At 41.1% G+C, this 72,089-nt stretch overlaps 5 protein-coding genes, 1 long non-coding RNA gene and 1 other non-coding gene across 8 annotated transcripts in view; 5 read left to right on the plus strand and 2 right to left on the minus strand.

Annotated features, from left to right (window-relative positions):
- Positions 1-5,757: 5,757 nt before the first annotated feature.
- On the minus strand, positions 5,758-12,359 carry LOC129843072 (piggyBac transposable element-derived protein 4-like). The gene is made up of 4 exons (XM_055911825.1): positions 11,710-12,359; positions 11,402-11,576; positions 9,880-9,994; positions 5,758-8,348 (listed from the first exon to the last, which is right to left on the minus strand). Exons 1-4 carry the CDS (start codon positions 11,710-11,712, stop codon positions 6,500-6,502), a joined length of 2,142 nt encoding a protein of 713 aa, XP_055767800.1. The 5' UTR covers positions 11,713-12,359; the 3' UTR covers positions 5,758-6,499.
- An 8,179-nt stretch (positions 12,360-20,538) lies between these two features.
- LOC129843068 (zinc finger protein 3-like) lies at positions 20,539-21,560 on the plus strand (the record flags this gene model as incomplete). The annotated part of the gene is made up of 1 exon (XM_055911820.1): positions 20,539-21,560. A coding segment is annotated over one exon (762 nt), but the record flags the coding sequence as incomplete, so codon positions are not given.
- A 1,457-nt stretch (positions 21,561-23,017) lies between these two features.
- On the plus strand, positions 23,018-23,089 carry trnae-uuc (transfer RNA glutamic acid (anticodon UUC)). The gene has a single exon. It is a non-coding gene; the product is annotated as a tRNA-Glu (tRNA).
- A 4,574-nt stretch (positions 23,090-27,663) lies between these two features.
- On the plus strand, positions 27,664-35,645 carry LOC129843082 (zinc finger protein 436-like). Its single transcript, XM_055911840.1, has 4 exons — positions 27,664-28,140; positions 28,587-28,684; positions 28,820-28,997; positions 33,868-35,645. The coding sequence occupies exons 1-4, from the start codon at positions 27,921-27,923 to the stop codon at positions 34,248-34,250; spliced, it is 879 nt and encodes a 292-aa protein (XP_055767815.1). The 5' UTR covers positions 27,664-27,920; the 3' UTR covers positions 34,251-35,645.
- Positions 35,646-39,453: 3,808 nt separating this feature from the next.
- Positions 39,454-40,683, plus strand: LOC129843085 (uncharacterized). Its single transcript, XR_008757785.1, has 3 exons — positions 39,454-40,001; positions 40,279-40,376; positions 40,512-40,683. It is a non-coding gene; the product is annotated as an uncharacterized LOC129843085 (long non-coding RNA).
- Positions 40,684-48,121: 7,438 nt separating this feature from the next.
- Positions 48,122-49,868, plus strand: LOC129843069 (piggyBac transposable element-derived protein 4-like). The gene is made up of 2 exons (XM_055911821.1): positions 48,122-49,290; positions 49,379-49,868. Exons 1-2 carry the CDS (start codon positions 48,122-48,124, stop codon positions 49,866-49,868), a joined length of 1,659 nt encoding a protein of 552 aa, XP_055767796.1.
- Positions 49,869-57,657: 7,789 nt separating this feature from the next.
- Positions 57,658-72,089, minus strand: part of LOC129843075 (zinc finger protein ZFP2-like) — a 22,239-nt gene continuing 7,807 nt past the window's right edge. Inside the window, exon 4 of one of the 2 annotated variants that reach the window (XM_055911830.1) lies at positions 57,658-59,022. In XM_055911830.1, coding sequence (XP_055767805.1) covers positions 58,019-59,022 — 1,004 coding nt within the window. In that variant the 3' untranslated portion in view covers positions 57,658-58,018. Of the gene's footprint in view, positions 59,026-72,089 lie in introns of both variants that reach the window. The other variant, XM_055911829.1, reaches the window with a different exon arrangement.

Here is a 72,089-nt window from a genome sequence, read left to right on the forward strand (position 1 = left end):
TGTCATGTTCTGTTGCTACCATGTTGTTGTCATGTTGTGTTGCTACAACGTTGTTGTCATGTGGTGTTGCTACCATGTTGTTGTCATGTGGTGTTGCTACCATGTTGTTGTCATGTGGTGTTGCTACCATGTTGTTGTTATGTGGTGTTGCTACCATGTTGTTGTCATGTGGTGTTGCTACCATGTTGTGTTGCTACCATGTTGTTGTCATGTGGTGTTGCTACCATGTTGTGTTGCTACCATGTTGTGTTGCTACCATGTTGTTGTCATGTTGTGTTGCTACCATATTGTTATTATGTGGTGTCGCTACCAAGTTGGTGTCATGTGGTGCTTCTACCATGTTGTTGTTATGTGGTGTTGCTACCATGTTGTTGTTATGTGGTGTTGCTACCATGTTGTGTTGCTGCCATGTTGTTGTTATGTGGTGTTGCTACCATGTTGTGCTGCTACCATGTTGTTGTTATGTTGTGTTGCTACCATGTTGTGTTAGGACCATGTTGTTGTCATGTGGTGCTGCTACCATGTTGTGTTGCTACCATGTTGTTGTCATGTTGTGTTTCTACCATGTTGTGTTTCTACCATGTTGTGTTGCTACCATGTTGTTGTCATGTGGTGTCGCTACCATGTTGTGTTGCTACCATGTTGTTGTCATGTTGTGTTGCTACCATGTTGTTGTTATGTGATGTTGCTACCATGTTGTTGTCATGAGGTTTTTCCACCTTGTTGGTGTTATGTGGTGCTTCTACCATGTTGTTGTTTTGTGGTGCTGCTACCATGTTGTCCTGCTACCATGTTGTTGTCATGTTGTGTTGCTACCATGTTGTTGTTATGGTGTGTTGCTACCATGTTGTCATGTTGTGTTGCTACCATGTTGTGATGCTACCATGTTGTGTTGGTACCATGTTGTGTTGCTACCATGTTGTTGTTATGGTGTGTTGCTACCATGTTGTCATGTTGTGTTGCTACCATGTTGTGATGCTACCATGTTGTGTTGCTACCATGTTGTTGTTATGTTGTGTTGCTACCATGTTGTTGTCATGTGGTGTTGCTACCATGTTGTGTTTACGCCATGTTGTGTTGCTACCATGTTGTTGTCATGTGGTGTTGGTACCATGTTGGTGTTATGTGGTGTTTTTACCATGTTGTGTTGTAACCATGTTGTGTTGCTACCATGTTGTTGTCATGTGGTGTTGCTACCATGTTGTGTTGCTGTCATGTTGTTGTTATGTTGTGTTGCTACCATGTTGTTGTTATGTTGTGTTGCTACCATGTTGTGCTGCTGTCATGTTGTTGTCATGTTGTGCTGCTGTCATGTTGTTGTCATGTTGTGTTGCTACCATGTTGTGCTGCTGTCATGTTGTTGTCATGTTGTGCTGCTGTCATGTTGTTGTCATGTTGTGTTTTTACCATGTTGTGTTTCCGCCATGTTGTATTGCTACCATGTTGTTGTTATGTGGTGTTGCTACCATGTTGTTGTCATGTGGTGTTGCTACCATGTTGTTGTTATGTGGTGTTGCTACCATGTTGTTGTTATGTGGTGTTGCTACCATGTTGTTTTCATGTTCTGTTGCTACAACGTTGTTGTCATGTGGTGTTGCTACCATGTTGTTGTCATGTGGTGTTGCTACCATATTGTTTGTCATGTGGTGTTGCTACCATGTTGTTGTCATGTGGTGTTGCTACCATGTTGTTGTCATGTGGTGTCGCTACCATGTTGTTGTCATGTGGTTTTGCTACCTTGTTGGTGTCATGTGGTGCATCTACCATGTTGTTGTCATGTGGTGTTGCTACCATGTTGTCCTGCTACCATGGTGTGTTGCTACCATGTTGTTGTCATGTTGTGTTGCTACCATGTTGTTGTTATGTGGTGTCGCTACCATGTTGTGTTGCTACCATGTTGTGTTGCTACCATGTTGTTGTCATGTGGTGCTTCTACCATGTTGTTGTTATGTGGTGTTGCTACCATGTTGTGTTGCTACCATGTTGTTGTTATGTTGTGTTGCTACCATGTTGTGTTAGGACCATGTTGTTGTCATGTGGTGCTGCTACCATGTTGTGTTGCTACCATGTTGTTGTCATGTTGTGTTTCTACCATGTTGTGTTTCTACCATGTTGTGTTGCTACCATGTTGTGTTTCTACCATGTTGTGTTGCTACCATGTTGTTGTCATGTGGTGTCGCTACCACGTTGTTGTCATGTGTTGCATCTACCATGTTGTTGTCATGTGGTGTTGCTACCATGTTGTGTTGCTACCATGTTGTTGTCATGTCGTGTTGCTACCATGTTGTTGTTATGTGATGTTGCTACCATGTTGTTGTCATGAGGTTTTTCCACCTTGTTGGTGTTATGTGGTGCCTCTACCATGTTGTTGTTTTGTAGTGCTGCTACCATGTTGTCCTGCTACCATGTTGTTGTCATGTGGTGTTGCTACCATGTTGTGTTGCTACCATGTTGTTGTTATGGTGTGTTGCTACCATGTTGTGATGGTACCATGTTGTGTTGCCACCATGTTGTTGTCATGTGGTGTTGCTACATGTAATAATAACATGTATGATTTATATAAAGTTCTTTAGTAACAAAACATTAGTGACATAATTTTGTATTTATTATTACATAGTAAACTTTAATAATTGTAATATGTATGTTTAAATGACTGTACTAAAGTTTTTGAATAAAATAAAAGGTTTGAAATGAAATGTAATTTACTTTCAATTAATTTAAATCTCTCTCCCTCTGTCTCACCCCTTGGCTGGGAATGTTAAACGTCAAGAAGATGTGAATCTAGGGGGGCTCTTGCACACAGGGGAACTATATGTACACAAAATAACTAACAACCTGGACCCCGAGGTGTCTTTCAAAACATATGTTTTACAAACGACCTAAACAGATCATTTTTACCCTTTCCTTTGAAGGTTCATCAATGTTCAAGATGTTCAAGATGTTTTTTAACTTAATATGACGTGGAAACAACGTTTATTCAACCAGTGGGAAGTAATGCGTATTGTGTGTAGATTGCTGAGGAAATTGTTTCATTTAATACATTTTTTAATAAGGCTGTAACATAACAAAATGGGAAAAAGTCAAGGGGTCTGAATACTTTCCAAAGAAACTGTAAGTGATTGAGGAGAGAGCATAATTGCTATATTCTAATTAAAACCATTGACCCATAAGGGAACATATGACCAAAGCAATGCGTGACCCATACAGAATTAAAAAAATATTAATCTCAATGAGAAATATAATTAAATAAACAAACATTTGCATAACCAAAGACATGAAAACTGGTAGAGAACATTGTATTTAGCTAGGATTTCATATGGCCAGGAAGGTTACTGAGAATAACAATAGACAATAGTTAATGTTGCTAGTTTAGGGATGAAGATAGTGAAGGTTCATTATGTTAAAGATGTTTTTTATTTTGATGTGGAAACAATGTTTATTGGAAAGTAAAACAAAGAACTCTTCATTAAAACAATGATAAATAGCAATCCGTGGGAGAGTTGTGGTGGATATTATAAAATAAGGATCTGCTGGAGTCCAAGTCAAACCAAGATTCTTTATTTCTGAGCTCAGAGAGAATAACAGAGTTTGGTATTTTATTAGGATCCCCATTAGCTGTTGCAAAAGCAGCAGCTACTCTTCCTGGGGTCCACACAAAACATGACACATAATACAGCACATCAATAGACAAGAACAGCTCAAGGACAGAACAACATACATTTTGTAAAAGGCACACGTAGCCTACATATCAATGCATACACACAAACTATCTAGGTCAAATAGGGGAGAGGGGTTGTGCCGTGAGGTGTTGCTTGATCTGTTTTTTGAAACCAGGTTTGCTGTTTATTTGAGCAATATGAGATGGAAGGAAGTTCCATGCAATAAGGGCCCTATATAATACTGTACGCTTTCTTGAATTTGTTCTGGAAACTTGGGGACTGTGAAAAGACCCCCGGTGGCATGTCTGGTGGGATAAGTGTGTGTGTCAGAGCTGTGTGTAAGTTGACTTGTAAGAACTTTGATGATATCTCTACATTATGTACAATGATTCATGTGTTGCTTTAGCTTGAGATTAAGAATCAGTGGTTGACACCTTGCAAGTGAATGAAAACGTGCCGCTCTGTTCTGGGCCAGCTGCAGCTTTACTAGGTCTTTCCTTGCAGCACTGGACCACACGACTGGACAATAATCAAGATTAGACAAAACTAGAGCCTCTAGAACTTGCTTTTTGGAGTGTGGTGTCCAAAAATTAGAGCATCTCTTTATTGTGGCTAAACCTCTCCCCATCTTTACAACCATTGCATCTATATGTTTTGACCGTGACAGTTTACAATCTAAGGTAATGCCAAGTAATTTTAGTCTCCTCAACTTGTTCAAGTCACACAATTCATTACATGATTCAGCTGAGGTCTAGAACTTAATAAGGAATGATTTGTACCAAATACAATGCTCTTAGTTTTAGAGATGTTCAGTACCAGTTTATTAGTGACTTCATTAGCTGTGGTTGCTGATGCGTATATCGTTGAATCATCAGCATACATGGGCACACATGCTTTGTTTAATGCCAGTGGCAGGTCATTGGTAAGAATAGAAAAGAGTAGAGGGCCTAGAGAGCTGCCCTGAAGTACATTACACTTTATATGTTTGACATTAGAGAAGCTTCCATTAAAAACCCTCTGAGTTCTAGTAGATAGATAGCTCTGAATCCACATTATGGCAGAGGTTGAAAAGCCATAGCAGTCATTTGTGTCAGTGCAGCACATGTTGAGTGCCCTTCTCTATAAGCATGCTGAAAGTCTGTTGTTAATTTGTTTACAGAGAAATATCATTGTATTTGGTCAAACACAATTTTTCCCAACAGTTTGCTAAGAGCTGGCAGCAAGCTTATAGGTCTGCTCTTAGAACCAGTAAAGGCCGCTTTACCATTCTTGGGTAGTGGAATTACTTTGGCTTTCCTCCAGGCCTGAGGATAAAAGACTTTCTTCTAGGCTAAAAATATGACAGATAGGAGTGGCTATAGAGTCAGCTACTGTCCTCAGTAGCTTCCCATCTAAGTTGTCAATGTCATTATTGATCGATAACAATTTTTCCACCTCTCCCACACTAACTTTACAAAATGTAATACTTGCACTGCTTTTCTTTCATTATGATTTTTTAGTTTTTTTCCCCCATCATTCTTTATATCATTGATCTTGGCTTCCTAATAAGGTGTATTATTTTGTTGAGTTTGGTCACATAATTTCTCAATTTGCAGTACGTAAGCCAGCCAGACTTATTAGCCACTCCTTTTGCCCCAACTCTTTCAAACATACAGTTTTTAACTTCCTCATCAATCCATGGAGCCTTAACAGTTCTAACAGTCAGTTTCTTAACAGGTACATGTTTATCAATAATTGGAAGAAGCAATTTCATATGGTTCCCCACAGTCTGAGCTTTTGTAAGCCTTCTCCTCTATGTGCAGTCTCATGTGTTCTTTCAGGCTTCCTAAATGGGCAAAAGCTTTGCACCTGGGAGGAGTGGAAAGGCTTCTCCCCGTTGTGTATTATCTTATGTTGGTTGGGGTTGCTTTTCTGGTTAAAACTCCTTCCACACTGGGAGCAGTGTTAAGGCTTCTCCCCTGTGTCAATTTTCTCATGAGCTTTCAGGTTGCTTAATTGGTTAAAACTCTTTCCACACTGGGAGCAGTGGTAAGGCTTCTCCCCTGTGTGTATTATCTCATTAACTTTCAAGTTCCTTAAATGGTTAGAACTCTTTCCACATTGGGAGTAGTGGTAAGGCTTCTCCCCTGTGTGTATTCTCATGTTTTTTCAGATCCCCTGACTGGTTGAAAAACTTTCCACACTGTGAGCAGTGGTAAGGCTTCTCACCTGTGTGTATTCTCTCGTGTTGTTTCAGGCTCCTTAATAACCTCTTATGGCTGCAACCCTTGTTCTCAATTTCCGCCTGAAGACATACCCTAATCTAACTGCCTGTAGCTCATGCCTAGAAGCAAGGATATGCATATTCTTGGTATCATTTGAAAGGAAACACTCTGAAGTTTGTGGAAATGTTAATTGAATGTAGGAGAATATAACACAATAGATCTGGTAGAAGAAAATACAAGGAAATAAACTTACGTTTTCTGTTTTTATTGTTGTAGCATCATTTTTCACATGTACTGGAATAGCCAAACAGTCAGATAGGATGCTGGGGACAATTTAGATGGAGAATACAACTGTACAGGGCAACTGTAGTTGTGCAAAGTTTTAGACTGATAACTTCAGGAATGGGTGAGCTACAAGACATTTAGCATGAAGTCACCCAGGTGTCCCACACAAGTTGCCCAAATGTACCCAAGTGGCCAAATTGGTGAAATGATATATAACTATATACAACAGTGCAAATAACTATATACAACATATCAAAAAGCAATTCTAACACACCAACAAAAAAAAATAAGAAAAAAATATATATATTATAAAAAAATTAAAAAAACAGGAGTAGAGTCTTTGGAGGTCCTCTACACAATATTTTGCTGTCTGTGCCATGTCCCATAGCAGTCTCTTTCTGAGTTAAAGCAGAGGCAAACTGAACACGTGGTGCAGATGATGGGGGACTTCATGTGACACAGAACACAACGACGCCTCCATGCTGTGGCCTTTTGTCCATGAGGCACAGTCATGCCTGCAGTAATGAACTGTGGCATATGAACACCACTGGAGGCAGGAGTAGAGGGGGCAGAGGTAGAGGGGGCAGAGGTAGAGGGGGCAGAGGTAGAGGGGGCAGAGGTAGAGGGGGCAGAGGTAGAGGGGGCAGAGGTAGAGGGGGCAGAGGTAGAGGGGGCAGAGCGTGATGCAGTGGACTTTGTGCGATAGTCAGCAAGCTCCTGGATGAGCAGCTCCCTGAAGGCTAGCTGTGCGATGGGGGGCTGTCCACAGCTCTTCGCCATTTCCTTCTGCAGGATGAAGGAATTCACCACAGCAATGTCAATGAAATGGTAAAACAATGTCTTGTACCACTTCTTTGTCTTATGTAGAACATTGTAGTACCCTATCAGTGCGTCTGATAGGTCTACACCTCCCATGCTCTTGTTGTAGTCCTTGATGGCTGCAGGAATGGGGACATTTTTGGTGGTCCATGCACCCATGGCGTCTTTCACACGCCTACTGACATGGTCGCCACTGAAGGGCTTGTGAATAGTGGAGCACATCACCACCTCTCTGGTGTCCATCCACTTCACAAACAGCAGGCCATCTTCACGGATCCATCGCATGGTCCCCCGCTCAGCCCGCTTAGGCATGTCATTTACCTTGGTCTTCGGAAAGCCCACACTGTTGGTCCGAATAGTGCCACAAGCCCACACCTCCCGCTTCCTCAGGTCTGCAAACAGGGTAGGGCTTGTGTAAAAGTTGTCCACAAAGAGTTTGTAGCCCTTCCCCAGCAGTTGGAAATCCAATAACTCCATCACAGAGTCATAGCTAAGTCCTTTACCAGTCGCACAAGTGTTCTTCCCCTCATAGACAAAGAAATTGCATGTGTATGCACACCCAGAATCAGCCAAAACAAACAGCTTGTAACCCCACTTAGTTGGCTTGTTACGCATGTATTGTTTTAGGCCAATTCTGGCCTTTGATGCTACCATCCTCTCATCTATGGACAAGTTCTGTGCGGGCTGAAAATGGGTCTTGCAAGCCTCAACCATGCTGGCGTAGAGAGGTTTGACTTTGCAGAGCCTGTCAAACCGTGCGGTGCCTCTCCTCCTGTCATTCTCCTCATCAACTTCTGGGTCACTAATGTGAAGCGCCCGTGAGATATTTAAAAACCTTGTAGAGGACATGACAGTGGGGGGGAAAGGCAGTTGATATAGTGAGGATGTTTTCCAGTAATCCTTTAGGGTTTTCAACTTCACCAGCCCCATGTAAATTACCAGTGAAAAGTAGCAGAAAATGTCTGACATGGAAATGGGCTTCCATTCCTGTTTCTTTCCTGCTTGCTTCCTAGCCCCATACTTGTTAGTATTGCAAACAAGGGAATCAACAACTGCCGGGGTGAAAAACAGTTGGAAAAGTTGCATCGGGCTATACTTCGATGTCATATCGAGCTGAGGTCCGGGTTGTCTTTTAGGTCGGAAAATTGGAGCACGGGGCTCCACATCTTCCTCCAGCACAGAGTGCCATTGCCCCTCTACCTCTCTACCAGCAGGTTCCACACTTCCCTTCCTCCGCTTCTTTGTTACCCTCTTCCCACCTCTAGATGGCCGGGCGGGGGTAGGTGTGGAGCCGGAGACAGCAGGAGTCCGGCTGGATGAACCCGCTTCAGTGGGGGATGGGCACCATGGCAGCGGAGGCTCCCAGTCGGAGACGCTATCACTGTGAAAGAAAACATTTAAACAAATATTTGTATTGTATGAGCCTTTTCACATCACATAAAATAAACAGATTAAATTGTATAGAATACTTCACTAAGTTGAAGTGCTGTTCCATTCAACTGCGGCCATTGTTGTGGGCCTGTCCTCCCCCCAACAGCACCCAATGGCTATTTCATATGGAAAGTGAGAGGAGTAGCAGGCGCAGTGGCCATGTGTGTGTGTTTGCTGTTTTACACTATTCCATTTGGGGGAAAAAAGGAAAATATATACATCTGACATGGAATATATATATATATATATATATATATATATATATATATATATATATATATATATATATATATATATATATACACACACACCCACCCAAGCAAACACACAAGTGGCCATGTGTGTGTGTTTTATGTTCGACTCCATTCTATTTGAATAAAAAATGGAAAATATATATATCTGACATGGAATATACACTGCTCAAAAAAATAAAGGGAACACTTAAACAACACAATGTAACTCCAAGTCAATCACACTTCTGTGAAATCAAACTGTCCACATAGGAAGCAACACTGATTGACAATAAATTTCACATGCTGTTGTGCAAATGGAATAGACAAAAGGTGGAAATTATAGGCAATTAGTAAGACACCCCCAAAAAAGGAATGGTTCTGCAGGTGGTGACCACACACCACTTCTCAGTTCCTATGCTTCCTGGCTGATGTTTTGGTCACTTTTGAATGCTGGCGGTGCTCTCACTCTAGTGGTAGCATGAGACGGAGTCTACAACCCACACAAGTGGCTCAGGTAGTGCAGCTCATCCAGGATGGCACATCAATGCGAGCTGCCGCAAGAAGGTTTGCTGTGTCTGTCAGCGTAATGTCCAGAGCATGGAGGCGCTACCAGGAGACAGGCCAGTACATCAGGAGACGTGGAGGAGGCGGTAGGAGGGCAACAACCCAGCAGCAGGACCGCTACCTCCGCCTTTGTGCAAGGAGGTGCACTGCCAGAGCCCTGCAAAATGACCTCCAGCAGGCCACAAATGTGCATGTGTCAGCATATGGTCTCACAAGGGGTCTGGGGATCTCATCTCGGTACCTAATGGCAGTCAGGCTACCTCTGGCGAGCACATGGAGGGCTGTGCGGCCCCACAAAGAAATGCCACCCCACACCATGACTGACCCATCGCCAAACCGGTCATGCTGGAGGATGTTGCAGGCAGCAGAACGTTTTCCACGGCGTCTCCAGACTCTGTCACGTCTGTCACATGTGCGTGTGAACCTGCTTTTATCTGTGAAGAGCACAGGGCGCCAGTGGCAAATTTGCCAATCTTGGTGTTCTCTGGCAAATGCCAAACGTCCTGCACGGTGTTGGACTGTAAGCACAACCCCCACCTGTGGACGTCGGGCCCTCATCCCACCCTCATGGAGTCTGTTTCTGACTTTATATGTATATATATAAATCAAAAATATATATAAAATGAATATGCGACCATTTAAACAACTGCATTAGCATGAGAAGCAAAAACCTATTTTACTTACTGGTCTAAAAGTGGATCTTGTCCTTCCAAAAACATTTCTTCCGCGCTGGAATCATAACTGTGGTCACTCACTGAGTCCTCATCCATTCCTTCTGTGTCACTCTCCTGGTCAATTTCTGCAATAATATCATCAAAATGTTTATACTTGGACTGAGATTTAGCTTTTCCACTCTTAGTAGCCATGTTTAACTTTTTCAGATTTGAGAAGTTTGTAAAAGAGAACGAACTGCTGTGAAACGTAAACTACAGTGCGTCCTGTTTCCTTTCACCAGAGAATGAACTCTGTTGTGCACAGCTCCAGCATGATGGCTGTTTGTCCTACAAACGGCATTCACATACTGCTGGAAAGCCCAGCTCATTGGCTATCTAGCTAGGTTTCAAAACGATAGGTGGTCATTGGACCAAGACCCTTCATGGGCTAATTCAGGTGTTGTATAGCCAATACATCATGTAGAATGATGAAACAAGTTTGGTTGCCTTCTAGAGTGTCTGAAGATTGCACAGAAACCGAACTTGACCATGTTAAACAATGTTAGATTTCTAACAAAATTAGATTTCATAAAATTGTTTTGTGTCAAGTTGAGTCGGAATTCATGCAGCACGCTGTTTACAACATGGATGGTGTGAGGATATACAATACCATTCAAGAGTTCGGGGTCACTTAGAAATGTCCTTGTTTTTGAAAGAAAAGCAATTTTTTTGTCCATTTTAAAAAAACATAAAATTGATCATAAACACAGTGTAGACATTGTTAATGTTGTAAATGACTATTGTAGCTGGAGATGGCTGATTATCTACATAGGCGTACAGAGGCCCATTATCAGCAACCATCACTCCTGTGTTCCAATGGCACGTTGTTACCTAATCCAAGTTTATCATTTTAAAAGGCTAATTGATCCATTTTGAGCCTGTAATCAAACCCACAAATGCTGATGCTCCAGACACTCAACTGGTCTAAAGAAGGCCAGTTTTATTGCTTCTTTAAATCAGCATAACAGTTTTCAGCTGTGCTAACATAATTACAAAAGGGTTTTCTAATGATCAATTAGCCTTTTAAAATTATAAACTTGTATTAGGTAACAAAGTGCCATTGGGACACAGGAGTGATGGTTGCTGATAATGGGCCTCTGTACGCCTATGTAGATATTCCATAAAACAATCTGCCATTTCCAGCTACAACAGTCATTTACAACATTAACAATGTTTACACTGTATTTCTGATCAATTTGATGTTATTTTATTGGACAAAAAAATTGCCTTTCTTTCAAAAACGAGGACATTTCTAAGTGACCCCAAACTTTTCAACGGTAGTGTATATATAGAAATACACGTTTAAAATTTGTACCAATTGATTGGTGGAAAGAACAGGTGACTAAGTCAAACAAGATGTTTATTAGTCTGTGACAGCCCTACTAGTAAAAGATACCAGTCCATCTTCATGTCAACTAACAGAACTGTGCTGGTTGTCCTGGTAACAGATACCAGATATATTGTATTTGTTCAAACTAAACTACAGCACTTACTTTGATGTGTCAAATCTGATCCTTTCTTCTCTCCTCCTCTCACAGTTCCACTCAGCCCCGTTGTTTTCCTGCAGTCCACCAGCTGCACAGACAACCTCTTCATACCCAGCAGTGAGGCGCTACCGGGAGAGGCATGACATGGGGACTCCGGGAGGGAGGAAGGGCTAGCATTGTCCTGGTAACGATAAAGAGGGGACAGACACATATAATTATGGATGCTTATGTCACTGTTGACATAAAGTGCTTTACAGAAACCCAGCCCAGACCCCGATAGAGCAAACTGTATACTAGACCAAACCAAGCTGTACCATCTGGTGTTCTGATCTGGAGAGACTCTTCTCTGACTCATCAGCATCAGGATGTTGTTGATGCTCCCCAGAGGATCCAGGATAGTCATGTCTCTCTCCTGTGTGAACGAGAACATCAAACAGATGGTAAACTTATGACCATCTATTGCAATTACATAGTGTTACAAGAGGCATGAATATATGTCTAAAAAGGGCCTAAATTAGCCACTTTAATTATGCTTTTTCTTTTTTTGTGATCAGTGGTATAAAGTACCTAAGTAAAAAATACTTTAAAGTACGATTTAAGTAGTTTCAGGGAATCTGTACTTTACTATTTTTGACTAATTTTACTTTTACTTCACTATATTCCTAAAGAAAATGATGTTCTTATTACTTCATACATTTTCCCTGACACCCAAAAGTACTCATTACATTTTGAAGGCTTAGCTGGACAGGAAAATGGTCCAATTCACACACTAATTTAGAGAACATCCCCGGTAATCATCACTGCCTCTGATCTGGCGGACTCACTAAACACACGTTTCAATTGTAGATTGTCAGAGAGTTGGAGTGTCCCCCTGGCTATCCGTAAATGTAAAAAAAAAAAAAACTAGAAAATGGCACCATCTGGTTTACTTAATATAAGGAATTTGAAATGATTTATATACTTTTACTTTTGATACTTCAGTATAGACTTTTACTCAGGAAGTATTTTACTAGGTGACTCACTTTTACTTCGGTAATTTTCTATTCAGGTATCTGTACTTTTAATCAAGTATGACAATTGCGTACTTTTCCCACCACTGTGATGCAAATGTTAAAGGGCCGTTCCACAAAATGGGTGCATTTTGCGTCCCTTTGATATTTTAAGTAGAAATGATGCACTGTATATTATATTTTAAAAGCCTGTTATATTAGAATAAGTGCACTTTAATATAGACCACATAGAGAATTCAATAAATATTATTTTGAAGTGCACAAAATATATGTACCAATGGCAGATTGCCCCTTAAACAACCCCTACAGTACTGAACAACATATTAAAGTGCAGAACTTCAGTATAATGCCCCTTAAAAACCACACATTAGTTAAACAACTGCATAGTTTGTGGCCCTGTTTTTAAGTCATTACTCACTGGAGTTAATCGGATCTTCAGCCTCCGTTTTCACTCCCAAAACGTCTTCCTCCTCTTTTATTGAGATAGCCTCCTCTTCCTCTTTTACTCCAAAAGGTTCTTCCTCTTCTTTCACTGCATTCTCTTCTTTAAATTTTACGGCATCTTCCTCCTTTTTGATTCTTAAAGCGTCTACCTCTTTTTCCACTTTGACAAACTCTTTCCCATATTCCTCTTTCACTGTAATATCATCCTCTTGTTTCTCCTTTTTCATTCTTCAAACTTCCTTGCCTCCTTTCACCAGAGTTTCTTTCTCCGTCTAGATTTGTGCGTTTATGCTCTGGGAAATTAGCCTAGTGCGGTATCAATGTAACACATTTGCTAATTTAACAAGCAAATTACGTTTATAAATGAACCAGTAGATAGGTAAACAGAATTATGTTCGAAACACTAAGAGTAATATACACAAGAATGGTCTAAAGAGTTTTAGGTTTGCTAGCAAAGCACCGCGTGGTTAAACCAGAAGCCTTTTGTCGCTGTTGAAGAAGCCTCCTGTCCCGTCCACTAGATTATACGTCACGCAAGAAGCATCACCTGAAAGACTCCCATCACCTTCTGCTGACTGGAGTGGGTAACGCAGATTGGAAACAATAGCTACTACCCTTTTGTATTGGAAAGAACGTCATAATAATTTAACAATAAGCTGATATATTTTATCTTCCGTCTTACAAATAATACCGTCCTGTACACAGACGTAGAAGCTTAATAGTGTAATAATAACAGCGACCCTGGGTTTATAATCGCGGAAATCGACCCTGCCGCACGAGCATGCTTTTGCGGCACAGTCGATAGCGCGCCGGACCTCGGGCTAGAAGGTCGAGGGTTCGAGACCTGCTCCCTACTGTTTCATTACAATATGAATATGTAAATGTTGAATAAATACTTATATGATTAGGTAGTGTTTTAATACACATTTGCTCTGTTCATTTTTTACATTCGTTTTTATTTAGATGTGACGGTACTATTCCCTTAAAGCTACGCTCTTTAAAATACAACTAATCCTGTAAACCAGGGGTGGGCAACTCCAGTCCTCGGGGCCTGATTGATGTCACACTTTTTCTCCCTCCCTAGCAAACACAGCTGATTAATCAAATTGCATTCTAAACTGAAGATCATGAATTGTTGATTATTGGAGTCAGGTGTGTTAGCTGGGGCAAAACTGTGACACTAATCAGGCCCTCGAGGACTGGAATTTCCCAACCCCGCTGTAAACAATAGAGCAAATGCATCACATTCAAATAGCACTTGATTATCTGTAGTGCTTTACACTGAGTCTACAAAACATTAAGAACACCTGCTCCTTCCATGACATAAACTGACCAGGTGAATCCAGGCTAAAGCTATGATCCCTTATTGATGTCAATAGTTAAATCCACTTCAATCAGTGTAGATGAAGGGGAGGAGATGAGTTAAATAATAATTTTTAAGCCTTGAGACAAATGAGACATGGATTGTGTATGTGTATCATTCAGAGGGTGAATGGGGAAGACAAAATATTTAAGTGTCTTTGAACGGGGGATGGTAGTAGGTGCCAGGTGCACCGGTTTGTGTCAAGAACTGCAAAGTTGCTGGGTTTTCCCAGCTCAACAGTTTCCCATGTGTACCAAGAGTGGTCCACCATCCTAACAGTGCCGTTTAAGATGAGGCAGATTATGGCCTTATTTCTATTACCGCATATTAGATGACTGCCAATCATATTCCATGTTTCATGTTTATCCCCGTTTTGTTCTGTTTAAGAAACGTTTTTCAACAACAATCGGCGGAATGTGTGATCTAACTTGAACTTTAAGTAGCCTATATTTGATGTGATATATTCCTTTCGAGACAGGATTGTGTCACGGCACAGATCTGGGGAAGTGGACCAAAACATTTCTGCCACATTGAAGGTCCCAAAGAACACAGTGGCCTCCATCATTCTTGAATGGAAGAAGATTGGAACCACCCTTCCTAGTGCTGGCGGCTCAGCCAAACTGAGCAATAGGGGGAGAAGGGCCTTGGTCAGAGAGGTGACCAAGAACCCGATGGTCACTCTGACAGAGCTCAAGAGTTCCTCTGTGGAAATGGGAGAACCTTCCAGAAGACCAACCATCTCTGCAGCACTCCACCAATTAGGCCTTTGTGGTAGAGTGGCCAGACGGAAGCCACTTCTCCGTAAAAGACAAAAGAAAGCCATCTTGGAGTTTGCCAAAAGGCACCTAATGGACTTTCATACCATGAGAAACAAGATTCTCTGGTCTGATGAAACCAAGATTGAACTCTTTGGCCTGAATGCCAAGCGTCACATCTGGAAGAAACCTGGCATAATCCCTACGGTGAAGCATGGTGGTGGCAGCATCATGCTGTGGGGATGTTTTTCAGTGGCAGGGATCGAGGGAAAGATGAATGGAGAAAAGTACAGAGAGATCCTTGATGAAAACCTGCACCAGAGCTCTCTCCAGTGATGTTCGATCCGGTTCAAGTCCGAGCTCTGGCTGGCCCACTCAAGGACGTTCCGAGACTTGTCTCGAAGCCACTTTTGCGATGTCTTGGCTGTGTGCTTAGGGTCATTGTCCTGTTGGAAGGTGAACCTTTGTCCCAGTCTGAGGTCCTGAGCAGGATTTTATCAAGGATCTCTCTGTACTTTGCTCCGTTCATCTTTGCCTTGATCCTGACTTGTCTCCCAGTCCCCTTTTAAATTATACGAGAAAAGAATATTCAATTGTATTTATATCAGCAAGCAAGACTAAATTAAATAGGACTATTTATATAATGAATATGAATTCGGAGGGCAGAAATGATTAATCATTAAAGCATTAGATCTCTAACTAAAAGCTTCAATCATACAAAGGTTATACTTTTATTCCGACCTGGTTCTCTATCAGATTAGTAAGAATGTCTCACCCGATGTTCAAGAATGGCCTTTTTCTCTTTATTCAGATTACAACCTCTCACTTTCAGTTATTTGAAAATGAAATCATCTCCAAAAGATCATTATTTTTTAAAACAAGCCTTAGAAAGTTGGTTGCAATTTCAGTTTAATCCACCAGAAAAGACCAAACAAATAATTTTAAAAAATGGTTAAACTCAAATATAGTAACTGATCAAAATAAATAAATAAAATTGATTACATGAAAAAGGTATAATCTTTGTAAATTATACCATCAATAGGACTGGTGGAGTTGTCACACATGCAGCTCATAAAAATATATGGAAATCTCTGCTCTACCCAAAATTACAACCAACTAATTGCAGCATTACCACAAAAATGGAAGAGACAAGTGGAAGGGGGGAAAAGTCAGAATCTTGTCTGTCAGCCCTGCTTTAAAGACCAAACTTGGTTCATGAAAATTGTGAATGACACCAGATTCAAAACTTAGAATTTTTCAATTGAAATTATTATACAAAATATATGTGGGGATACAACGAACCCCTGCAGATTTAGCTGCGAAGAGACAGAATCATTAGATCATTTGTTTTGGTACTGTCCATATGTTGCTTGTTTTTGGTCGCAGGTCAATGAATGGCAACATTTACCTGGAGCTAACTGCAGACAGGACTACTGAGTGATTTGAAAAGTCATAGTCAATTGATTAATAAAATAATAATACTTTTAGCAAACATGTTTATTTTTAATTTACAATCTGTAGCAACGATGAGAATATAAAAGTCAATCACTTTTGTGAAACAGCACAGTTAAAAATATATGGCAAATAGAAATCAAAGAGGGTGGTCTTCAGAGATAGATGGGAGAGGTTTAGGGTAACTGAAGGTTAGGACTGGGTGGTCTTCAGAGATAGATGTGAGAGGTTTAGGGTAACTGAAGGATAGGACTGGATGGTCTTCAGAGATAGATGGGAGAGGTTTAGGGTAACTGAAGGTTAGGACTGGATGGTCTTCAGAGATAGATGGGAGAGGTTTAGGGTAACTGGAGGATAGGACTAGATGGTCTTCAGAGATAGATGGGAGAGGTTTAGGGTAACTGAAGGATAGGACTGGATGGTCTTCAGAGATAGATGGGAGAGGTTTAGGGTAACTGAAGGTTAGGACTGGATGGTCTTCAGAGATAGATGGGAGAGGTTTAGGGTAACTGAAGGATAGGACTGGATGGTCTTCAGAGATAGATGGGAGAAGTTTAGGGTAACTGAAGGATAGGACTGGGTGGTCTTCAGAGATAGATGGGAGAGGTTTAGGGTAACTGAAGGATAGGACTGGATGGTCTTCAGAGATAGATGGGAGAGGTTTAGGGTAACTGAAGGATAGGACGGGGTGGTCTTCAGAGATAGATGGGAGAGGTTTAGGGTAACTGAAGGATAGGACTGGATGGTCTTCAGAGATAGATGGGAGAGGTTTAGTGTAACTGAAGGTTAGGACTGGATGGTCTTCAGAGATAGATGGGAGAGGTTTAGGGTAACTGAAGTTTAGGACTGGATGGTCTTCAGAGATAGATGGGAGAGGTTTGGGGTAACTGAAGGTTAGGACTGGATGGTCTTCAGAGATAGATGGGAGAGGTTTAAGGTAACTGAAGGATAGGACTGGATGGTCTTCAGAGATAGATGGGAGAGGTTTAGGGTAACTGAAGGATAGGACGGGGTGGTCTTCAGAGATAGATGGGAGAGGTTTAGGGTAACTGAAGGATAGGATTAAAAACAAACTAAATATAACTATTCTAAAATACATTGTGTCCGTAAAATGTACATAGTATGTAGAAGCTGGACGTAGAAGCCTAATAGTTGTTGTGCATTAGTTTACTCTAATTAGGGGATGGATGGTAGGGTTAGTGGAAAACATGTTTTTATATACATACAGTGCCTTCGGAAAGTTTTCAGGTTTTCAGAAATGTTTGCAAATGATAGAAAATCAAAAGAAATACCTTATATACATAAGGACGAGCGATATCAGAGCGTAACGGACTGGGATACCGTAGACTAGTATAGAATACAGTATATACATATGAGATGAGTAATGCCAGATATGTAAACTTATTAAAGTGACTAGTGTTCCATTCCTTAAAGTAGCTAGTGATTTCTAGTCTATGCCTATAGGCAGCAGCCTCTAATGTGCTAGTAATGGCTGTTTAACAGTCTGATGTCCTTGAGATAGAAGTTGTTTTTCAGTCTGTCAGTCACAGATTTAATGCACTTGTACTGACCTCGCCTTCTGGATGATAGCGGGGTGAACAGGCAGTGGCTCGGGTGGTTTATGTTCTTGATTATATATTCTTGGGCATCGGGTGCTGTAGGTGTCCTGGAGGGTGGGTAGTTTGCCCCCGGTAATGCGTTGGGCAGACCGCACCACCCTCTGGAGAACCTTGCAGTTGAGGGTGGTGCAGGTGCCGTACCAGAAGGTAATACAACCCGACAGGATGCTTTCATTGTGCTTCTGTAAAAATGTGTGAGTGTTTTAGGTGACAAGCCAACTTTCTTTAGCCTCCTGAGGTTAAAGAGGCTCTGTTGCGCCTTCTTCACTACACTGTGTTCTTGGGGTCCTTCAATGCTGCAGAAGTGTTTTGGTACCCTTCCCAAGATCTGTGCCTCGACGCAATCCTGTCTCGAAGCTCTACGGACAATTCCTTCTACCTCATTGCTTGGTTTTTGCTCTGACAGTCTCATAGCAAAGGGTCTGAATAGTTACTGTTATGTAAATAAGGTATTTCTGTTTTTGATCTTTAAGAAATTTGCTACATTTTGATAAAACCTGTTTTTGTTTTCTCATTATGGGGTTTTGTGTGTAGATTGCTGAATATGTCGTTTTTAAAATCCATTCTAAAATAAGGCTGTAACTTAACAAAATGTGGAAAAAGTCAAGGGGTCTGAATACTTTCCGAATCCACTGTACAAACTTCACATTGAATATTCACCTCACTTTCAAAAAGCTCCATGAGGAAGAAAGGATTCCCAGATAATCTTTTAGATGTTCTGTCTTCAGGATGTTCTGGGTTGATGGCTGTTGGAGAGGGGAGGGGCAGTTGAGTGAGCTGGGGCCTTTTATTGCCCTGCCTCTGGGAGCCTGTCAGCTTGTGACATGATGAGAGAGAGTGAAAGAGGGTCTACCTGTAAGAAAGTTAGGCAAATTTAACAATTACTTGCAGGCAGTGGGTTCAGAATAACTATGACAAAAAAATGAATACAAATTATACCACCACCCAAAAGGACACTTTGGAGACTGGAAGGGAAAAGTGGTATGAGCTCTACACAGGTAGAGCCGTATCTGTCCATGTTGCCTTAAACAAAGCAGGCACTGCTTCATGTGGCCTCACCTACACTCACCTTAATAGCCCATATGCCACTGGGTGATAGAAATTGTCATAGTTTTAGGGCAACATTATGTGAGGTGTTATTATGTGTTGTTAGCGATGAGCTTTGGTCAATTTAGCTTGTAAAATGCCACCCTCGTCAATCTGTCACTAAATCCTGCCTAATGGGCAGGTCAGCCCTGGAGGAAAGTATTGGCTGTAAGAAGGAAGAGAAAACATAACATCTGGTTGTTTTTTCTCCAATCTGCGTTACCCACTCCAGTCAGCAGATGGCGATATGAGTCTTTCGGGGGATGTTTCTTGCGTGACGTGTAATCTAGTGGACGGGACAGGATGCCTCTTCAACTGCGACAAAAGGCTTCTGATTCAATCAACGCGGTGGTTTGCTAGCGAAACATAAAACAGAAACATTGAAGCTCTTTAAACCAATCTTGTGTATATTACTCTTAGTGTTTGGCTCATAATTATGTTTACGTATCTACTCGTTCATTTAAACGTAATTTGAGTCTTAAATTAGCAAATGTGTTAAATTGATACTGCATTGTTGTGTGACAAAACTGCACATTTTAGCAGCCTTTTATTATCCACAGCACAAGGTGCACCTGTGTAATGATAATGCTGTTTAATCAGATTCTTGATATGCCACACCTGTCAGATGGATGGATTATCTTGGCAAAGGATAAATGTTCACGAACAGGGATGTGAAAATTTGTGCACAATTTGAGAGAAATTAGCTTTTTGTACATATGGGAAAATTCAATCTTTTTTTTCAGCTCATGAAACATGGAACCAACACTTTACATGTTGAGTTTATATTTGTGTACAGTGTAGTTTCTATCAGTTTTAGGAACATATGCTGTCATAGGGAATTCATGTGAATGAACAAGCCTTTTCAGACTTTAAAATATGGCTGTATATAAACTTACTATATATAGTTACTATCAGCTTTAGGAACATAAGCTGTCATTGTGAATGAACAAGCCTTTTCAGACTCTATGATATGGCTGTATATAAACTTACTATATATAGTTACTATCAGTTTTAGGAATGTCTACCCAAAATATCTCACCGTATTTTTTACTTTACCCAAACTGTCATGACATCAGTAACAGTCAGAATGTTGAAAATGTGTCAACGTCTAAATAACAAACTGGGCCATTTTTAAATAGCGTGTCAAACGGGGAGATGTTATGTTCTTAAGTTATTTTATGTTTAAGGAAGTGCGTAGGTCACATTCTGTATCATACAGCTATGAAGTTAGATATTTAGAACCACGTGCTCGATTGGAATCCAGCGACGTCTGTGTCTTCAGTGTCCTAGAACTGTTTAGTTTTTTGACTTGACTTGTAAAACAGAATGAATAAAATAAGTAATGTAAACATATTATTAGTAATTACCAGGAAGCTCGACAACGTTTCTTTTAAAATCACACTAAGATTGTTAAAACTGGCCTCAGGTTATTGAGGGATCTATTAGGATTTACCCTCGTAGCAAGGCCGTTTTATCATGTGGAGGTTTCATTCGGGTCTCTATTTTAAAAAACACACTGTCTTTGGCAGGAGAAAGGACAAACTCAGAGGAACCAGAGCCAGGGACGTCCAAACCAGCAAGACAACACCAGTGTTCCCACTGTGGAAAGTGTTTTAACCAGTTTGGGGACCTGAAACGACATGAGAGAATACACACAGGGGAGAAGCCTTACCACTGCTCCCAGTGTGGAAAGGGTTGTTACCTCTTATGGGAGCTTAAACAACACGAGAGAATACACAATGGGGAGAAGGCTTACCATTGCTCCCAGTGTGGAAAGAGTTTTAACCAGAAAAGCTACCTGAAAAAACATGAGAGAATACACACAGGGGAGAAGCCTTTTCACTGCTCCCAGTGTGGAAAGTGTTTTTACCAGTTAGGGGACCTAAAGCGACATGAGAGAATACACACAGGGGAAAAGCCTTATCACTGCTCCCAGTGTGGAAAGTGTTTTAACCAGTTAGGGGACCTAAAACGACATGAGAGAATACACACAGGGGAGAATCCTTACCAATGCTCACAGTGTGGAAAGAGTTTTAACCAGAAAAGCTACCTGAAAAAACATGAGAGAATACACATTGGGGAGAAGCCTTACCACTGCTCCCAGGGTGCAAAGGTTTTGCCCATTTTAGGAAGCCTGAAAGAACACATGAGACAGCACACAGAGGAGAAGGCTTAGAAAAGCTCAGACTGCGGGAAAACATATTACTCATTATAGTCACTTAAAGGTCATTAGAGAATACACACAGGAGAGAAAAATTATGTGTATATTGATATTTCACGTCATATTGACTTAAAATTCATCAGAGAACATAAACAGTGCTCCCATTGTCTTATATTGTTGACTGGTAATGTTTTTACCTGTTTATACCATATGAAATTGAATTGTACAAAGTATACTCAAACATATATTTGTATGTTTTTATTAGAAAACATGAATTTAATATTGAGTATGTCAGTTTGAATATTGAGTAGATCAGATTTCATGTGTTTAAATGGTCCTTTTTTAAACTCTGTGTGTTTATCTGGGTGTGTCATTCCTCCAGCACTACAGATAATACAGTGATATTTGGATGTGATGCATTTGTTCCATTGTTTACATTTGCAATGTTGGTCCACTGATGATTTAATGACATTAAAATGTTCACAGACTCTGTAATGGAAAATGTTAATTGTATGTGTCCACATAACTGAGTATGTGACTAACCTTGTGAAACTGTCCTATTATAATGTCCTGTTCCTGGGAGTATCATCCTGTGTTGCAAACCAGTTGCACCTGCATCCTTGTATGAATAAAGTCCCTCCCAGGATCAGGAAACTATAAAGATATGTGCTCATCACCCAATACTTCAGGAATTCAGACTGTCTACACTGCGCTGTGTAACTGTTATTCTCTCTGAGCTCAGAAATAAAGACTCTTGGTTTGACTTGGACTCCAGCAGATCCTTATTTTATAATATCCACCACAACTCTCCCACGGATTGCTGTTAATCATTGTCTCAATGAAGAGTTCTTTGTTTTACTTTCCTGGGGTAATTTACAAGCCTCCCACTGGTTGAATAAATGTTGTTTCCACGTCATTTCAACAAAACAAATCAATGTGATGTTAGATCAATGCAGAAAACTGATTGGATTTGTAAAAAGCCGTCAACATCAGGAATCTTTATTTATTTTTCACCCAACTTGTAAGCTAAATCCAATGACAGGTGACATTTTGTGTTGATTTCATGTTGAATTCACGACTCAAAGAAATGTAAATAGAAACTAGATGTTGAACTGACATCTGTGCCCAGTGGGCTGGTTTGAATAAACAGCAGGTGTTGGATCAATATCCACCTTAGTAGCTAAGTTTCCGTTCAATTTGCGACAGATTTTCATGTGAATATTCTTAAATATGTACAAAACAATATTGGAAAGGAGCATCAAGCTCATCACATGCAGTTTCACCACCCTGTGAAGTTCATAACTTATTTCATCTGTAGCCTAATAAACTGCATGGTTTCCCAAGTCGTAGAGGGAGGACCACACAACATATCATCACATGACTTCAAGTTAACTTCGATATGATGGTTATTATATAAATATTTGCGCATGAAGGAGTTTCCACCATTTCTCGTTTATACATGTTTACTGACACAAAATGATCCCACCATGTAAAACGAACAAACAAATTGTCTGTCGGCATTTTAAAAATTGTAAAGGCATATCCTGTTTCCGTCAGCCCGGTCATTACTTTTGAAATGGTTGGATCAATATCCACCTACATGATATGGATGAAGCCTGATTTGGAATGTCTGAGTAGTTCTATCTGATGTCATAATAAACCCCTCTGATAGTGATACATTTGCTCCATTGTTTCCATGTCAGTTGGTTTCCCACTCTGATGATTTATATCTTCCCATATGGTCTAGCGGTAAAGATTCCTTGTTTTCGCCCAGGTGGCCCGGGTTCAACTCCCGGTATGGGAAAGAACATCTTCTCATGTGCCATGCAATTGTGTAACAACATATTCCAATTTGTAAGTAGCTCTGGATAAGAGCGTCTGCTAAATGACTTAAATGTAAATGTAATGATTTATATCTGACAGAGGGGCTTTAAAGGAATAGTATGGTGACATCTTAGTGTGGCTTGAAATAAATAGTATGGTCACATTTACAGGTTGTGGCTCAGTATTCTTAGTATGATGTGAAAAAAGAACAATCAACTATTTATTGATAATGTATATTCCTATTCAGCTTCTACATCTGCATAGAGGCAAACAGTATCTTAAAGTTGATTAAATATATATATATATATATATATATAAATTGTACACTTCTATTTTCACAATTTGAATTATTATTCATCAAAGACTATACCAACAATACACTGCAGCTTTGACGTCAAGATGAGAATGGGCTGATGGGTGGTGGTGCTACTATACAGGTAAGGCTGTCCAATATGAATGTTCAATACACACAATAGGTTGATCAGTAGCCAGTTAATTAGCTGCTTCAGTCCAATATGAATGTTCAATACACACAATAGGTTGATCGGTAGCCAGATAGCTAGCTGCTACAGTCCAATATGAATATTCAATACACACAATAGATTGATCAGTAGCCAGTTAGCTGTGCTGCTACAGTCCAATATGAATGTTCAATACACACAATAGGTTGATCCGTAGCCAGTTAACTAGCTGCTACAGTCCAATATGAATGTTCAATACACACAATAGGTTGACTGTTGACCAATATGAATGTTCATAATAAGGGAAAAATAAAGGTGGGCTCTCCTGTCAACATGGGGCTCCTGCTGCAGGTAGCCTAGCGGTTACTAGTGTTGGGCCAGTAACCGAAAGATCTCTGGTTTGAATCCCAAAGACAACTAGGTGAAAAATCTGTCAATTTGCCCTTGAGGACAGCAGCAGCAGGAGCCTCATGTTTCTCCCATTCTTCTCTGCAGATCCTCTCAAACCCTGTCAGGTTGGATGGGGAGTGTCACTACAAAGCTATTTTCAGGTCTCTCCAGAGATGTTAAATCGGGTTCAAATCCGGGCTCTGGCTGGGCCCCTCAAGGACATTCAAAGACGTCTCCCAAGGCTACTCCTGCGTTGTCTTGGCTTTGTGCGTAGGGTCCTTGTCCTATTGGAAGGTTAACCTTTGCCCCAGTCTGAGGTCCTGAGTGCTTTGGAGCAAGTTTTCAAAAAATTTCTCTCTGTATTTTGCTCCGTTCATCTTTCCCTCGATCCTGACGAGTCTCCCAGTCCATGCCGCTGAAAAACATCCCCACAGCATGATGCTGCCAACCCCATGCTTCACCGTAGGAATGGTGCCAGGTTTCCTCCAGACGTGACCCTTGGCATTCATCAGACCAGAGAATTTTGTTACTCATGGTCTGATAGTCCTTTAGGTGCCTTTTGGCAAACTCCAAGCTGGCTTTCATGTGCCTTTTACTGAGGAGTGGCTTCCGTCTGGCAACTCTACCATAACGTCCTGCTTGGTGGAGTGATGCAGAGATGGTTGTCCTTCTGGAAGGTTCTCCCATCTCCACAGAGGAGCTCTGTCAGAGTGACCATTGGGTTCTTGGTTACCTTCCTGACCAAGGCCCTTCTCCCCCGATTGTTCAGTTTGGCCGGGCAGCCAGCAGGTAGGAAGGGTCTTGGTGGTTTCAAACTTCTTCCTTTAAAGATGATGGGGACCTTCAATGCTGCAGAAATGTTTTGGTACACTTCCCCAGATCTGTGCCGTGACACAATCCTGTCTCGAAAGGAGTATTTCATATAAAATACAGGCTACTTAAAGTTCTTGAGAGAACAAACATATGCTCGTACTCTTGTCTCATTTAAAAAAAAAAAGAATTGTGCTTTTGGTCATGCAATATTATCTTCATATATACACTGATCATACTAAACATTTGGAGAGAAATAAACGTCTTAATATGGACTAGGAACCTCCTCCTTTTCCCAATACAAAACCTAGGAGGAGTATGGTTCTCAAGGCTTCCATAGACTTAAACAGTAATTATGACAACTTCCGGTGGACATCCTCCAACCTATCAGAGCTCTTTCAGCATGAACCTTCTCCGCTGTGCAATATGGTTTCCAAGCTGGTCATGGGTGCACCTCAACCCCGCTCAAGGTACTAAACGATATCATAACCGCCATCGAGAAGAGACAATACTGTGCAGCCGTATTCATGGGTTGCCACCCCCCATTGGGTTGTGCCATGGCGAAGATCTTTGTGGGCTATACTCGGCCTTGTCTCAGGATGGTAAGTTGGTGGTTGAAGTTTTCCCTGTAGTAGTGTGGGGGCTGTGCTTTGGCAAAGTGGGTGGGGTTATATCCTGCCTGTTTGGCCCTGTCCGGCGGTATCATCGGATGGGGCCACAGTGTCTCCTGACCCCTCCTGTCTCAGCCTCCAGTATTTATGCTGCATTAGTTTATGTGTCAGTGGGCTGAGTCCGTCTGTTAAATCTGGAGTATTACTCCTGTCTTATCCGGTGTCCTGTGTGAATTTAAGTATGCTCTCTCTAATTCTCTCTTTCTCTCTTTCTTTCTCTCTCTTGAGGACCTGAGCCCTAGGACCATGCCTCAGGACTACCTGGCATGATGACTCCTTACTGTCCCCAATCCAGCTGGCCGTGCTGCTGCTCCAGTTTGAACTGTTCTGCCTTCGGCTATTGAACCCTGACCTCTTCACCGGACGTGCTACCTGTCCCAAACATGCTGTTTTCATCTCTCTAGAGACAAATGTTTCTTAAACAGAAAAAAACGGGATAAACATACCTGAATTTGTCAAATAAAATCAAACTTTTTTGTCAAATGCGCCGAATACAATAAGTGTAGACGTTACAGTGAATTGCTTACAAGCCCTTAACTAACAGTACAGTTCAGGAAGAGTTAAGAAAATGAGCAAATGACCAAAAGTAAAAAATTATAAAAAGTAACGCAATAAAATAACAATAACAAGGCTATATACAGGGGGTACTGGTACCGAGTCAATGTGCGGGGGTACAGGTTAGTCGAGGTAATTTATACATGTAGGTCGGGGTGAAGTGACATTTCATAGATAATAAACAGCAAGTAGCAGCAGTGTACAAAACAAATGGAGGGTCAATGTAAATAGTCCAGGTGGCCATTTGATTAATTGTTCAGCAGCCTTATGGCTTATGGGGGTAGAAGCTGTTAAGGAGCCTTTTGGTTCTAGACTTGGTGCTCCGGTACCGCTTGACGTGCGGGAGCAGAGAAAACAGTCTATGACTTGGGTGACTGGAGCATCTGACAATTTTTGGGGATTTCTTTATAATTGTCCTGGATGGCAGGAAGCTTGGCCCTAGTGATGTTCACTACCCTCTGTAGTGCATTACGGTCAGATGCCGAGCAGTTGCCATACCAGGCGGTGATGCAACCGGTCAGGATGCTCTCGATGGTGCAGCTGTAGAACTTTTTTGAGGATCTGGAGACCCATGCCAAATCTTTTCAGTCTCCTGAGGTGGAAAAGTTGTTGTCGTGCCCTCTTCACGACTGTCTCGGTGTGTTTGGACCATGATAATTAGTTGGTGATGTCTTCAAGACTGTCTCTCACCTAAAAAACCTATCTCGACCTGTGTGCACCTACGTTCTAAACTTTCATTCATAGGCTAGGTTGTAGCAATCTCATGATGGGTATAGGGAAAATTCTGGTATCATGTAGTAGCCTAAACCTATTGCTGTTTCATTGAACAGGGTGAATGGAATATGAATGACAGTCATCCAATATGCTGTAATAGGATTAAGGCCATGCTCATGAAAAAACAAATTGTTCTGCCTCATCTTAAACGGCACTGTTTGGGTGTTGGATGATTCTTGATACACATGGGAAATGGTTGAGCTGGAAAACCCCAGCAGCGTTGCAGTTCTTGACACAAACCGGCGCCTGGGACCTACTACCATCCCCCGTTCAATGACACTTATATATTTTGTCTTCCCCATTCACCGTCTGAATGGCACACATACACAAGCCATGTCTCATTTGTCTCAAGGCCTAAAATGCCTTATTTAACCTGTCTCCTCCCCTTCATCTACACTGATTGAAGGGGATTTAACTAGTGACATCAATAAGGGATCATAGCTTCCAGCCCCAGCTAACACACCAGACTCCAATAATCACCTAATCATAATCTTCAGTTTAGGATGCAGTTTGATTAATCAGCTGTGTTTGCTAGCGATGGAGAAAAAGTGTGCCACCAATCAGGCCCCCGAGGACTGGAGTTGCCCACCCCTGGTTTACAGGATGATTTGTATCTTAAAGAGCGTAGCTTTAAGGGAATAGTACCGTCACATCTAGATAAAAACGATTGTGAAAAATGAACAGAGCAAATGTTTATTAAAACACTACCTATTCATAGAAGAATGTATTCATCATTTACAATATATCAGCTCATTGTTAAATTATTCTGACGTTTTTTTCCAATACAGAAAGTGTAGTAACTATTGTTTTCAAACTGCGTTACCCACTCCAGCTAACAGATGGCGATATGCGTCTTTCAGGTGATGATTCTTGCGTGACGTAAAATGGACTGGACCGGACGCTTCTTCAGGAACAACAACGCGGCTACTCTTTCAACCGCCTCGGTAGCTTGCTAGCCAACATAAAACTGAAAGATTGACGCTTTCGACCATGTTAATGTACATTAGCTAATCTCGGTGTTGTTAACGCAGTTCAGTTGACGTATCAACTAGTTAACTTTAACCTAATTTGCTTGTTCAATTTGCAAAGTTGTTAAACATTGATACTGAGCCTAGCGTTAGGCTAGTCGCTAATTCTAACATCCCAGACCATGAGCTCACTAAACTACTCCTCCCCCGTTAAAGAAGAGGTCTGCTGTATGCAGAAAGAAGCTCTGAGGCTGAACATTGTCGTGAAACAAGAAGAGGATGTTATAGAGGAAACGGAGGAAGAACCTTTCAGAGAGGAAGAGGATGCTATCTCAGTAGAGGTGAAGGAGGAAGACGTCTTGGGAGTGAAAGAGGAGGAGACAGAATATCAGATTAACACCAGTGAGTACTGTCTTAAAAATAGAGTCACACACTATGCCGTTGTTGAACTAATGTGGGGTTTTAAAGGGGCATTCTACTGAAGTTCTACACTTGAATATGTTGTTCAGTACTGTAGGAATTGTTAAAGGGGCCATCTGCCTTTGTTAGTTTTAATCTGCCATTGGTACATATATTTTGGGGACTTTTAAATTAGATTTATTAAATTATCCATGTGGTCTACATTAAAGTGCATCTCATCTAGTATAACAGGCTTTTAAAATGCAATGTTGGAGCATAATTTATACTTAAAATATCAAAGGTATGCAAAAGGTACCCATTTAGTGGAACGACCCTTTAAGATTTGCATTTTAGGCCCTGTTTAGAGAGATTAATGCCTCTTGTAAGACCCTATGATTATAATAGACGGTCGTAAGTTCACTATCTGTTTGATGTTCTCATTCACACAGGAGAGAGACATGACTATTGTGGATCCTCTGGGGAGCATCAACAACATCCTGATGCTGACGAGGCAGAGAAGAGTCTCTCCAGATCAGAACACCAGATGGTACAGCTTGGTCTGGTCTAGCATATAGCTTGCTCTATCGGGGTCTGGGCTGGGTTTCTGTAAAGCACTTCATGACAACAGTGACATCAGCATCCATAATGATATGTGTCTGTGTCCCCTCTTTATGGTTACCAGGACAACGCTAGCCCTTCCTCCCTCCCGGAGTCCCCGTGTCGTGCCTCTCCCAGTAGCGCCTTACTGCTGGGTATGAAGAGGTTGTCTGTGCTGCTGGTGGACTGCAGGAAAACAACGGGGCTGAGTGTAACTGTGAGAGGAGGAGAAGAGAAGAAAGGATCAGATTTGACACATCAAAGTAAGTGCTGTGGTTTAGTTTGAACAATTAAAATAGATCTGCCCACTGGTATCTGTTACCAGGACAACCAGCAGTTCTGTTAGTTGACATGAAGATAGACTGGTGGATATGGATGTTATGAATATCATAACACTGAAAAAGGATTCTGCCAATGAAAAGAGAGAAACCAATAGACCGTATTAAACCTTGATGAAAGTTAGCTTTGGAGAGAAAGTTAAAAGATGATCCAATGTAAGATGCTTGTTTTACAAATACTTTTCCTTAAAACATTATGGATGTTACATTGTCTGTCCCAGTCAACCCTCCCTATCTTTACAAGACTGTTGAACAGGCAAACTAAACTCCAGACACTGTTGATTAATTAACTAATACTGGAGGAAAGCTATGATCAGGCTGCCCACTCAAGAGAAAGCTTCAAACTGTAACCAGTGCCTACAACCTGGTTCAGGTTATCAATCAACCTACCAAGGTAGTTACAAACAGTACAGAAATGTAATCATCAACATGTTTTGATCATATCTTTACTAATGCTGCAGAAATGTGTTTTAAAGCAGTTTCCAGATCCATCAGATGTAGTGATCACAATATAGTAGCCATGTCTAGGAAAACCACAGTTCCAAAGGCTGGGCCTAATATTGTGTAAAAGAGGTCATACAATAAGTTTTGTAGTGATTCCTATGTTGTTGATGTAAATAATATTTGTTGGTCCTTGGTGTGTAATGATGAGCAACCAGACGCTGCCCTTGACACATTTGAAAATGCTTATCCCAGTTACTAATAAGCATGAACCCATTAAGAAAATGACTGCAAAAACTGTTAAATCCACGTGGATTGATGAGGAATCAAAAAATGGTATGATGAAGAGGGAGGCAAAAGAGATGGCAAATAGGTCTGGCTGTGTAACTGATTGGCAAACGTATTGCAAATTGAGAAATCATTTGACTGAATAAAAAGAAGAAGAAACTACACTATGAAACAGATAAATGACATGAAGAATGATAGTAAAAATCTTTGGAGCATCTTCAATTAAATTTTGGGCAAAAAAATCAACAATGACATGTCACTGGTGTCTGACAACGTGGATGGAAAATGATTGAGGATAATAGCGGCCAATATTGCCACTCCTATATGCCTTGTCTTTAAGTTAAGCCTACTAGAAAGTGTGTGCCCTCAGGCCTGGAGGGAAGCTAAAGTCATTCCACTTCCCAAGAATAGTAAAGCTCCCTTTGGTCGGCTATTTAAGCCAGTAATCAGCCTATTACCAACCCTTACATTTTTGGAAAAAAATAGTTTGGCCAGATACAATGCTATTTTACAGTAAACAAATTGAGTCTTTCAGCTTATAGGGAAGGACATTCAATAAGCACAGCACTTACAAATGACTGATTGGTTGAGAGAAGTTGATGATGATAAAAATATTGTTGGGGCTGTTTTGTTAGTCTTCAGTGTGGCTTTTGACATTATCGATCGTAGTCTGCTGCTGAAAAAAACTTATGGCTTTACACCCCCTGCTATATTGTGGATTCTTTTTTTAATATATGTTTTTAAATGTAACCTTTATTTAACTAGGCAAGTCAGTTAAGATTAAGAACAAATTCTTATTTTCAATGACGGCCTAGGAACAGTGGGTTAACTGCCTTGTTCAGGGACAGAACAACAGAGTTTTACCTTGTCAGCTCGGGAATCCAACAATCTTTCGGTTACTGGCCTACCACCCCAGAGCTACCTGTCTAACAGAACACAGTGTTCTTTAATGGAAGCCTGTACAGCAAAATCAAGGTAGAATCAGGAATTCCCCAGGGCAGCTGTTTGGCACCTACTTTTTTCAAACTTTACCAACAACATGCCAACGACATTTGAGTAAAGCCAGTGTGTCTATGTATGCAGATGACTCAACACTGTACACGTCAGCTACCACGGCAACTGAAATGACTGCAACACTTAACAAAGAGCTGAAGTTAGTTTCAGAATGGGTGGCAAGGAATAAGTTAGTCCTAAATATTTCAGATTACCTTCAGTTACATGGCCTACTATGCTAATTCTGTAGCGGTATTGTTAGAGGGGGGTAAAGAAAGATTTTGTTGGTGCGCCAGGCAGGTATTAACCCTAGTTATTAAAGTTAGTTATTACCTATTATAACATTATTATTATTAAATATTATTAAAACCGAAAGGATAAGAGTAGAATAGATAGAGTAGCGCTTCCAGACACATTCTAAACATGATGGAGTCTTAAAGGAGGACTGTAGCATCTAATGATAAAACATTATGGAGTCTTAAAGGAGGACTGTAGCATCTAATGATGAAACATTATGGAGTCTTAAAGGAGGACTGTAGCATCTAATGATAAACATTATGGAGTCTTACAGGAGGACTGTAGCATCTAATGATGAAACATGATGGAGTCATAAAGGAGGACTGTAGCATCTAATGATGAAACACTATGGAGTCTTAAAGGAGGAGTGTAGCATGGAGTCTTAAAGGAGGACTGTAGCATCTAATGATGAAACATTATGGAGTCATAAAGGAGGAGTGTAGCATGGAGTCAACCTGGCGGGTTGAAATATGATTGTCATGTGTTTGTTTGATAGGGTCCTCAGATATTTGCATGGTTTGCTTTTGCTGTAAATCCTTTTTGAAATCTGATACGGTGGCTAGATTAACAAGAAGTTAATCTTTAATTTGGTGTATTGCACTTGTGAATGCATGAAAGTTAAATATTTAGAATAAAAAATATATATATTTTGCGCTCTGCAATTTCACCGGATGTTGTCGAAACGTTCCGCTAGCGGAACCCCTAGCTATAACAGGTTTTAATGTGTTTGAGCCAATCAGTTGTGTTGGGACAAGGTAGGGGTGGTATTCAGAAAATAGCCCTGTTGGGTAAAAGACGAAGTCCATATTATGTCAAGAACATCTCAAATAAGCAAAGAGAAACAACAGTCCATCATTACTTTTAGGACCATCACAGGAATGGAAAGCCCAGAGTTACTTCTGATGCATAAGTTCATTCGAGTTACCAGCCTTAGAAATTGCAGCCCAAATAAACGCTTCACAAAGATCAAGCAACAGACATCTCAACATCATCGGTTCAGAGGAGACTGCGGGAATCAGGCCTTCATGGTCGAATTGCTGCAAAGAAACCACTACTAAAGGACACCAATAAGAAGAGACTTGCTTGTGCAAAGAAACACGAGCCATGGACATTAGACCGGTGGATGTCTGTCCTTGGGTCTGATGAGTCCAAATTTGAGATTTTTGGTTCCGAGCGTCATGTCTTTGTGAGACGCGGAGTAGATGAACAGATGATCTCCGCATGTGTGGTTCCCACCGTGAAGCATGGAGGAGGAGATGTGATGGTGTGCGGGTGCTTTGCTGTTGACAATGTCAGTGATTTATTTATTCAAGTCACACTTAACCAGCATGGCTACCACATCATTCTGCAGCGATACGCCATCCCATCTGGTTTGGGCTTAGTCCCACTATCATTTATTTTTCAACAGGACAATGACCTTGGTCAACACACCTCCAGGCTGTGTAAGAGTTATTTGACCAAGAAGGAGAGTGATGGAGTGCTGCATCAGATGACCTGGCCTACTCAATCCCCCGACCTCAACCAAATTGAGATGGTTTGGGATGAGTTGGATTGCAGAGTGAAGGGAAAGCAGCCAACAAGTTCTCAGCATATGTGGGAACTCCTACAAGACTGTTGGAAAAGCATTCCAGGTGAAGCTGGTTGAGAGAAAGCCAAGAGTGTGCAAAGCTATCAAGGCAAAGGGTGGCTACTTTTAAAGAATCTAATATATATTTTGATTTGTTTAACACTTGTGGTTACTACATGATTCCATGTGTTTTTTAATAATTTTGATGTCTTCTCTATTATTCTACAATGTAGAAAATAGTAAAAATAAAGAAAAACCCTTGAATGAGTAGGTGAGTCCTAACTTTTGACTGGTACTGTACATTAAATTCCCTGGCAACAGCTCCAGTGGACATTCCTGCAGTCAGCATGCCAATTGCCCGCTCCCTCAGAGATCTGTGGCATTGTTGTGTGACAAAACTGCACATTTTCGAGTGGCCTTTTATTATCCCCAGCACAAGGTGCACCTGTGTAATAATCAAGCTGTTCAATCAGCTTCTTGATATGCCACACCTGTCAGGAGGATGGATCGAACCCGTTCAACAACAGGGATGTAAAAAATTCTTCCATCTTTTTTTATCAGCTCATTAAACATCCAACACTTTACATGTTGAGTTTATATTTTTGTTAATTGTATTAACTGTCAGTTTTAGGAATATCTACCCAAAATATTTCACCTTATTTTTTACTTTACCCAAAATATGACATCGGCGATAGTCAACATTTTGGAAAATATGTGAACGTCTAAATAAGAAATTGGTCCATTTAAACATCATGTGTCGAACCCTTTCCACAACGGGGAGATGTTACTGATGTGCTTTGTGTCTTAGTCCAAAACTTGTTTTTAAGTCGATCACACAAAATTACCAATTTAGTTATTTTATGTTTAAGGAAGTTTGTAGGTCACATTCTGTATCATACAACTATGAAGGTTATATATTTAGAACCACCTGCTGATAGGAATCCAGCGATGTCTGTGTTAGTGTCATAGAACTGTCTAGTTTTTTGTGTTCTGACTTGTAAAACAGGATGAATAAAATAAGTAATGTAAACATATCAGTAATTACCAGGATGCTCTACAACATTTGTTTTAAAATCACACAAAGATTGTTAAAACCGTCCTCAGGTTATTGAGAGATCTGATTCAGGATTTACCCTCGTTACATGGTTGTTTTATCATGTGGAGGTTTCATTCAGGTCTCTATTTTTTTTTAAACACTGTCTTTGGCAGGAGAAAGACCAGACTCAGAGGAACCAGAGCCAGGGACGTCCAAACCAGCAAGACGACACCAGTGCTCCCACTGTAGAAAGGGTTGTAACCGGTTATGGGACCTGAAACAACATGAGAGAATCCACACAGGAGAGAAGCCTTACCACTGCTCCCAGTGTGGAAGGAGTTTTAGCCATAAAGGAAACCTGAACCAACACGAGAGAATACACACAGGGGAGAAGCTTTACCACTGCTACCAGTGTGGAAAGAGTTTTATCCATTTAGGGTACCTGAAACAACATGAGAGAATACACACAGGGGAGAAGCCTTACCACTGTACCCAGTGTGGAAAGAGTTTTAAAGATTTAGGGAACCTGAAAAGACATGAGAGAATACACACATGAGAGAAGCCTTACCACTGCTCCCAGTGTGGAAAGAGTTTTAACGATTTAGGGAACCTGAAACAACATGAGAGAATACACACAGGGGAGAAGCCTTACCACTGCTCCCAGTGTGGAAAGCGTTTTAAAGATTTAGGGAACCTGAAACGACATGAGAGAATACACACAGGGGAGAAGCCTTACCACTGCTCCCAGTGTGGAAAGCGGTTTAACCAGAAAGGACACCTGAATGAACATGAGAATACACACAGGGGAGAAGCCTTATCACTGCTCCCAGTGTGGAAAGAGTTTTACCCAGTTATGGAACTTGAAAAGTCATGAGAGAATACACACACAGGGGAGAAGCCTTACCTCTGCTCCCAGTGTGGAAATAGTTTTAACCACAAAAGCAACCTGAACCAACACAAGAAAATACACAGAGGGGAGAAGCCTTACCACTCCTCCCAGGATGCAAAGCTTTTGCCCATTTTAGGAAGCCTGAAAGAACACATGAGACTGCACATGTGGAGAAGGCTTACAAAAGCCCAGGCTGTGGGAAAACATATTACTCATAACAGTCACTTAAACGTCATTAGAGAATCCACACAGGAGAGAGAAATTACTTCTCTTAGCGTGTATATGGATATTTCACATCTGACTGATAATGTGTTTATCTGTTTTTACCATATGAAATTGCTTCTTCCAATTATTGATGTACCTGTTAAAAAACTGACTGTTAGAACTGTTAAGGCTCCATGGATTGATGAGGAATTGAACATCTGTATGGTTGAAGGAGATGGGTGCACATCTGGCTGGCTTATATACTGCAAATTGAGGAATGATGTGACCAAACTCAACAAAAATAATAAACTTTATTATGAATCCTAGGTCAATGATATAAAGAATGATGGAAAAAAACTTGTACAAACAACTTTAATAAAAACATAATGAAAGAAAAGCAGTGCAAGTATTGAATGTTGTAAAGTTATTGTGGGAGAGGTGGAAAAATTGTTATCGATCAATAATGACAAATCTCCTGGCATTGACAACTTAGATGGAAAGCTACTGAGGACAGTAGCTGACTCTATAGCCACTCCTATCTGTCATATGTTTAATCTGAGCCTAGAGGAAAGTCTTTGTCCTCAGGCCTGGAGGGAAGCCAAAGTAATTCCACTACCCAAGAGTGGTAAAGCGGCCTTTACTGGTTCTAACAGCAGACCTATAAGCTTGCTGCCAGCTCTTAGCAAACTTTTGGGAAAAATTGTGTTTGACCAAATACAATGCTATTTCTCTGTAAACAAATGAACAACAGACTTTCAGCATGCTTATAGAGAACATGTACTCAACATGTACTGACTGAAACAAATGACTGATGATTGGTTAAGAGAAATTGATAAGATTGCGGGAGCTTTATTGTTAGATTTCAATGCAACCTTTGATATTATTGACCATAACCTGTTGTTTAAGAATGTCTGTGCTATGGCTTTTCAACCTCTGCCATAATGTGGATTCAGAGCTATCTATCTACTAGAACTCAGAGGGGTTTTAATGGAAGCTTCTCTAATGTCAAACATATAAAGTGTGATGTACCGCAGGGCAGCTCTCTAGGCCCTCTACTCTTTTCTATTCTTACCAATGACCTGCCACTGGCATTAAACAAAGCATGTGTGTCCATGTATTCTGATGATTCAACGATATACGCATCAGCAACCACAGCTAATGAAGTCACTAATAAACCGGTACTGAACATCTCTAAAACTAAGAGCATTGTATTTGGTACAAATCATTCCTTAAGTTATAGACCTCAGCTGAATCTGGTAATGAATTATGTTGCTGTTGAACAAGTTGAAGAGACTAAATTACTTGGCATTACCTTAGATTGTAAACTGTCATGGTCAAAACATATAGATTCAATGGTTGTAAAGATGGGGAGAGGTCTAGCCGCAATAAAGAGATGCTCTGCTTTTTTGACACCACACTCCAAAAAGCAAGTTCTGCAGGCTCTAGTTTTGTCTCATCTTGATTATTGTCCAGTCGTGTGGTCCAGTGCTGCAAGGAAAGACCTAGTAAAGCTGCAGCTGGCCCAGAACAGAGCGGCACGTTTTGCTCTTAATTGTAATCAGAGGGCTGATATTAATACTATGCATGCCAGTCTCTCTTGGCTAAGAGTTGAGGAGAGACTGACTGCATCACTTCTTCTTTTTATAAGAAACATGAATGTGTTGAAAATACCAAATTGTTTGTGTAGTCTGTAAGGGAATTCTGCCCTATGTGCACACAAGAGACCACAGGAAAACTTATTTGATCAGAGGTTTGTTTGTTTAATAAGGATTGCAACACAGAGTTTACACTTACAGCAATTTGCAAGCAACACTCAGTTCAAAAGATGGTGTTTTCCCTTTTTATCCCCTACTGAGGATCACCCCGCCCAGGGTGATGTCCCTTAACTTTAATACCATATAAGCTCATAATTAATAGTTGCTAATACAAAGATGTCTCTGCTAGGCGGAGTTCAGCTTATTGCGTTATTGGCAGTTAGTTTCCCAATCACTCTTCCCTTATTGCTATCATGTCAGACTGGGAGTAAGACTGGAACATAGTATCAACAGGAACTCTTAGTTCCCTTTATCCATCTGTTACCTAAAATATAGTTTCAACACACAGACATCTGACTTTGTACAGTTGACCTTTTCATTCACTTGCAAGGTGTCAACCACTGATTCTTAATCTCAAGCTAAAGCAAAACATGAATCATTGTACTTTTGTCATCACAGGTGTTCCTATAATGTACAGATATCATCAAAGTTCTTACAAGTCAACTTACACACAGCTCTGACACACACACTTATCCCACCAGACATGCCACCGGGGGTCTTTTTACAGTCCCCAAGTTTCCAGAACAAATTCAAGAAAGCGTACAGTATTATATAGGTCCCTTATTGCATGGAACTTCCTTCCATCTCATATTGCTCAAATAAACAGCAAACCTGGTTTCAAAAAACAGATCAAGCAACACCTCGCGGCACAACCCCTCTCCCCTATTTGACCGAGGTAGTTTGTGTGTATGCATTGATATGTAGGCTACGTGTGCCTTTTACAAAATGTATGTAGTTCTGTCCTTGAGCTGTTCTTGTCTATTGATGTGCTGTATTATGTGTCATGTTTTGTGTGGACCCCAGGAAGAGTAGCTGCTGCTTTTGCAACAGCTAATGGGGATCCTAATAAAATACCAAACTCTGTTATTCTCTCTGAGCTCAGAAATAAAGAATCTTGGTTTGACTTGGACTCCAGCAGATCCTTATTTTATAATATCCACCACAACTCCCCCACGGATTGCTGTTTATCATTGTCTCAATGAAGAGTTCCTCGTTCCACTTTCCTGGAGGCATTTACAAGCCCCCCACTGGTTGAATAAACATTGTTTCCACGTCAAAATAAAAACCATCTTTAACATTGATGAACCTTCACTATCTTCATCCCTAAACTAGTAACAGTAACTATTGTCTATTGTTATTCTCAATGACCTTCTTGGCCTTATGAAATTCTAGCTAAATACAATATTGGCACCAGTTTTCATGTCTTTGGTTTTGCAAACATTTGTTTATTCAATTATTTTCTCATGAAGATGAATATTGTTTTAATTCTATATGGGTCACGCCTGGCTTTGGTCATGTGTTCCCTTATGGGTCAATGATTTTAATTAGAATATAGAATATTCAGACCCCTTGATTTTGTTCACGTTTTGTTACGTTACAGGCTCATTCTAAAATAGATTAAATTAAACAATTTCCTCAGCAATCTACACACAGTACCCCATAATGACAAAGCAGAAACAGGCTTATCCAACCCAACTACATGTGTTTCCACTATCATGTATCCTACCATGACTATATCCAACCCAGCTCCATGTGTTGCCACTATCATGTATCCTACCATGACTATATCCAACCCAGCTCCATGTGTTGCCACTATCATGTATCCTACCATGACTATATCCAACCCAACTCCATGTGTTGCCACTATCATGTATCCTACCATGACTATCCAACCCAACTCCATGTGTTACCACTATCATGTATCCTACCATGACTATATCCAACCCTACTCCATGTGTGTCCACTATCATGTATCCTACCATGACTATATCCAACCCAACTCCATGTGTTGCCACCATCATGTATCCTACTTGGCTGAAGCTTTGATCCAGTGGAATAAGTATTGAGGAGCAGGGAGGTTAAAGGTCACTTCAGGATACAGCTGTTACTCTACACTATCCCTAGTAAATCCACTTTACCTTCCGTTTTTGTTTTTTTCTCAAATTCCATTTTCTCCATTTAGTTTTTCCAGGTTTCTGATTTGTCCCTGTTTTTCTGTTTTTCTCTCTAAATCACACTGTTAATAGAAAAACAACAACATTAGATGTTCTAAGTCCACAACAATACTTAAACCACATCAGGAGACCACTTTCGACGTCTGAGAAAAATCTAAGACATCTTTTGGGGAAAGCTTTTCCATCAACCAGAAGATAGTTGTCATTAGCATCATCGCTAACAGCTACACATAGTGGTAGGCAGATGCACTCAGACAGGGGCATTTCCTGACTGTTTCCTCTTTAGAAACTTGAAGCAAAATACAAATCACTGAGGCGAATTTAATGACGACTTGCAGGCAGTGGGTTCAGAATAACTACGACAAAAAATGGATACAGATTATAATTATAATACAGATTATACCACCACCCAAAAGTGCACTTCAGAGACAGGAAGGGTAAAGGGGCATGTGCTCTACACAGGTAGAGTCCTATCTGTCCAGGTTTCCTTTTGCAATGTGGGCACTACTTCATGTGGCCTCACCAACACTCACCTAAATAGTCCATATGCCACTGGGTGAGAGAAGTTTTCATTGTTTTTGGGCACCATTATGTGAGGTGTTATTATGTGTTGTTGGTGATGAACCTTTTATATGCCACCCTCTTCATTCTGTCACCTAATCCTACCTAATGGGCAGGTCAGCCCTGGAGGAAAGTATTGGCTGTAAGAAGGAAGAGAAAACATAACATCTGGTTGTTTTTAAATTACTTCTTATGACACTGTTTGCCAGATTCAACAATGTAAGGAATACTTTCCCATTCTACGTTACCCACTCCAGCCAGCAGACGGCGATGTGAGTATTACAGGTGATGCTTCTTGCGTGACGTATAATCTAGTGGACGGGACGGGAGGTTTCTTCAACAGCGACAACAGACTACTGATTCAACCCCGCGGAAGCGAATGTGAAGTGTGAAGTGAATTTAAACCCAAAACATTGAAGATCTTTAGACCAATCTTGTGTATATTACTCCTAGTGTTTTGAACACAATTCTGCTTACTTATCTACTAGTTCATTTAAACGTAATTTGCTTGTTAAATTAGCAAATGTGTTAAATATATAATGTACTAGGCTAATCGCCCGGACCTTGAGGCCACTCAGCTAGACAGACAGAAGCTCTGGTGAAAGGAGAGGAAGAAGCTTTCAGAATGGAAGAGGAGGCTATCACATTGAAAGAAGAAGAGGATGATAATACAGTGAAAGAGGAAGATGGGTAAGAGGTTGTCAAAGTGGAAGAGGAAGAGGTAGATGCTTTCAGAATCAAAAAGGAGGAAGATGCCGTAATATTGAAAGAAGTGGAAGAACCTTTTGGAGTAAAAGAGGAAGAGGAGGCTATCTCAATTAAAGAGGAGGAAGACGTTTTGGGAGTGAAAAAGGAGGAGAAGACTGATGATCCGATTAACACCAGTGAGTACTGTCTTAAAAACGGGCACAAACTACACTTTAATATGTTGTAATGTACTGTATTGGTGCATAATTTCTACTTAAAATTTCAAATGGATGCAAAAGGCACCCATTTCGTTGATTGCAATAGAATTTTACATTATAAACAATATTTGACAAAATCATGATGAAAGTGGCCATTTTAGGCCCTTTTTAGACACATTCATGCCTCTTGTAAGACTCTGTGATTGCAATAGATGGTCGTAAGTTTACCATCTGTTTGATGTTCTTGTTCACACAGGAGAGAGACATGACTATTGTGGATCCTCTGGGGAGCCTCAACAACATCCTGATGCTGACGAGTCAGAGAAGAGTCTCTCCAGATTAGAACACCAGATGGTACAGCTTGGTCTGGTCTAGCATACAGCTTGCTCTATCAGGGTCTGGGCTGAGTTTCTGTAAAGCACTTTATGACAACAGTGACATCAGCATCCATAATGATATGTGTCTGTGTCCCCTCTTTATCGTTACCAGGACAACGCTAGCCCTTCCTCCCTCCCGGAGTCCCCATGTCGTGCCTCTCCCGTCAGCGCCTTACTGCTGGGTATGAAGAGGTTGTCTGTGCAGCTGGTGGACTGCAGGAAAACAACGGGGCTGAGTGGAACTGTGAGAGGAAGAGAAGAGAAGAAAGGATCAGATTTGACTCATCAAGGTAAGTGCTCTAGTTTAGTTTGAACAAATACAATAGATCTGGAATCTGTTACCAGGACAACCAGCAGAGTTCTGTTAGTTGACATGAAGATGGACTGGTATCTTTTACTAGTAGGGCTGTCACAGACTAATAAAAATCTTGTTTGACTTAGTCACCTGTTCTTTCGACCAATCAATTGGTACACATTTTAAACGTGTATTTCTATATATACACTACCGTTGAAAAGTTTGGGGTCAATTAGAATTGTCCTTGTTTTTGAAAGAAAAGCACATTTTTTGTCCAATAAAATAACATCAAATTGATCAGAAATACAGTGTAAACATTGTTAATGTTGTAAATGACTGTTGTAGCTGGAAATGGCAGATTGTTTTATGGAATGTCTACATAGGCGTACAGAGGCCCATTATCAGCAACCATCACTCCTGTGTTCCAATTCCAATTGATCATTAGAAAACCCTTTTGCAATTATGTTAGCACAGCTGAAAACTGTTATGCTGATTTAAAAAAGCAATAAAACTGGCCTTCTTTAGACTAGTTGAGTGTCTGGAGCATCAGCATTTGTGGGTTTGATTACAGGCTCAAAAATGGATCAATTGGCCTTTTAAAATGATAAACTTGGATTAGGTAACACAACGTGCCATTGGAACACAGGAGTGATGGTTGCTGATAATGGGTCTCTGTACGCCTATGTAGATAATCAGCCATTTCCAGCTACAATAGTCATTTACAACATTAACAATGTCTACACTGTGTTTATGATCAATTTGATGTTATTTTAAATGGACAAAAAAATTGCTTTTTTTTTTCAAAAACAAGGACATTTCTAAGTGACCCCGAACTCTTGAATGGTATTGTATATCCTCACACCATCCATGTTGTAAACAGCATTCTGCATGAATTCCGACTCAACTTGCAACAAAACAATTTTATGAAATCTAATTTTGTTAGAAATCTAACATTGTTTAACATGGTCTTGTTTGGTTTCTGTGCAATCTTCAGACACTCTAGAAGGCAACCAAACTTGTTTCATCATTCTACATGATGTATTGGCTATACAACACCTGAATTAGCCCATGAAGGGTCTTGGTCCAATGACCACCTATCGTTTTGAAACCTAGCTAGATAGCCAATGAGCTGGGCTTTCCAGCAGTATGTGAATGCCGTTTGTAGGACAAACAGCCATCATGCTAGAGCTGTGCACAACAGAGTTCATTCTCTGGTGAAAGGAAACAGGACGCACTGTAGTTTACGTTTCACAGCAGTTCCTTCTCTTCTACAAACTTCTCAAATCTGAAAAAGTTAAACATGGCTACTAAGAGTGGAAAAGCTAAATCTCAGTCCAAGTATAAACATTTTGATGATATTATTGCAGAAATTGACCAGGAGAGTGACACAGAAGGAATGGATGAGGACTCTGTGAGTGACCACAGTTATGATTCCAGCGCGGAAGAAATGTTTTTGGAAGGAAAAGATACACTTTTAGACCAGTAAGTAAAATAGGTTTTTGCTTCTCATGCTAATGCAGTTGTTTAAATGGTCGCATATTCATTTGATCTTTTTTATTTATTTATATATATTTATACACATAGTCGAAGTTTACATAAACTTAGGTTGGAGTCAGTATAACTCGTTTTTCAACCACTCCACAAATTTCTTGTTAACCTCACTAGGGTATGTGGGACGGTAGCGTCCCACCTCGTCAACAGCCAGTGAAACTGCCGGGCGCCAAATTCAAAACAGAAATCCCATAATTTAAATTCCTCAAACATACAAGTATTTCACACCATTTTAAAGATACACCTGTTGTAAATCCAGCCAAAATGTCCGATTTCAAAAAGGTTTTACGACGAAACCACACCAAACGATTATGTTAGGTTAGAGCCAAGTCACAGAAAAATACAGCCATTTTTCCAGCCAAAGAGAGGAGTAACAAAAAGCAGAAATGGAGGTAAAATGAATCACTAACCTTTGATGATCTTCATCAGATGACACTCATAGGACTTCATGTTACACAATACATGTATGTTTTGTTCGGTAAAGTTCATATTTATATCCAAAAATATGAGTTTAGGCGGGACGTTACTGTCTCACTTGGCCAAAAGCCAGAGAAAATGCAGAGCGCCAAATTCAAATGAATTACTATAAAAATTTGTATAAAAATCTAACTTTCATTAACCTGTCTAGGATTGGGGTGCCGCTAGCGGCACGTTTCACAAAAAAAAAAAAAAAATGGCGAAATGTCGTAATTATAAATATTTAGCTTCAATCCAATTTGTAAGTCGCTCTGGATGTAAATGTAAATTAAATCAGAAGTGTTATACACCATATCAAAGCTATACCTCTTGTTAATCTAGCCAATATGTCCGATTTCGAAAAGCTTCACTGCAAAAGCGATTATCGATCAGTAAACAACACATTAGGTACAGTTACAAGTACATTAGTCACGGAAGTCAGAAATAGCAATAAAAATCATCAATTACCTTAGGGAATTTTCTTCTTTTGGCAATCCTAAAGGTCACAACGAAACAATCAAGTGGCTTTTTGTTCGATATAATCCATTTTTATAGCCTAACACGAAACATTTTGTGAACGGCTTGTGTGGAAAATTCAGGGTCCTTCAACTTTGGACGTAACATTCATTGTAATTCCTCTAAAGGGACGTTTATCAAGTCAAGTTCGGTTTCATTACAATCCTCTGTTTGTTAGTAAAACAACCAAACTTCATGGTTCTTTTCCCGGGACATATTGACCTAAAAAAATTGATTTGAACAGACCAAACAACGACCTCCTGACGCGCCAATCGAATGACCTGTCCTTCGTTGATTGACTGTATTTCGGACCAATGACCACTGATCTTCTTGAAATCTAGCTGGATAGATAGCCAATGAATAGAGGTACATGGGCATAATGGTTCTACCCGGAAATAATAGGCTTCGTTGTAAAGCCATGCGTACACACAGCTATTCTCCATTGAAAATTCTACCAGAAGGATTCCTGCCGTTTTACGCACCGCAAACGTTTTTTTCTGAGCATTTTCAAGTTAATAATGGCTAATAAATCAGCAAAATCAAAGACCAAGACCAGGTACACAGATATGCACGATATAATTGATGAAATAGAGAGATCTAGTGATAGTGAACATCTAAATGAATCCAGTGAGATTGAATCCGTGGATTCAGAATTTGAAGACATGTTCCTCCACGGTGAAAACGCAGTTTTGGATCGGTGAGTAACGTTGTTTGAAATTAGTAATATCAAATATAATTCATTTGAGTTGTTTGAGATATTGTATTTTATTTGCCTTATATAAAAATATGACTAGGACATGAAATATAAAAGTACACAAGTATATTGAAATGTAGAAAGTACATATTGCTCTACATTGTGGGTGTATGTCTGTGTGTCTGGACAACCTCACCATGGTCACAAATTGTGCTTCTATAATATGTGTCTGTATAATTATTACCTAATTGTTTCCATGTATTTTATATCTAAAATGAAATGGACAAAACCTCACCATGGTCACAAATTGTGCTTCTATAATATGTGTCTGTATAATTATTGCCTAATTGTTTCCATGTATTTTATATCTAAAATGAAATGGACAAAACCTCACCATGGTCACAAATTGTGTATATATAATATGCGTCTGTCTTTATTTCACAGTCCCAGCGATTCTGATTGTGAGCCAAGGAGAAAATCCCCCACTGAAGCTGGTCCATCCAGCTGGACCCCTGCTACCCCCGCCCGGCCATCAAGGGGTGGTAAGCCGGCGGCAAAGAAGCGGAGGAAGGGCAGCGTGGAACCGTCCAGCGTGGAACCTGCCAGAGCGGAGGAGGACCGTTGGCACTCTGTTCTTGAGGAGGATGTGGCCCCACCATCTCCACTTTTCCGCCCAAAACGCCCAGTAGGCCCTCAATTGGACCCAACTTCTAAATACAGCCCCATGCAACTTTTCCAGTTGTTCTTCACCTCGGCAGTTGTTGATACCCTGGTGATGAACACTAATAAATATGGGGCTAAGAAGCAGGAAGGCAAGACAGAGGCATGGAAGGACATTTCCATTTCAGATCTGTTTTGCTACCTGTCTATGGTCATTTACATGGGGCTGGTGAAGTTGAAAACCCTCAAACACTACTGGAAAACTGCACCACTCTATCAACTGCCTTTCCCCTCAACGGTCATGTCTTGTAAGAGGTTTCTGACAATTTCACGGGCACTTCACATTAGTGACCCAGAGGTTGATAAGGACAACGAGGCGAAACGAGGCACAGCAGGCTTTGACAAACTATGCAAGATTAAACCTCTCTACCATGATATCGTTGAGGCCTGCAAGACATATTTTCAGCCCGCCCAGAACCTTTCCATAGATGAGAGAATGGTAGCCTCAAAGGCCAGAATTGGCCTAAAACAGTACATGCGCAACAAACCCACAAAATGGGGTTACAAGCTGTTTGTTTTGGCCGATTCTGCGTGTGCATACACGTGCAATTTTTTTGTCTATGAGGGGAAGAACACTTGTGCGAGCGGTAAGGGACTCAGTTATGACTCTGTGATGCAGTTATTAGATTTCCAGCTGCTGGGGAAGGGCTACAAACTATTTGTAGACAACTTCTACACAATCCCTACCCTGTTCACAGACCTGAGGAAGCTGGAGATGTGGGCCTGTGGCACCATTCGGACCAACCGAGTGGGTTTTCCAAACACCAGGGTAAACGACATGCCTAAGCGGGCTGAGCGGGGTACCATGAGATGGATCCGTGAAGATGGGCTGCTCTTTGTGAAGTGGATGGACACTCGAGAGGTAGTCATGTGTTCCACTATTCACAAGTCGTTCGGTGGGGATCACGTTGTTCGACGTTTGAAAGGTCCTACAGGCGCTTGGACTGCCAGAAATGTCCCCATTCCAGATGCTGTGAGGGATTACAATAAGAGCATGGGAGGTGTAGACCTATCGGATGCGCTGATAGGATATTATAATGTCCTTCACAAAACCATGAAATGGTACAAAACGCTGTTCTATCATTTTATTGACATTGCTGTGGTGAATTCCTTCATCCTCCAGAAGGAAATGGCCAAGAACTGTGGACAGCCCCCAATCTCACAGCTAGCCTTTAGGGAGCTGCTCATCCAGGAGCTTGCTAACTACAGCAAGAACACTGTAGCACCTTCTGTCCCCTCTACCTCTGTCCCTTCTGCTCCAACCAGCGGTACGCACATGCTGAAATTCATCATTGCAGGCAGGGATGTGCCTCGGGGGAAAAGGGGCACAGTAGGGCGGCTTCGTTGTGCCCTGTGCCACAAGAAGTCCCCTGTCACCTGCACCACCTGTGCTGTGACCCTCTGTTTCACACCAGAGAGAGACTGCTATGGGATATGGCATCAGGAGCGCAACATTGTGTAGAGGACTGAGAGTCTTCACATGATTGAACATTTGAAGTGTAAATAGTTCCCCTTGTTATTTTTTTATTTTTTTGAAATATTCTTTTTTTCTTCTTGAATTTTTCAAATATATATTTTTTGGGGTATGTTAGAATAATTGTTTTGTATTTTGTATATAGGTTTTGTATCATTGTATCATTGTACCAATTCGGCCACTTGGGTACATTTGGGAAACTTGTGAGGGACACCTGGTTGACCTCATGCTCAATGGCATGTACCTCACTCATTCCTGAATGTATCCATCTGAAACTTTGGTAAAAATACTGTTGCCTACCTATGTTCTCATTTGAAATGATCCCCAGTATCATAACTGAATGTTTGGCCTTTCTTGTTGATTTTTAAAGATGCAACAACAGTAAAAGAACAAAAAACGTCTGATTTCCTTGTATTTTCTTCTACCAGATCTATTGTGTTATATTCTCCTACATTCAATTCACATTTACACAAACTTCAGAATGTTTCCTTTCAAATGATACCAAGAAAATGCATATCCTTCCTTCTAGGCCTGAGCTACAAGCAGTTAGATTAGGGTATGTTTTCAGGCGGAAATTAAGAAAAAGGGGGGCTATCCCAAACAGGTTATTAAATCACACATGAAAGCTACCAAATTAAAGCTACACTGGTTGTGAATCCAGCCAACATGTCAGAATTCAAATAGGCTTTTCGGCGATAGCAAACAATGCTATTATCTGAGGATAGCACCATAGTAAACAAAGAGAGAGAAGCATATTTCAACCCTGCAGGCGCGACACAAAATGCAGAAATAAAAATATAATTCATGCCTTACCTTTGACAAGCTTCTTTTGTTGGCACTCCAATATGTCCCATAAACATTACAAATGGTCCTTTTGTTCGATTAATTCCGTCGATATATATCCATAATGTCCATTTATTTGGCACGTTTGATCCATAAAAACACCGGTTCCAACTTGCGCAACGTGACTACAAAGTATCTCAAAAGTTACCTGTAAACTTTGCCAAAACATTTCAAACTACTTTTGTAATACAACTTTAGGTATTTTTTAACGTAAATAATCGATAAAATTGAAGACGGGATGATCTGTGTTCAATACAGGATTAAAACCAACTGTAGCTAGCTTTCTGGTCACACGCTTCTAACAAACAGGACACTTCGAGTGACCCTCCTTCAAGATGGCCGTACTTCTTCATTACACAAGTGAATAACCTCAACCAATTTCTAAAAACTGTTGACATCCAGTGGAAGCGGTAGGAACTGCAAGAAGGTCCCTTAGAAATCTGGTTTCCCAATGAAACCTCATTGAAAAGAGTGACCAAAATAAAAAAATCTGAATGCTTTGTCCTCAGGGTTTCGCCTGCTAAATAAGTTCTGTTATACTCACAGACATGATTCAAACAGTTTTAGAAACTTCAGAGTGTTTTCTATCCAAATATATCATAATCATATATTATCTTCTGGGGATGAGTAGCATGCAGTTTAATTTGGGCATGCTTTTCATCCAAAATTCTGAATGCTGCCCCCTACCCAAGAGAAGTTAACTGCCTTGTTCAGGGGCAGAATGACATATTTTTACCTTGTCAGCTCTGGGACTCGATCCACCAACCTTTGGGTTAGTGGCCCAACGCTCTAACCACTAGGTTACCTTATCGCCCCAAGGTTCCACATCATCAAGCAACATGGTCTGTTTGGTGCTGTTACATTCACTCCATTCCATTGTTATATAAATAGCCATTGGAGGCTGTTGAGGGGAGGGCGGCCCACAACAATGGCCGGAATGGAGTAGAATGGAACAGCACCAAACAGACCATGTTGCTTGATGATGTGGAACCTTGGGGCTTATTCACCATTGATAAACACATACTTCACCGCTGTGATTATGTTCCCTCTACTCTATATAATAGACATCTGTTTATTCTACGTGTCGATACAGGGCTCATCTGTAGAAGTATTCTTACTGATTGTTTTTTCTTACACAGTGCCAGGGACTCGGATGAACAATGGGAACCCACAATGTCAAGGTGTCCATCCCCCACTAATTCAGACGCTGAAGCTGGTTCATCCAGCCGGACCCCTGCTGTCTCCTGCTCCACACCTTCCCCCGCCCGGCCATCTAGAGGTGTGAAGAGGTCAGCCCAGAAGCGGAGGAGGGCCAGTGAACCAGCGACAACTACCACTGAGGCAGAGGACCGTTGGCACACTGTGCTAGAAGATGATGTGGAGCCACTTCCACCAACATTTAGACCGAAAAGGCAGCCAGGACCTCAGCTGGACAAGACTGTAAAGTACAGCCCCCTTCATCTTTTCCAGATGTTTTTCTCCTTGTCAGTTCTTGATTCGCTGGTTTCTAACACCAACAAGTATGGGGCTAAGACACAAGCAGATAAGAAAGAGGCATGGAAGCCCATTTCCATCCAAGACCTGTACTGTTACATCTCACTGGTTATTTACATGGGGTTTGTGAAGTGTAAAAACCTCAAGGACTACTGGAGAACGTCAACACTCTACCAACTGCCTTTCCCCTCCACTGTCATGTCTTCTAAAAAGTTTCTGACTATCTCGCAGGCGCTTCATATCAGTGACCCACAAGTTGACGACGACAATGACAAGAAGAGAGGCACAGCAAGCTTTGATAGGCTCTGCAAAATCAAACCTCTCTACCCCAGCATGGTTGAGGCTTGCAAGACCCATTTTCAGCCCAACCAGAACCTGTCCATAGATGAGAGGATGGTATCCTCAAAGGCTAGAATTGGCTACAAACAATATATGAGTAACAAGCCGACAAAATGGGGGTACAAACTGTTTGTTTTGGACGATTCTGTGTGTGCCTACACTTGGATTTTTTTTGTTTACGAGGGGAAATCCATCTCAGCCACCGGTAAGGGACTTAGTTATGATTCCGTTATGGAATTATTCGATTTTCAACTGCTGGGGACGGGCTACAAACTGTTTGTGGACAACTTCTACACAAGCCCTACCCTGTTCACAGACCTGAGGAAGCTGAATGTGTGGGCTTGTGGCACCATTCGTCCCAACAGAGTGGGTTTTCCCAAAACAAAAGTAAACGACATGCCAAAGCGGGCTGATAGGGGTACCATGCGATGGATTCGTAAAGATGACCTGCTCTTTGTAAAGTGGATGGATACCAGAGAGGTGGTCATGTGCTCCAGTATCCACAAATCGTACAGTGGCGATCACGTAGTCAGGCGTGTGAAGGACGCTAATGGGGAACAGACCACTAAAAATGTCCCCATTCCTGCTGCTGTGAAGGATTTACAACAAGAGCATGGGAGGTGTGGACCTGTCAGACGCTCTGATAGGCGACTACAATGTTCTCCACAAGACAACGAAATGGTACAGAACATTGTTCTATCATTTCATCGACATTGCTGTGGTGAATGCATTCGTCCTCCAGAAGGAAATGGCTAAGAGCTCTGGACAGACCTCCATGACACAGCTAGCCTTCAGAAAGCTGCTCATCCAGGAGCTTGCTGGCTACGGCACAAAGTCCACTGCAGCACTTTCTGACCCCTCTACCTCTGTCCCTTCTGCTCCTGCCACCAGTGGTGTTCACATGCCCGAATTCATAACTGCAGGCATGAATGTGCCTCGGGGCAAAAAGGCCACAGCATGGAGGCGTCGTTGTGTTCTTTGTCGCATGAAGTCCCCCATCACCTGCACGACTTGTTCGGTTTGCCTCTGCTTTACAGCAGAAAGAGACTGCTTTGGGACTTGGCATCAGCAGCACGATATTGTGTAGAGGACTGAGGGTCTTCCAAATACTGTCATTCTAAAGTGTTCAAATTGTTTTATTTTTTATTTTTTAACTTTGTGTGGTTTGTGGTTGTTCAACAGTGACATTGGATCACTGTGGGCTGCTAACTTGGCCCTTAAATGTTTCACTTCTGTGTTTGGAGATATTGGATCAGCATTCTTGTCACATTTCCCGTTAGTACCTTTTATGTAGGGAAGCTAATGATCCATCATTTATGACATTCCTGGGAGTGTGTAGACTTGTATTTTTTATTAGCTTAGCATTTTTGTATCTTCTATGTAGTTATTTTCTTGAAAAAATCAATTTGGCCATTTGGGCAACTGGTGTGGGACACCTGGGTGACTTCATACTAAATGTCATTTAACTCGCTCATTCTTGACGTTATCAGTCTGACTTTGCACATGTACTGTTGCCCTGTTGTGGACAACAAATAACTGACCCCCAGCGTCCTATATCAATGTATGTCCTTTTGCATTTCAAAGATTATCAAATAAAAATTGTAAACATGTTTTTTTTTGTTTTTATCTTTTACCAGCTGTGTTATATTCTCCTACATTAATTTCACATCTCCACAAACTTCAGTGTTCCTTTCAAATAGTATAGAATATGCATAACCTTGCTTAAGGTCCTGAGCTACAGGCAGTTAGATTTGGGTAATTTTAGGTGGAAATTGAGATGAGGGGTCCAATCCGGAAGAGGTTTTAACCTGACCCAACCATTCTCCTCCCTCTCCTGCTGGCTTTCACTGATTGTGCCGTTACTCTCCTGAAGTTGCCGCATTGACCAATCATGTCAATGAGAAGCTATACAGAGCTGTCCGCATTGGTACAACATTTGGGAGGTGCTTGGCGGTGCAGTACGGAGCTCCATTTGGCCTCTGGAGGCTGAGACCAAATTTTTGGATAAAGCATAAATTGGATTTTAGTCTTTTTTTGTAGGGTTAGTTCAGAGGGTGCAAATACAATGCCTTCGGAAGTATTCAGGCCCCTTGACTTTTTCCACATTTTGTTACGTGACAGCCTTATTCTAAAATATATATTTTTAAAATAATCAATCTACAAAATACCCAATAATGACGAAGTAAAAACAGGTTAACATTAAAAATTAAAATATCACATTTACATAAGTATTCAGACCTTTTACTCAGTACTTTGTTGAAGCACCCTAGGCAGCGATTACAGCTTCGAGTCTTGGGTATGACCCTACAACCGCCTTTCTTAAAGTATGGGTCGCGACCCTGTTAATGGTGGGTCGCGATGTGTCAGTGTACATTTATAAATGTTCACAACACCACAAAAATTGCAAAAAAATTCAAACCTATTTTTGCTCTGTCATTATGGGGTATTGTGTGTGTAGGGGAAAAAACGATTTAATCAATTTTAGAATAAGGCTGTACGGTGAAAGGTCAAGGGGTCTGAATACTGTATGTGCCAAGTTAAAATATTCCCAAGAGACATGTTCTAAACTCTGCTTCTGGCTCCTCAGCAACTTTGCAGTGTTCTGTTATTTCTATTAGCCCAGAACGTTTGTTGTGTTATTACATACAGTGGAAATAACATTTGGATATCAGAGCGGCGGTAACTCACCAGCATTACGACCAGGAATACGACTTTCCAGAATGTGATCCTTTGATCGTACTCCCCAGGGCTCGTCGCCGACGGCAGAGAAGAGGTATTCCGAGTGGACTTCTAGTCAGACTCAGGAGGCGGGCACACCATGTACAAAGAATAATAATGCAATTTAACCAGTGATGGATGGTGACGAAAATAATGACATCACCAGTAGTCATGTTAAAGTTGTCAATGTTTTATTGGTGGAGTTGATGTATTTGCATGTGGCTGTGCATTATATGATGCCTGAATAGGAAGCATAGTCTGATCGTACTGTTTTTTTTAATAAATTCTTGATCAAAACCTTCTTTGGGGTTAATTCCAAATATCTACTTGCATTGCTTGGTAGTGTATTCGCATAGTATGATACATAAATAATAACATTTAAGTCAAATAAAACAAACAGTATTATCCTGAATTCAGACGTGAATCACATTTTTGTTATCACATCAAAACCTTTCAGAATGTACCTGTTTTCATAATAGAACGTTGGCTAGAAAGCTGCCGTTCTGTCTGAATCAGTAGCCTTGTGTCGAACGGTCCCGTCGACTAGATTATACGTCACGCAAGAAACAACTTGAAAGAATCATCTGCTGACTAGTTTGGGTGACGCAGTTTGGGAAAATGTTAATTACATTGTTTATTCTTGCTAACAACTTAATACAAAGTATTTTCTAAATAACCAGAGCTGTTTTTACTGCCCCACAGGAGGCATTTTGCCATCCTGTCATTGTAAATAAGAATTTGTTCCGAGGCTGCTGTTCATGCTGGGAATGTTGATTGAAGTATGGTCAACTAAGAAAACTATCATTTCTATAGTAGATTTTGATCACACAATATACATTGGACATACTCAGAAGTAAATACCACACCTTTTCATTCCATGTCATTTATTTCACTACTTTCACATGAAGTTATGCTACACTGCCTACAGGAAGTTATGCTACACTGCCTACAGGAAGTTATGCTACACTGCCTACAGGAAGTTATGCTACACTGCCTAAAAGGAAGTTATGCTACACTGCCTACAGGAAGTTATGCTACACTGCCTACAGGAAGTTATGCTACACTGCCTAAAAGGAAGTTCTGCTACACTGCCCACAGGAAGTTATGCTACACTTCCTTCAGGAAGTTATGCTACACCGCCTACAGGAAGTTATGCTACACCGCCTACAGGAAGTTCTGCTACACCACCTACAGGAAGTTCTGCTACACCGCCTACAGGAAGTTATGCTACACTGCCCACAGGAAGTTATGCTACACTGCCTACAGGAAGTTCTGCTACACTGCCTACAGGAAGTTCTGCTACACTGCCCACAGGAAGTTCTGCTACACTGCCTACAGGAAGTTCTGCTACACTGCCTACAGGAAGTTATGCTACATTGCCTACAGGAAGTTATGCTACACTGCCTACAGAAAGTTCAGCTACACTGCCTACAGGAAGTTCAGCTACACTGCCTACAGGAAGTTCTGCTACACTGCCTACAGGAAGTTATGCTACACTGCCTACAGGACGTTATTCTACACTGCCTACAGGAAGTTCAGCTACACTGCCTACAGGAAGTTATGCTACACTGCCTACAGGAAGTTATGCTACACTGCCTACAGGAAGTTCTGTTACACTGCCTACAGGAAGTTCTGCTACACTGCCCACAGGAAGTTCTGCTACACTGCTTACAGGAAGTTCTGCTACACTGCCTACAGAAAGTTCAGCTACACTGCCTACAGGAAGTTCTGCTACACTGCCTACAGGAAGTTATGCTATCTTATATCTTCATTCCTACAGCCTTCAGTCAGATAGGAAGTAGCAGTGAAGTCCTATTACCAGTCAGGTAGGAAGTAGCAGTGAAGTCCTATTACCAGTCAGATAGGAAGTAGCAGTGAAGTCCTATTACCAGTCAGGTAGTAAGTAGCAGTGAAGTCCTATTACCAGTCAGATAGGAAGTAGCAGTGTCAACACTGCCAAGTGGCTGGGATGTCCTCCACTGAGTCCACAGTCCTCTGCACCATAAACACCATCTGTTGTCTGCACACCTCTGACCAGATCAAATCAAATGTTATTGGTCTCATACACATATTTCTCTGATGTCATCCCTGTTGTATCAAAACAGTGCTGTAATATCTAACAATACAAAACAATACATGCAAATCCCCACAATTTATTTCAAAGATGAAGAAATATAGAAATAGTAGAACGAGCAATGTCAGAGTCCGGAATATAATTATATATACAGTTAGTTTACAATGTATATGATGGTGTGTATAGATATTATGGACTGTATATGAATAGAAAAGGTGTGTACAGCAGTAATTATATAGGATGAGACTTGACTAGAATACAGGGTGGAGTACTGGGTGGTAGACGGCAGTGTAACAGTGACTAAAGTTCAGGGCAGGGTACTGGGCGGAGGCTGGCTAGAGGTGACTATTTATCAGTCTGATGACCTGGAGATAGACCACACATTAACCACACAATAAGCATGGTGGTGGCAGGATCATGTTATGGGTATGCTTGTCACCGGCAGGGACTGGGGAGTTTGTCAGGATCAAAATAAATATGAAAGGAGCAAAGCCCAGGTAAAAAGTTAAAACCCACCTCAGTCTTCTGAAACCCTGCCAGATTGTTTAATTTTTCTGAAGGACAATTACACATATGTTTACACTGCTGCCACCACCAGGCCTGGAGGGGTTTTATGTTTCTGCAATTACACAATTTTTTATGCAAAAAACACACCAGAATGGCGAGACTTGTTGAGTGTTCCTAAGTGGTCTGATCTCAGTCCTGACTTAAATGTACTGAAAAAACCCATCTGGTTTAAATATCGCTGTCCACCAATGAGCAGTTTTGACAAAAACTATGGATGTATTTTGGACAAAGTTGGTGGAATCTTAATGAAACTGTAATGGCTTCCACCAAGTATTAACTTGGACGGGGGACAGACTTATCCAATTATGATGTAAACTAAAAAATTGTTCAACATTTTCTACTAAATCTAATTTAATCCCTTTATAGATTTAATTTTAAGGAGCAAAACGTGTCAAAAAGTTAAAAGGCGTGTAGATGTTCTATAGTCACTGTTCAGCTTTAACTATGGAGTGACCCCATGAAATGGGACATCAGCCAACTCAGTGACAACCACAGAACACAACTATGTATAGTTTACACAAATATTAGCGTCTTAGCTTTTATTGCAGGACTTTGACTGTGGTACATCACCTCCATAGTCAACCTATTGTGAGAATTGAACATTCATTGGACTGTACAGACTTACTAGCTGTGTTAAGATGGAGCAGCTAGCTAACTGGCTACTGATCAACCTATTGTGTGTATTGAACATTCATATTGGACAGCCTTACCTATAGAGTAGCACCACCACCCATCAGACCATTCTCTTCTTAACGTCAAAGCTGCAGGGTATTGTATCTGTAGGTGTTTATGATTAATAATCCTATTTATTTAAAGCCACCCTAAGATGTCACCATAGTATTCCTTTAAAGCCCCTCTGTCAGATATAAATCTTCAGAGTGGGAAACCAACTGACATGGAAACAATGGAGCAAATGTATCACTATCAGAGTGTATTATGACATCAGATAGAACTACTCAGACATTCCAAATATCACTTGATTATCAGAGGGGTATTATGACATCAGATAGAACTACTCAGACATTCCAAATATCACTTGATTATCAGAGGTATATTATGACATCATATAGAACTACTCAGACATTCCAAATATCACTTGATTATCAGAGGGGTGTATTATGACATCAGATAGAACTACTCAGACATTCCAAATCAGGCTTCATCCATATCATGAAGGTGGACATTGATCCAACCATTTCAAAAGTAATGACTGGGCTGATGGAAACAGGATATGCCTGTACAATTTTATTAATGCAGATAGACAATTTGTTAGTTTGTTTGACATGGTGGGGTCTTTTTGTGTCAGTAAAAATGTATGAGCAAGAAATGGCGGTGGAAACTCATTTATCCACAAATATTTATATACTAAGCATCACATCTGTTTTAACTTGGAGTCACGTGATGATATGTTGTGTGGTCCTCCCTCTACGACTTGGGAAACCATGTAGTTTTTTAGGCTACAGATGAAATAAGTTATGAACTTCACAGGGTGGTGAAACTGCATGTGATGAGCTTGATGCTCGTTTCCAATACATTTTGATGGTCTTATTCTGGTGACATGATGATTGATGCTTGGTTGCCATTTGACAAATACAATAATATCGCTCTCATTCATAATAATTTCATCATATAGGTAGCCTACCAGCACTGTATATGTGAGCTGCAGGCTACAGAACACGGGACAAAAGCACGTTTCCTATTTCACACAAGTTTTTAAAACCATCAGTGGAGTTGAAAATGTGATGGAAACCAATTTAACTTGTATTTTTCATTCGGTACATCGGAATTTAACAGCAAACGTTATTCTTCTTGTGCACTACGTCATAACGCAAAGCCTTTTATCCAACGAAGGTGGATATTGATCCAACACCTGCCACGTATTCAAACCAGCCCACTGGGCACAGACGTCAGTTCAACATCTAGTTTCTATTTACATTTCTTTGAGTCGTCAACTAAAGTGAATTCAACATGAAATCAACACAAAATTTCACCTGTCATTGGATTTGGGTTGCCAGTTCGGTGAAAAATAAAAAATACCTGATGTTCATGGCTTTTTACAAATCCAATCAGTTTCCCACATTGATCAAACATCATCACATGGATTTGTTTTGTTGAAATGACGTGGAAACAACGTTTATTCAACCAGTGGGAGAATTGTAAATGCCCCCAGGAAAGTAAAACGAAGAACTCTTCACTGAGACAATGATAAACAGCAATCTGTGGGAGAGTTGTGGTGGATATTATAAAATAAGGATCTGCTGGAGTCCAAGTCAAACCAATATTCTTTATTTCTGAGCTCAGAGAGAATAACAGAGTTACACAGCGCAGTGTAGACAGTTTGAATTCCTGAAGCATTGGGTGATGAGCACATATCTTTTTAGTTTCCTGTTCCTGGGAGGGACTTTATTCATACAAGGATGCAGGTGCAGCTGGTTTGAAATGCAGAATGATACTCCCAAGAACAGGAGATTATAATAGGTCAGTTTCACAAGGTTAGTCTGTGGTGGTTAATTTCTGTATTACCAAATGAGAGACAAACTTCACACACTAATCAGAGTTATACTTAACCTACATCTTTAATAATAAGATCTTTGCAATGACTTTCAACAATTCACTATGTCTAATGAACCGTTGAGAGTGGCAACACAATGGCTACTGAGATCTTTTATAGCAAAGATCCACCCCCTAGTCGACATAACAAACCACAGATACTAGGAACAGTTCACAAAGTGAGATTTTATAATGAGAAAGGAGTATCCCGTAGCCAGATAGCATTCGCTATAATTTATCATTCAGTTTGGTCCCTAAGACGAGGTTCTAATCTCGTTCCTGGTACTTCATAGCACAAAAACACAAACTCATCCAATGGCATAACTCAATTGTCAACTCTATATTCTCCCATCTCAAGTAAAACCCCTTATTGACCCCACTCCTGGACAAGCTCACTGAGGGGAGTGAGCCTCTAGGTCACAGGTGTCAAACTCATTCCACGGAGGGCCGAGTGTCTGCGGGTTTTCGCTCCTCCCTTGTACTTGATTGATGAATTAACATCACTAATTAGTTAGGAACTCCCCACACCTGGTTGTCTAGGGCTTTATTGAAAGGAAAAACCAAAAACCTGCAGACACTAGGCCCTCCGTGGAATGAGTTTGACACCCCTGCTCTAGGTCATACACTATCCCAGGATAAGTGCAACATCAGAGAGGACATACAATGCTTCCAGACACTGCCATACACCTCCCCCCAATGCCAAAGGAAAGACAAGCCTAACCTCTCCCCTCTCTGGGCCCCAGGTGACTGAGCCCCAGCTGAGGGAAGAAGTGCAACTGCCAACACCAGAGTCCGAAGGGATACATTCTAATAACAAGTATATCACATCAGCATATTATGCAGATAAGACATCTTAATTATCTATGTTACCCAACTAATTCTGATTCATCCACCACAAGTCACATACTCAGATATGTGGACACATACAATTAACATTTTGCATTACAGAGTCTGTGAACATTTTCATTTCATTAAATCATCAGTGGGCCAACATTGCAAATGTAAACAACGGAACAAATGCATCACATCCAAATATCACTTGATTATCTGCAGTGCTGGAGGAATGACACACAGATAAACACACACACAGTTTCAGAGTTTAAAAAAGGACCATTTAAAACAGAAGGAATCTGACCTACTCTATATTCAAACTCCATATTCAATTCATGTTTTCTAATAAAAACATACAAATATATGTTTTAGTATACTTTGTACAATTCAAGTTCATATGGTAAAAACAGGTAATCATTATCAGTCAACAATATAAGACAGCAAGTCCCCTGTGTGTATTCTCTCATGCCATTTCAGCTCCCCCGGCTGGTTGAAACTCATTCCACATTGGGAGCAGCGGTAAGGCTTCTCCCTGTGTGTATTCTCTCATGTTTTTTCAGATCCCCTGACCGGCCGAAAAACTTTCCACACTGAGAGCAGTGGTAAGGCTTCTGCCCTGTGTGTATTCTCTCATGTTTTTTCAGGTTCCCTAAATCGTTAAAACTCGTTCCACACAAGGAGCAGTGGTAAGGCTTCTCCCCTGTGTGTATTCTCTCATGCCGTTTCAGATTCACCAGCTGGCTGAAACCTTTTAAACACTGGGAGCAGTGGTAAGGCTTCTCACCTGTGTGTATTCTCTCGTGTAATTTCAAATTCCCTAACTGTTTAAAACACTTGCCACACTGGGAGCAGTGGTAAGGCTTCTCCCCTGTGTGTATTCTTTCATGTTTTTTCAGATTCCCTGACCGGTTAAAACTCTTTCCACACTGCGAGCAGTGGTAAGAATTCTCCCCTGTGTGTATTCTCTCGTGTTCATTCAAATTCCCTAACTGTTTAAAACACTTGCCACACTGGGAGCAGTGGTAAGAATTCTCCCCTGTGTGTATTCTCTCGTGTTCTTTCAGATTCCCTAACTGTTTAAAACACTTGCCACACTGGGAGCAGTGGTACGGCTTCTCCCCTGTGTGTATTCTCTGGTGTTTTTTCAGGTTCCCTAAATCGCTAAAACTCTTTCCGCACTGGGAGCAGTGGTAAGGCTTCTCCCCTGTGTGTATTCTCTCGTGTTTTTTCAGGTTCCCTAAATCGTTACAACTCTTTCCGCACTGGGAGCAGTGGTAAGGCTTCTCCCCTGTGTGTATTCTCTCATGCCGTTTCAGATGGGCCGGCTGGCCGAAACCCTTTCCACACTGGGAGCAGTGGTAAGGCTTCTCACCTGTGTGTATTCTCTCGTGTTCTTTCAGGTTCCCTAACTGTTTAAAACACTTGCCACAGTGGGAACACTGGTGTCTTCTTGTTGGTTTGGACGTCCCTGGCTCTGGATCCTCTGAGTCTGGACTTTCTCCTGCTAAAGACAGTGTGTTTTTAAAAAAAGAGACCTGAATGAAACCTCCACATGATAAATAGGCCTTGCTACGAGGGTAAATCCTAATCAGATCGCTCAATAACCTAAGGCCAGTTTTAGCAATCTTGGTGTGATTTTAAAACAAATGTTGTGGAGTTTCCTGGTAATTACTGATAATGTTTACATTACTTTTTTATTCATTCTGTTTTACAAGTCAGAACACAAAAAACTAAACCGTTCTTGGACACTCAAGACACAGACGTCGCTTAATTCCAATCGAGCAGGTGGTTCTAAATATATAACTTTCATAGCTGTATGATACAGAATGCGAGCTACAGTTGTGGCCAAAAGTTTTGAGAATGACACAAATATTAATTTCCACAAAGTTTGCTGATTCAGTGTCTTCAGATATTTTTGTCAGATGTTACTATGAAATACTGAAGTATAATTACAAGCATTTCATAAGTGTCAAAGGCTTTTATTGGCAATGACATGAAGTTGATGCAAAGAGTCATTATTTGCAGTGTTGACCCTTCTTTTGCAATACCTCTGGTACCATTCCTTATTCATGGCTGTGTTCTTAGGCAACATTGTGAGTGAGCCCACACCCTTGGCTGAAAAGCAACCCCACACATGGTCTCAGGATGCTTTACCGTTGGCAAGATACAGGACTGATGGAAGCGCTCACCTTGTCTTCTCCAGACAAGCTTTTTTCCAGATGCCCCAAACATTCGAAAATGGGATTCATCAGAGAAAATGACTTTACCCCAGTCCTCAGCAGTCCAATCCCTGTACCCTTTGCAGAATATCAGTTTGTGTGCAGATGCACTCACACCTGCCTGCTGCTATTCCTGAGCAAGCTCTGTACTGGTGGTGCCCCGATCCCGCAGCTGAATCAACTTTAGGAGACGGTCCTGGCGCTTGTTGGACTTTCTTGGGTGCCCTGAAGCCTTCTTCACAACAATTAAACCGCTCTGAAGCCTTCTTCACAACAATTAAACCGCTCTGAAGCCTTCTTCACAACAATTGAACCGCTCTCCTTGAAGTTATCGATGTTCCGATAAAAGGTTGATTTAGGTGCAATCTTACTGGCAGCAATATCCTTGCCTGTGAAGTCTTTTTTGTGCAAAGCAATGATGACGGCACGTGTTTCCTTGCAGGTAACCATGGGTGACAGAGGAAGAACAATGATTCCAAGCACCACCATCCTTTTGAAGCTTCCAGTTTTGGGGGGGATTCAGTTCATTTGCATGACAAAGAGGGACTTTGCAATTAATTACAATTCATCTGATCACTCTTCATAACATTCTGGAGTATATGCAAATTGCCATCATACAAACTGAGGCAGCAGACTGAAAATTCATATTTGTGTCATTCTCAAAACTTTTGGCCACAATTGTACACACTTCCTTAAAAACTTCTTATGGCTGCAGGGGGCGTATTGAGTAGCCAGATAATATGTGCCCATTTCAAACGGCGTCGTACTCAATTCTTGCTCGTACAATATGCATATTATTATTACAATTGGATAGAAAACACTCTCTAGTTTCTAAAAACGTTTGAATTATTTCTCTCAGTGAAACAGAAATCCTTCTGCAGCATTTTTCCTGACCAGGAAGTGAAATGTCAGAAATCTATGCTCTGTTCAACTGCATGCCTATACATGGGCGTGTGACGTAGGAGTCACAAACACTTCCTACGCCTTCCCCTGGTTGTCAAGATGCGGTGAGAGAAGAATTTGTCTATCTTGGTCAGAGGTGGAATAAAAGGTCTTTGTTTGACGTGACCGTCCATTTCCTGTTTCTGGAGCGCGCGAAAGAGGACATTGATATGGCTTCTGTTTAGCTGTCGTTATGAAAGACGAACATCTCCGTCTTAGATTTGATTTGATACATGTCACCATATCCTCGTAACGTATGTTTTTTCAATATAGTTTAATCAGATTATTGAAACTTTTTCGGGAGTTTTGCCGTGTTCCGTTTTCTAACTTTGTTGACGTTGGAGTAATCCGTGTCACTTGGCAAGTGCCCATGCTAAATGAAGAGGGATATTTGCCGTTCCAGATCAAAACAACAACTATTCTGGACAAAGGACACGGCGGAGGTAGCGGTCCTGCTGCTGGGTTGTTGCCCTCCTACGGCCTCCTCCACGTCTCCTGATGTACTGGCCTGTCTCCTGGTAGCGCCTCCATGCTCTGGACACTACGCTGACAGACACAACAAACCTTTTTGCCACAGTTCGCATTGATGTGCCATCCTGGATGAACTGCAATACCTGAGCCACTTGTGTGGGTTGTAGACTCTGTCTCATGCTACCACTAGAGTGAAAGCACCGCCAGCATTCAAAAGTGACCAAAACATCAGCCAGGAAGCATAGGAACTGAGAAGTGGTGTGTGGTCACCACCTGCAGAACCATTCCTTTTTTGGGGGTGTCTTACTAATTGCCTATAATTTCCACCTTTTGTCTATTTCATTTGCACAACAGCATGTGAAATTTATTGTCAATCAGTGTTGCTTCCTAAGTGGACAGTTTGATTTCACAGAAGTGTGATTGACTTGAAGTTACATTGTGTTGTTTAAGTGTTCCCTTTATTTTTTTGAGCAGTGTATTTGGGAAGATGTTCCTAAAACTGAGAGTAACTACAATAAACAAAAATATAAACGCAACATGTAAAGTGTTGGATGTTTCATGAGCTGAAAAAAAAGATTGCAGAATTTTTTACATCCCTGTTAGTTAACATTTATTCTTTGCCAAGATAATCCATCCACCTGACAGGTGTGGCATATCAAGCTGATTAAACAGCATGATCATTACACAAGTGCACCTTGTGCTGGGGAGAATAAAAGGCCACTAAAATGTGCAGTTCTGTCACACAACACAATGCCACAGATGTCTCAAGTTTTGAGGGAGCGTGCAATTGGCATGCTGACTGCAGGAATATCCACTGGAGCTGTTACCAGATAATTGAATGTTAAAATCTCTACCAGAAGCCGCCTCCAACGTCATTTTAGAGAATTTGGCAGTACATCCAACTGGCCTCACAACCACAGACCACATATAACGACGCCAGCCCAGGACCTCCACATTGTCTGAGACCAGCCACCAGAGTTGTATTTCTCTTTGAAATGAAGCCCTTTTGTGGGGAAAAACTAATTCTGATTGGCTGGGCCTGGCTCCGCAATGGGTGGGTGTATGCACTCCAGGGCTTACCAATGGCTGTGCCCCTGCCCAGTTATGTAAAGTCCATAGATCAGGGCCTCGTTTATTTATTTACAATCACTGACTCATATAAACTGTAAATTGTTGTTTATATTTTGGTTCAGTATACACACACACGTGCATTCGTTAAAAACTTCTCTAGGATAGGGGGCAGCAATTTCACGTTTGGATGAAAAGCATATCCAAATTAAACTGCCAGCTACTCATCTTCAGAAGATAAGATATGCATATTATTAGTATTATTGGATGGAAAACACTCTGAAGTTTCTAAAACTGTTTGAATGATGTCTGTGAGTATAACAGAACTCATATGGCAGGCGAAAACCTGAGAAAAATCCAACCAGGAAGTGGGAAATCTGAGGTTTGTAGTTTTCAACTCATTGCCTTTCGAATGTACAGTGTCTATGGGGTCATATTGCACATCCTAAGGCTTCCACGAGATGTCAACAGTCTTAGAACATTGTTTGAGGCTTCTACTGTGAAGGAGGGGGGAATGAGAGCTGTTTCAACCAGAGGTCTGCCAGAGTGGCATGAGCTGGTCATGCGCCTACACGTGAGAGCGACCTGCGTTCCATTGCAATTCTTAAGACAAAGGAATTCGCTGGTTGGAACATTATTGAAGATTTATGTTAAAAACAGCCTAAAGATTGATTCTATACATCGTTTGACATGTTTCTACGAACTGTAACATACATTTTTGAACTTTTCATCGGAACTTTCGCCTGGACTTGCCCGCGCCTCGTGAGCTTGAAATTGTTTACCAAACGCGCTAACAAAAGGAGGTATTTGGACATAAATGTTGGACTTTATCGAACAAAACAAACATCTATTGTTGAACTGGGATTCCTGGGAGTGCATTCTGAAGATCATCAAAGGTAGGTGAATATTTAAAACGCTATTTCTGACTCAACAACATGGCGGGTATCTGCATGGCTTGTGTCTGAGCGCCGTACTCGGATTATTGCATGGTTTGCTTTTTCCGTAAAGCTTTTTTGAAATCTGACACAGCGGTTGCATTAAGGAAAAGTATATCTATAATTCTGTGCATAATACTTGTATCTTTTATCAACTTTTACATGTTTATTATGAGGATTTCTGTAAATTGATGTGCCTCAAAATTTGCCGGATGTTTTCGATGCTCAACATCACTGACCATAAAGCGGCAATGTAAACTGAGATTTTTGGATATAAATATGAACTTTATCGAACAAAACATACATGTATTGTGTAACATGAAGTCCTATAAGTGCCATTTTATGAAGATCATCAAAGGTTAGTGATAAATTTAATTTAATCTATATTTCTGCTTTTTGTGACTCCTCTCTTTGGCTGGAAAATGGCTGTGTGTGTTTTTGTGACTAGGCTCTGACCAACATAATTATATGGTGTGCTTTCGCTGTAAAGCTTTTTTTGAAATCGGACACGATGGGTAGATTAACAAGAAGTTAAGCTTTAATTTGGTGTATTGCACTTGTGAATGCATCAAAGTTACATATTTCTAAAAAATATTTTTGAATTTAGCGCTCTGCCTTTTCAGCGGAATGTTGTCGAGGAGTTCCACTAGCCATAAGAAGTTTTAAGACTCCATAATGTTTCATCATTAGATGCTACAGTCCTCCTCCAAGACTCCATAATGTTTCATCATTAGATGCTACAGTCCTCCTTCAAGACTCCATAATGTTTCATCATTAGATGCTACAGTCCTCCTTCAAGACCCCATAATGTATAATCATTAGATGCTACAGTCCTCCTTCAAGACTCCATAATGTTTCATCATTAGATGCTACAGGCTACAAATCAACAATGGGTGTCATGAATCTTTACCACTTGCTCTGTAATATGAGTAGTATTCGGATTTCATTCAAACATTTCTTACATTAATATTGAAAATATAAATGTTGATTTTTGTATATATTGTTGAATATAATATACTGTAAGGGTATATCAGTTCCAGGATCTCTGCTAGTGTTAAAGTTATGGGCCATTATATACAGAGAAATTGTGGCGAAATCCTGCACGACTACGCTAAACTTGCCACGGTTTTGAAAATAGAATTCAGTGGTTCTGCGACTCGCAAACACGACAGCTCGTTGGCTAACAATATCAGACAAGCTCAAAATGAACACCCACAGACCTACTATCACCTGCTTTTTTCAGCTTACTTTGGCATGCTCACTGAAACGGGAATGGAAGACCTATTACCATTCAAACAACTGTTTCTGTCAAACATCTACTTCATCAACTACTTGGGCCCTACTGCCCACATTGGGTTGCCAATCTCGACGCTCTGAGAGCTTGTAAGCACCGCTTTTGAAGCATTAAAAGCAAGCCGGGCTAAGAGCCCGGACACCTCGACTTTCGAGCTTAGGCGGGAACCATCACTCCAATTAGAAGGTGCAGCATTAGGGACAGGTGCGGTAAAAGATGACGATCAAAGGGGGTGGCAACCAAGTAACCACCACACTGACAACCACTGCAGTAGCAATAGCTATGATGAACGTCCCCAATCGAACAGGTCCCGTAGAGATCAACTTGGCCGATATGTCCCTGCGCCTAACCCTCACAAAGGGTCAGGACACAAGAGTAACAAGCGCAACAAAGTGTTCAACAATGATCTAAACCCTAAGCGAAATGATATAGAAACTCTGATAAGAGATGTACTGCATCGTAAGAAATTTGAGAAAGAGGACAACATAACTAGGCGTAAAATTGTTGGGAACCAAGTCAGCCGAAACTAACGCAATTCGAGAGGACGTCAACATTTCCAATACCCCCGCCCCCACTCCAATCCCTGTCCAGGGACCACTCGTTCTAGATAAGCAGCTTTGCAACAGATGATTCCTCTCACATTCCGATAGAGGACCCACTGGGTCACATAGGTGAGTTATCCGTCTTGGAAATCGACACAGATTACAAACCGCTCGGTACTCCCAACCCACTCCATTATGTTGGGGATATGATGAGAAAACCCAACTCGAACAGGCCATACCTTAGAACAGTCCTGGAGGACTGTTTGACCTGTCACGCTCTCATAGATTCGGGTTTGACAATTTCACTCATATCCGAAACCTTGCTGGATGAACTAAAAGGGGCAGTGGACCCAACAAACCGTTGGTTGAAAACGGAACGTTGCGACACGAAGCTTAGGGGTTTCACCGAAGCTACCTCGCCACTATTCAAGTGTCTCCTACTTAAACTCAACTTCGAAAGCGATTACCATCGACATCGAACGGATGCTTATTGGGATAGATTTAATTGACCGTTTGGTACCACTAATGGATTGGAAAACCAACCAAATCTGGTGACAAATATGTATGCCAACTCCGTTGACTTCCCCGCATTCTTCCAAGGCTACCTGTCATACATTGCGCAACGGCGTGGGTTCGACGTCAGCATCTGCCACAAACCCGGTGAACTTGGTTATGACTTCGCCATTGGTGACAAATGACAAGGTGAGTTCAACTCGGAACTTAACCGAACATGAGGTTTTCCTGTGTGGCTTGGGTGATTCACCAGCAGACACATACCGACCTCCTCTGATAGGGGGCGTGTGCCTAAACGGCACTATGGTTGAGGATGCCAGACTGGCAACCTTGTCAGGAAAATCTGCAATCAGTTTGGAAATGATCAACGATGCTTGTGTAAATGTGATTTTCAGAGTATTTCTGTTATATGACCATATCCCCCGTGCATCCCGCGAATCCCCCGTGCATCCCGCAAAGGCGGAGGTGTTGCTAACATTTACGATATCAAATTTCAATTTACAAAAAAGAAAATGACGTTTTCGTCTTTTGAGCTTCTAGTCATGAAATCTATGCAGCCTACTCAATCACTTTTTATAGCTACTGTTTACAGGCCTCCTGGGCCATATACAGCATTCCTCTCTGAGTTCCCTGAATTCCTATCAGACCTTGTAGTCATAGCAGATCATATTCTAATTTTTGGTGATTTTAATATTCATGTGGAGAAGTCCACAGACCCACTCCAAAAGTCTTTCGGCGCCATCATCGACTCAGTGGGTTTTGTCCAACATGTCTCTGGACCTACTCACTGCCACAGTCATACTCTGGACCTAGTTTTGTCCCATGGAATAAATGTTGTAGATCTTAATGTTTTTCCACATAATCCTGGACTATCGGACCACCATTTTATTACGTTTGCAATCGCAACAAATAATCTGCTCAGACCCCAACCAAGGAGCATCAAAAGTCGTGCTATAAATTCTCAGACAACACAAAAATTCCTTGATGCCCTTCCAGACTCCTTCTGCCTACCCAAGAACGTCAGAGGACAAAAATCAGTTAACCACCTAACTGAGGAACTCAATTTAACCTTGCGCAATACCCTAGATGCAGTTGCACCCCTAAAAACGAAAAACATTTGTCATAAGAAACTAGCTCCCTGGTATACAGAAAATACCCGAGCTTTGAAGCAAGCTTCCAGAAAATTGGAACGGAAATGGCGCCACACCAAACTTTAAGTCTTCCGACTAGCTTGGAAAGACAGTACCGTGCAGTACCGAAGAGCCCTCACTGCTGCTCGATCATCCTACTTTTCCAACTTAATTGAGGAAAATAAGAACAATCCAAAATTTATTTTTGATACTGTTGCAAAGCTATCTAAAAAGCAGCATTCCCCAAGAGAGGATGGCTTTCACTTCAGCAGTAATAAATTCATGAACTTCTTTGAGGAAAAGATAATGACCATTAGAAAGCAAATTACGGACTCCTCTTTGAATCTGCGTATTCCTCCAGGGCTTAGCTGTCCTGGATCTGCACAGCTCTGCCAGGGCCTGGGATCGGGAGAGACACTTAAGTGTTTTAGTACTATATCTCTTGACACAATGATGAAAATAATCATGGCCTCTAAACCTTCAAGCTGCATACTGGATCCTATTTCTACTAAACTACTGAAAGAGCTGCTTCCTGTGCTTGGCCCTCCTATGTTGAACATAATAAACAGCTCTCTATCCACCGCATGTGTACCAAACTCACTAAAAGTGGCAGTAATAAAGCCTCTCTTGAAAAAGCCAAACCTTGACCCGGAAAATATAAAAAAAACTATCGGCCTATATCGAATCTTCCATTCCTCTCAAAAGTTTAAAAAAAAGCTGTTGCGCAGCAACTCACTGCCTTCCTGAAGACAAACAATGTGTACGAAATGCTTCAGTCTGGTTTAGCACTGAGACTGCACTTGTGAAGGTGGTAAATTACCTTTTAATGGCGTTAGACCGAGGCTCTGCATCTGTCCTCGTGCTACTAGACCTTAGTGCTGCCTTTGACAACATCGATCACCACATTCTTTTGGAGAGACTGGAAACCCAAATTGGTCTACACGGACAAGTTCTGGCCTGGTTTAGATCTTACCTGTCGGAAAGATATCAGTTTGTCTCTGTGAATGGTTTGTCCTCTGACAAATCAACTGTACATTTCGGTGTTCCTCAAGGTTCCGTTTTAGGACCACTATTGTTTTCACTATATATTTTACCCCTTGGGGATGTTATTCGAAAACATAATGTTAACTTTCACTGCTATGCGGATGACACACAGCTGTACATTTCAATGAAACATGGTGAAGCCCCAAAATTGCCCTCGCTAGAAGCCTGTGTTTCAGACATAAGGAAGTGGATGGCTGAAAACTTTCTACTTTTAAACTCGGACAAAACAGAGATGCTTGTTCTAGGTCCCAAGAAACAAAGAGATCTTCTGTTAAATCTGACAATTAATCTTGATGGTTGTAAAGTCGTCTCAAATAAAACTGTGAAGGACCTCGGCGTTACTCTTGACCCTGATCTCTCTTTTCACGAACATATCAAGACTGTTTCAAGGACAGCTTTTTTCCATCTACGTAACATTGCAAAAATCAGACATTTTCTGTCCAAAAATGATGCAGAAAAATTAATCCATGCATTTGTTACTTCTAGGCTAGACTACTGCAATGCTCTACTTTCCGGCTACCCGGATAAAGCACCAAATAAACTCCAGATAGTGCTAAATACGGCTGCTAGAATCCTGACTAGAACCAAGAAATTTGATCATATTACTCCAGTGCTAGCTTCCCTACACTGGCTTCCTGTTAAGGCAAAGGCTGATTTCAAGGTTTTACTGTTAACCTATAAAGCGTTACATGGGCTTGCTCCTACCTATCTTTCCGAGTTGGTCCTGCCGTACATATCTATACGTACGCTATGGTCACAAGACGCAGGCCTCCTAATTGTCCCTAGAATTTCTAAGCAAACAGCAGGAGGCAGGGCTTTCTCCTATAGATCTCCATTTTTATGGAACGGTCTGCCTACCCATGTGAGAGACGCAGACTCGGTCTCAACCTTTAAGTCTTTACTGAAGACTTATCTCTTCAGTAGGTCATATGATTGAGTGTAATCTGGCCCAGGAGTGTGAAGGTGAACGGAAAGGCTCTGGAGCAACGAACCGCCCTTGCTGTCTCTGCCTGGCCGGTTCCCCTCTCTCCACTGGGATTCTCTGCCTCTAACCCTATTACAGGGGCTGAGTCACTGGCTTACTGGTGCTCTTTCATGCCGTCCCTAGGAGGGGTGCGTCACTTGAGTGGGTTGAGTTACTGACGTGATCTTCCTGTCTGGGTTGGCGCCCCCCCTTGGTTTGTGCTGTGGTGGAGATCTTTGTGGGCTATACTCGGCCTTGTCCCTGGGTTGTAAGTTGGTGGTTGAAGATATCCCTCTAGTGGTGCGGGGGCTGTGCTTTGGCAAAGTGGGTGGGGTTATATCCTTCCTGTTTGGCCCTGTCCGGGGGTATCATCGGATGGGGCCACAGTATCTCCTGACCCCTCCTGTCTCAGCCTCCAGTATTTATGCTGCAGTAGTTTATGTGTCCGGGGCTAGGGTCAGTTGGTTATACCTGGAGTACTTCTCCTGTCTTATCCAGTGTCCTGTGTGAATTTAAGTATGCTCTCTCTAATTCTCTCGTTCTCTCTTTCTTTCTCTCTCTCGGAGGACCTGAGCCCTAGGACCATACGTCAGGACTACTGGGCATGATGACTCCTTGCTGTCCCCAGTCCACCTGGCCTTGCTGTTATTCCAGTTTCAACTGTTCTGCCTTCGGTTATGGAACCGCCACCTGTCCCAGACCTGCTGTTTTCAAGTCTTAATGATCGGCTATGAAAAGCCAACTGACATTTATTCCTGATTATTATTTGACCATGCTTGTCACTTATGAACATTTTGAACATCTTGGCATAGTTCTGTTATAATCTCCACCCGGCACAGCCAGAAGAGGACTGGCCACCCCTCATAGCCTGGTTCCTCTCTAGGTTTCTTCCTAGGTTTTGGCCTTTCTAGGGAGTTTTTCCTAGCCACCGTGCTTCTTCACCTGCATTGCCTGCTGTTTGGGGTTTTAGGCTGGGTTTCTGTACAGCACTTTGAGATATTAGCTGATGTACTAAGGGCTATATAAAATAAACTTGATTTGATTTATATGATGTGGCTCTCTGCAATTTCTCTGGATATTTTGGAGGCATTTCTGAACATGGTGCCAATGTAAACTGAGATTTTTGGATATAAATATGCACATTATCGAACAAAACATACATGTATTGCGTAACATTATGTCCTATGAGTGTCATCTGATGAAGATCATCAGAGGTTAGTGATTAATTTTATCTCTATTTCTGCTTTTTGTGACTCCTATCTTTGGCTGGAAAAATGTCTGTGTTTTTTTTGACTTGGTGGTGATCTAACATAATCATATGCTGTGCTTTCGCTGTAAAGCATTTTTGAAATCGGACACGATGGGTAGATTAATAAGATGTTTATCTTTCATTTGCTGTATTGGACTTGTTAATGTGTGAAAGTTACATATTTCAAAAAAATATTTTTGAATTACCCGCGCTGCCTTTCAGCGGAATGTTGTCGAGGGGTTCTGCCAGCGGAACGCATGTCCTAGACAGGTTTAAGGGGTATTTGTGTGTAGATTGAATCAGGCTGTAACGTAACAAAATATGGAAAAGTCAAGGTGTCTGAATACTTTCCGGAGGCACTGTATGTAGCCATGTTATGAAGTACGAAAAGGCTTGTTCAGTCACATGTCATGAATTCACTATGACATCATATTTATATACATTTATATCAATACAAAGTGTTTTTTTCTCAAACATAAATAAACAATTCCAGGTGAAAACCAAAGGCCATAGCTGTAATACAATAACAAACTGGCAAAGCAGCAGAGTGAGGCCCGCATCCAGCAACGTCACAAGTCACGTTTTGCAGCTGTTTCAGTACAGCACTACAGGGAGAGAGAAAACTCCACTGGACTAGTTTCAATGTATGGAATCACTTCAGAGTTTCTGGATTTTGGGTAAACTTCTCCTTTAACCTCACTAGGGTAGGGGGCAGCATTCGGGATTTTGGATGAAAAGCGTGCCCAAAGTAATCTGCCTGCTACTCAGGCCCAGAAGCTAGGGTATGCAAATTAGTAGATTTGGATAGAAACCACTCCAAAGTTTCTAAAACTGTTAAAAAAATGTCTGTGAGTATAACAGAACTGAAATGGCAGGTGAGAACCTGAGGAAAATCCATCCAGGAAATGCTTTTATTTTGAAATGCCTGTTTTTCCATTGAAAGCCTATCCACCATACAAAGACTTATGACGCAGGTCACTATCTCTATTGCTTCCTCAACATGTGGCCAGTCTTTAGGCATCGTTTCAGGCTTTTACTCTGAAAAATGAGGGAGAAACAGCACGTTCAATGAGTGTACAGTGGAAATTTCCAGCCATGAGCCCAGCGCATGATCGGAAGGGCGCATTTCTTGTTTCTCCTCTTCTATTGACGAAGCTTTTGTCCGGTTGAAATATGATCGATTATTTATGACAAAAACAACAATGAGGCTGGATTATAAACACTGTTTGACATGTTTCTACGAAATTTTATGGTACTTTTCAGATTTTTTGACTGCTGTGACCGCGCTTTGTTCCAATGTATTACTGAACAAAACGCACCAAGAAAACTGAGGTTTTTGGACATAAAGAGTGACTTTATCGAACAAAACAAACATTTATTGTGTAACATGGAGTCTTCGGAGTGCAACCATATGAAGATCAAAGGTAAGTGATACATTTTAACGCTATTTCTGGCTTTTGTTACTCTTCTTCTTGGCTGCTAACTGTTTGTAATGATTTGTCTGCTGGGCGCTGTTCTCAGATAATCGCATGGTTTGCTTTCGACGGAAAGCCTTTTTGAAATCTGACACAGTGGTTGGATTAACAAGAAGTTTATCTTTAAGCTGGTGTATAACATTTGTGTCTTTCATGTATGTAGATTATGAGAATTTCTGTTTTGTTGAGTTTCAAGCTCTGAAATTTCACCGGATGTTGTTTGAGACAGTGTTTTACTGAACAAAACGCGCTAACAAACAGAGGTTTTTGGATATGAAGAGGGACTTGATCGAACAAAACAAACATTTATTGGGTAACTGGGAGTTTTGTGACTGTAATCATATGAAGATCATCAAAGGTAAGTGATTAATTTTAATCGCTATTTCTGACTTATGTTACTCGTCTACATGGCCGGTTACTGTTTGTTATGATTTGTCTGCTGGGCGCTGTTCTCAGATAATCGCATGGTTTGCTTTCGCCGTAAAGTCTTTTTTGAAATCTGACACCGTGGCTGGATGAACAAGAACTTAATCTTTAAACCGATGTATAACACTTGTATGTTTCATGAATTTTTATAATGAGTATTTCTGTTTTGGAATTTGGCGCTCTGTAATTTCACTGGATGTTGGCCAGGTGGGACGATAGCGTCCCACACCCCCTAGAGAGGTTTTAAAGCATCATTGAGAAATAATATATTGAAGTTGGAACATTTGTGACTAGAC

Source organism: Salvelinus fontinalis, unplaced genomic scaffold, assembly GCF_029448725.1.
Source record: "Salvelinus fontinalis isolate EN_2023a unplaced genomic scaffold, ASM2944872v1 scaffold_0097, whole genome shotgun sequence".
Taxonomy (NCBI): domain Eukaryota; kingdom Metazoa; phylum Chordata; class Actinopteri; order Salmoniformes; family Salmonidae; genus Salvelinus; species Salvelinus fontinalis.

What these genes read in the sequence shown, in the direction of transcription:
- LOC129843072 (XM_055911825.1), bottom strand. An exon ending in ATCAGATTTGACACATCAAA is followed by an intron (nt 9,995 to 11,401) that starts GTAAGTGCTGTA and finishes ATATTATTGCAG; the next exon opens with AAATTGACCAGGAGAGTGAC. An exon ending in CAAGATCCACTTTTAGACCA is followed by an intron (nt 8,349 to 9,879) that starts GTAAGTAAAATA and finishes TTTCTTTCACAG; the next exon opens with TGATAGCGTCTCCGACTGGG.
- LOC129843069 (XM_055911821.1), top strand. Translation starts at nt 48,122, where the DNA reads ATGTCAAGGTGTCCATCCCCCACTAATTCAGACGCTGAAGCTGGTTCA. An exon ending in TGCTCCAGTATCCACAAATC is followed by an intron (nt 49,291 to 49,378) that starts GTACAGTGGCGA and finishes GCTGCTGTGAAG; the next exon opens with GATTTACAACAAGAGCATGG.
- LOC129843082 (XM_055911840.1), top strand. Translation starts at nt 27,921, where the DNA reads ATGAGCTCACTAAACTACTCCTCCCCCGTTAAAGAAGAGGTCTGCTGT. An exon ending in AGAATATCAGATTAACACCA is followed by an intron (nt 28,141 to 28,586) that starts GTGAGTACTGTC and finishes TCATTCACACAG; the next exon opens with GAGAGAGACATGACTATTGT. An exon ending in CCAGATCAGAACACCAGATG is followed by an intron (nt 28,685 to 28,819) that starts GTACAGCTTGGT and finishes TATGGTTACCAG; the next exon opens with GACAACGCTAGCCCTTCCTC.